Source organism: Poromitra crassiceps (genome assembly GCF_964638095.1).
Source record: "Poromitra crassiceps genome assembly, chromosome: 8".
Lineage (NCBI taxonomy): Eukaryota > Metazoa > Chordata > Actinopteri > Beryciformes > Melamphaidae > Poromitra > Poromitra crassiceps.
Window position 1 is genome coordinate 6,106,429 of NC_139629.1, and position 72,089 is coordinate 6,178,517.

Consider the following 72,089-nt stretch of genomic DNA (forward strand, 5'->3'; position numbering starts at 1 on the left):
ATGCATGTCGTGTTAAAGTTGCGTGAACTGTCGCAGTTTTTAAAAATGTAAACAGAGTCAAGCCGGCTAGAGCAGACACTCACGCCTCGTGCCACTTGGGCTCCATAGGGTTCCATTGCCGTTGCCACCCAGTGACGCGGTTTGTTTACCAAAATGCTGCTCGGCTGATCCCTCGTATACTACACACGTTTAAGAAAAATGTGAATTGTGAACGCTGCCCTAAGCCAGTGGAGTTTTTTGTGCCGTGCCAATAATCAATATGATTTTTTCTCACTTAATTTCCTCTGCAATTCACTCAAGTCTCAACGGGGGACGACAGTAGACCTATTAAAGAAGCATGCAGTTCTGGCTGGGAGCAGCAGGGCCACTTCAGCCAACTCCAGTCCCAGTGGATCCTCTATGTGTATCTCAACTTTTACATCTCCTGGAGAAGAGATGTGAGCCGCCTGGAGCCCCATGGCCATTATCTGGGAACTCTTACAGAGGCTTGGAAAACAGCTGCATCTAAAAGTGCATCTAATTCTTGCTTGGTGAGAGTGAATTTTCAAGTTCTTTTTGGTTCTCATGAGTGAGGGTGGTGGTGAGAGGGTGTGTCTCACACGGGACAGGGTGCTGCTGTGTGTGTGTGTGTGTGTGTGTGTGTGTGTGTGTGTGTGTGTGTGTGTGTGTGTGTGTGTGTGTGTGTGTGTGTGTGTGTGTGTGTGCTGAAGTGGACAAGGCAACTAATAATACTAATAAGAATAATAAATTCAATTTATATAGCACACTTTAAAATCCACGGACTTCACAAGGTGCTTTACAGTACAATCATACATCTGATAGATGCACCTGGCAAGGGGGAGGCCAGGCTTCACTGTGCAATATGCCCTAACCCGACATATTACACACTACATCTTCTAAATGCAACTGGGATACATCGTCAGTGATGTAACCTGGGGTCGTTGGGTGTTTCGGGTCTCACAACATCATACACAATGTTGCTAGCGGACGGGTCCAAGAAACCCCAACCCGCTGCTGTGGAACTACTCCGCAGATGCGTGATAAAAGCAATCAAGCAATCAATCAAGGAAAAATAAAAAACAATTAAAACAGCTACCAAAAGAATAAAAAGATAAAAGGATCAAAAAGAAACATAAAAACAGAACACATGTAAAGAGAAGACAGAGCGGCCCAACTGCCTTGGGCCCCACAAAAGACAGGAATAGCACTAATGTCAACTTATTTTTACATCCCTTTTTTGTTACAATAAATGATTTCAATCCGTGAGTCAGGCTATAATGGGCTAGTGAGACGTTGCCACTGCATCAGTAGCTGAGAGAGAACTTCAAAGTGTGCATAGAAAGGAGGCATTAAAAAGTGAGAGTTGGGATTCAGGAGGTCCTTCAACTTGTCTTTGCCTCGGGCCCAAAAATCATGATGTCCGCCCCTGTCTAAAAGCTCATGTAATACTTTACAAATTCAACTGCCACTTTTAGATTCTACTGGCCGCTCTTTATCTCTCTTGATCTCGCTGTCTCTCGTCCTCTTCTCGTTATAAGAACGATCTGTCCTCTTGGCACTCGTGCAGCACCACCCCTCCAATGTTCCCTTTGCTCTCCTCACCCTTCCTCCCACTGCTTCTCTCCCTTCAGTTCCAAACCAGCCCTCCTCCTCACCCCCTCCCTTCTCTCACCGCCTCCCCTCTCCACCTCTCTCACCCTCTCCACCTCTCTCTCACCCCCTCCCCTCTCCTCCCCTCTCTCCCCCTCACTCTTTTTTCTCATCATCCTTCTCTTTTCAGTCTCCCACATCCTCTTGGAGTCTTCTCTCTGGGCCTCATGCTGCATGACTCAACGTCCCCACATGGAAACATTTCACTGTGGATGTGATGTGAAGGGGCTTTTACTGCTGTTCATGAAAAACCACACAACCGGCCGTCGGTTGGAGGAAAGCAAAGCAAAAAAAACACACACACACACACACACACACACACACACACGCACACGCACACGCACACGCACACACACACGCACACACACACACACACACACACACACGCACACACACACACACACACACACAGGGGAAAAAATGCAGAGCTACTTTTGTCTCTTCAAATCCAAACATTGCACTTTGGATGAAAGCTGTATAAACGTGTCTATGCTTTTAGGATCTGGTACTGTCATAGTGAGCAGCAGCATGTTTCATGTCATGATAAGAAAGTGTATTACGGAGAGGGACTCAACTTTAGGGCCACTCCAACTCTCAGTGAAGACTGACCCCTACTGGTTCATCCCCTCTTATAGCAGTGGCTTTATATAACATGTTCTCCCATCCAAGGCATCCCCCCCTGTTAAAGCTCTCCAGACAGATACCACAGGGCTGTTGAACAGATTTAGACACTGAAAGCTGGACCACTGCGAGCACGACAAACTCTGCTGGGTAAAAGCATTTCCGACATAAAACATAACAAGTGTTATTTATTTTTACCAGGCGCGTCAGTTTCCACCTTGTGAGTCTGTGTGTGTGTGTGTGTGTGTGTGTGTGTGTGTGTGTGTGTGTGTGTGTGTGTGTGTGTGTGTGTGTATGTTTGTCATCATCATGGTAAAGTATGGCCCTGGAGACACCTATTGTATGTAGGGGGAAGCGGTTCTGAATACTTTGCCAGTTGCTATGTCTGTCTGTGGACAGTAGACTGTCTGTGGACAGTAGACTGTCTGTCTGTGGACAGTAGACTGTCTGTGGACAGTAGACTGTCTGTCTGTGGACAGTAGAATGTCTGTCTGTGGACAGTAGACTGTCTGTCTGTGGACAGTAGACTGACTGTCTGTGGACAGTAGACTGTCTGTCTGTGGACAGTAGACTGTCTGTCTGTGGACAGTAGACTGTCTGTGGACAGTAGACTGACTGTCTGTGGACAGTAGCGATCCTGGGTCTCGATGTATAAAGCGGCACGTTGGTCCTTGGCCAAGGGGATTGTCCCTTTGGTCTGATGGTTAACGGGTTGCGTTGTAAGTGAAAGATCCCGGGTTCGATACCAGCCTCACCTGTGCTGTTACAATACAGTCATGAAACTTTACAGGTGTGTAACGTTTCAGGTGTGTAAAGTTACAGGTGTGTAAAGTGCACCCCTGGCCCACATTCATTTCAAGACACGGCGGGTGTCTCTAGCAAGATGGTCTCTAGTCTAGTCATAATATCCAAAATCAGAGCCTACATAAAGACATTTAGTATATTATTTTTGTGTTGCGACATCGCTTAAACCAGTGATACTCAACAAGAGGCTGGTTAGTTGTGGCTCTTAAGTCTACAATAAAAAATAAAAAAAACGTCAGCAGAATTAATCAATATTTCATTCTCAAGTCTCATCAATGTATTGCGCCCCAACCGTCTGAACAACAATCACAATTTATCTCAGGTCTCGCTCTCTGTTTGCAGGTCCGCGAGATAAGTGCAAACTCCGTCACACTGGGAAAACTAGCTTAGTATGAACCTAAAATGACCAAAGAATGGAAGAAATGCAAATAGGAATACTGGGACTGGGAACTCGAGTGTTTCTCCGTGTCCATGTTTTGTGTTAATGTCATTTCACAATTGAAAAGGTAAAATTTTCAGCACCATCACGGAAGCAATGGTGGAGAGCTCAGGGCTGAAGAGCTGGAGAGACTCAAACTGAACCCAACTGGTTTCAGGAAGGAAAGGGACGTTTTTGGATCGTGGCTCTTGCAAAATATTTTTTTTGTCAATGTGCTTCCTGAGTAGGGCAAGGTTGAGTCCCACTGGTTTAAAGGTGTTTCAGTATGTAGATCTATTCTCCAGGCATTTCATTCTTACAAAGCTACTGGAAATGTGTTCATTCATTCAATATAATTATGCTGCTCTCAGTTGTGGAGAGAAAATTGGCCCGCACAAGTGCTCACCAAAAGGAATGTAAACATGATATTAAAGAGAATTAAATGTGCCGTTTACTTTAACAAAATAGCTTTTTGTTTTGGCCACCAGGGAGTCTTGCAGTCCTACAGTGGACCGCAGTGATTCTCAACCTTTTTCATATCAAGGACCCATAATTCAGTTTGATGGCCACAGACCCCCACTGGACGAGATTTTGTCTCTTGAACCCAAATCTGAGATTCTTTATTGAGTCTCTATTGTTGGATATGATTCCACCCCCCCAGAATTCCATGACTATATGCATTGCAGGTAGAGAGATAACAGTGAAACTATGATCAGAATTGTCATTCTGCTAGATTCTCTAATTGTGTTAACTTCTTGTGAATGAAATAATGCTGAAGCTTAACAAATGAGAAATCTGATGGGTGGTCCCGGGACGGCTCGGTGAGAACCACTGCTCTCTAGACCATTGCTTCAGTGGCATGTGCAGTGATACGAGGCAGAGGTAACCTTTGACCTCTGGAAAAAGTGACCTCACCAAAAAGAGCTCCAGGGTCTTAGTGAACATCTGTGCAAAAGACAAGAAGACGTGGAGTCACGCAAAGTCCCATGTGTTCACTTCTGTTTGCTAAAACATTCAAAGTTGATTGCTTCTAAAACATTTTCCAACAAATAATTTTCTCTGCTGTTCCTTTGGGTTTCTTCTGTGTAATAGAAACTGCTAAATCAATTTTCATCGTGTGACTTGTAAAATATTCACGGTTTGGCAAGAAGTGTGTGTGTGTGTGTGGGGGGGGGGGGTGACAAGGAGCATGTGGCTACGGTGCAGATTTCAGCTAAAAACGATGTAAAAAATTTATTTTCAAGTCAACTTGGCATCGCAGGGCTTTTGGAGACTTGTATTTGTATTTTGTTTTTCTTTTTACATTTTTTGCTCATTTCTCCAAACTTGGACTATCTACTCACTATGGTCAAGTAAGTACCTTATACAACCCCACATCAAAAAATCCGAGCTATCCCCTTAATGTAGATACAAAGGATATGTAATTGGCTGGTTATAACTCGCATTCCAGGAATATCGCTAGTTACCGCAGCTCGTGGCACGCTTGTCCCGGCTATCTATGCGGTTTCTGCTGCCGATGCTGCTCAACACTCGCTCATGCGTGTTTCAACAATGGTGAGTCAGTCAGTCAGTCAGTAAGCTAGTCAGTCAGTCAGTCAGTCAGTCAGTCAGTAAGCCTGCCGAGACCTTTCTTGGCCAGCCCATTCCGGGTCCGGCAAACACTTTTTCATCCTCATTTGACTTTTCCAACATCTGACTACAGAACCTCCCTCCTGGACAATACTGGTAATAGAAAACAGTTACTGTAGAGTGTTACTGTGCCCTCTGCACAGACTGTATGTGGACAGTCGACCTGGCATCCTCACTTCAAAGCCTTCCCCCCAGCTGGTTCGCAACATTCCCTTGACATTTTTTATATATCACGTGGATCTGTAAAACTGTGCTGGCTATCTGCACGCATCAAGTTACTCAATATTACCGGTCTGATAGTTTCTGAAATACACCAAAGCTGTACTGTAAAGAATGATTTACTGTCTGAAGTCTTTGACCTTTGCATAATTACCCGCATTCCAGAGGTCCACACCCCATGCATGAGAGCTATCTTTCCTGTCTGCATAAAAGCTGTCAGTGTAAACAGGTTGGACCTTAGCTTTACATTCACAGCATATACATACACAAGAAGGAGCTGTGAGTTTCCTCAACTTTCCAAATGCCGTCTTGTCCCCAAGGTTGGGAACCACTGGGACTACATTTCTCACACAGGTGTTCTGCATACAGTAATCCAGTACTTAAAACTACAAAATTTAGGCCATGTTCACATTACGGGCAAATCTGATTTGCTGCTGAAGTCATTAATAATCATTATCTTGATTGGTTGGTACGCAAACTCAAGAATCTGGGACTAAACACAGCAATGTGCGACTGGATCCTGGATTTCCTGACAGACCGCCGCCAGGTGGTGAGGGTGGGCAACCTCACCTCCTCCCCACTGACCATCAGCATAGGAGCGCCCCAGGGGTGCGTCTCCAGCCGCTTCTGGTACGACCTCTACACCCACGACTGCGTGGCGACTCAAACTTCGAACACCATCGTGAAGTTTGCAGATGACACAGCGGTCGTGGGGTTGATCTCGGGGGGCGACGAGACGGCCTACAGAGGTGGGGGCCCTGGAACAATGGTGCCAGGACAACCACCTCTCTCTGAACGTCTCCAAGACCAAGGAGATCATTGTAGACTACAGGAGGGGGGGGGGGCACACACCCGCCAATCACCATCAACGGCACAGTGGTAGAAAGGGTGGACAGCTTCAAGTACCTGGGAGTCAACATCCACCAGGACCTGACTTGGGCCAGCCACACCGCCACTGTTGTCAAAAAGGCCCAACAGCGAATACACGGACTCAGGCGCCTGAAGAAATTTGGGCTAAGGCCAGAAATCCTAACGGACTTCTACAGAGGCACCATTGAAAGCCTGCTGACTGGCTGCTTCACCACCTGGTACGGGAACTGTACCACCATGGACTGCAGGGCGCTACGGAGAGTGAGACGCGCGGCCCAGCACGTAACAGGATGTGAGTTGCCAGAACTGCATGAACTGTATAAACAGCGGTGCCTCAGGAGGTCCCTGAAGATCATCAAAGACACAAACCATCCCCACAACAGCCTGTTCTCCCTGTTACCCTGACGCACAAATCGCTTGAGGAACAGTTTCTTCCCGCAGGCCACGAGACTCCTTAACATACACAAATAGTGTAGTAGCCGTACTGTACCGAACTGTAGCTGCTACCATTACGTATGTCTAATGTTTAATTGTATGTTTAATAAGGAATATGCTATTTGCACCTGTATGTCAAATACGCCGAATTTAAAACGCCGAGTTTAATTGTATGTTTAATAAGAAATATGCTATTTGCACCTGTACGTCAAATACGCCGAATTTAAAATGTTTAAGCACGGCTAAAGTATGCACATGACATGTGCACCTATGTGCAGTGAATATGCCACTGTCTCTGACTTGTCTTATCACTATACTGCCTTATTGCTTGTCGTGTCTCTTGTTGTTTTTGCACTCATATGCCCTGTTACATTTGTACTATGTTGTAAACGGAGTCCACAGCACAATAATTTCATACGTGATACTTGTACCATGGAGTGACAATAAAAATCTTGAATCTTGAATCTTGGTTTCCCAAATCTGATTTGGGAGTGTGTCCGCACTGCCACAAATCTGATTTGGGCAAGTGTTCAAGTCAGATACGTATGTGTGTCCAGACCTCCATATGTGGTTTTGGACAAGTGACACAAATCAGACTTGGAGCATCCAGACTCATAAAACCAATCTGGATAGAATCATTAATAGGTCACTAAAGTTCACAAATCAGATTTAGCCTCCTAGTCTGAACATGGCCTTAGAGACTACATTTCCCAGGAGGTGGGGATTCTTCCACCAGGCTGCTCATACAAGTGTTCTGCATACAGCCAAGTGGGGCTAATTGCCTTTTCTCCTTTCTTCCTGGGGAAATCGATACACCATAGTATCGCGATATTTTGCCTGACGATAATGTATCGATATTTGGACGCCAAGTATCGATATTATTTATTTATTTATTTTTTGCAGGCCATGCCATGGCAGGCCACCGGGCATCTGCCCGAAGCGCCTGATGTTGCAGTCCGCGCCTGCAGTGGCGTATTGAGTCCAGAGAAGCTTAATAATGTAGCCTACATGTGGGGCAAAAACAAAACAAAACAAAAAAACACTGCATGTTTTACTTCCGGTGAGGTAAAGGAAAAGGTAGGAAAAGGAGTTAGACAATATATCGAAATATTCAATATATCGCAAAATCGGCGATATCGCAATATTATCGTATCGTGACTCAAGTATCGTATCGTGGGCATCTGGTGATTCCCACCCCTAGCAGACAGGGGACAAAAAAAGGTTGTGGCTGATTTTGGTTGTTCAAAACCAGGTCTCTTGACCATCCGCATTATTAACATCACAAGGGGACCTGGTTTTAATTAGGATGAATTATGACTGTAATGTGCTGCTTTGTATTCAGTTTGATACTGTACCTGTAATGTGACGTTATCCTAGACTTTACCCTGGACACCACAAAGATAGAAAGTTTGCTTACTAGCCAACATCAGCAATCTAAATAATCCACATCAATCCAATATAGTTTAAGAGAGAGTTGTGATTTGTGAACAAGGTGAGCTGCAGGTCATCTCTGCTGCATGAAACAAGACCTATATTGGTGGAAACCTTTCATCAGACTCAAAAAAGTCCAAAAGACTAAAAAAAAACGTCATAAGAAAAACTTGTGATATGAATTGCAGTTTAAAACAATTGTAATCAGTGTTGGGCAAGTTACTGAAAATTGGTAATTAGTTACAGTTACCAGTTACTGATCTCAAAAAGTAATTAAATTACTTTAGTTACTTCAAAGTAACTTTTGCGTTACTTTTAAAAGTCTGCTTCGGTTGTCTTATTAATGCACACATTATGTTAGTGTTGCTGTGTCACAGTGTTTCATTGAACATTCACTTATTGGGGAGGCTTATAGCCTATCAAGGTTATTAGCCTCTGGGGCTCTGGCTACAGCTGCAGCTCTGTCCCCGGACTAGGTCTGAGGAGCAGAAACTGGATAATCCTTTGAAGTTGTCTGTTATTTTCATGTCCTAAAGTAACTAGTAACTAGCCCAGTTACTATTTTAGAACTGTAACTGAGTTACTCAATTTGAAAAAGTAATTAGATTAGTTACTGCAAAAAGTAGTTAAGTTACAGTAACTAGTTACTCCCAACACTGATTGTAATACCGCAGGGTTGACGTATTTTTGTAGACTTACCCAGAAGTCCCTGCACTTCCTGGTTCTTACGCGTAAAAGTGAATGGGATTTTTCTATTGGAGTTTCAGTTAAATGCATGAAATAATGTCTGTGGTTAACAAAAGTTTAGTTTAACAGTGGCGAACTTTGTGTTCAGTAAGATACTCATCACAAATGAGGACCACTTTTATGACTTTTGAAGCGTTTTCTGAAAATTGCATTATAAAAACAAAGTTTGCTGTTTCATAAACTTTTGTTAAGCACAGACGTCATTATAAGCATTTAACCAAAATCCATATACAAAAATCCCATTGACTTTTACACATAAGAGCCCGAAGTGCTAACATCCAGGTCTTCCGGACTCATTCCTGCAGTACTCGATATTGTGTCAAATCATCATTATTTTTTCTTCAATATACTTCAGCCCTAACCAAAACCTGTGCAGCTTCAGCTCAGCGTTTCATCGGTCGAGTTTAATTTGTCCACGTGCCACCATGTACACATTTAGTGCTGTCTCATTGCCCAGAGTGTGTGGTGACAGAGCCTCCAGGGGCAGCGGTAACTCACGGCACAGCGATGGGGGGGGTCAGTTACCTTCTCACACTCACACTTGTGCTGACGGACTCGCTCTGGCACGCTACACTGCCATGTGGCTGATGCTGTTTCGATGCACGTCGCCTGCCTGGACATGAGTTTATGCAAACACGTGTTAATACTGTGTACTGTATACAGTATACAGAGAATGCACACAAACGCATACTGTTGCATTTCTATATATAGGCTGGAGCGAGATGAACCAGAGAGAAGGGGGTGGCAGGGGGAGTCGGGGGCATGTTGAAGTCTGCTGATGCAGAATATTGAGGGAAATGAAAACGAGGTTATAGTTGAGGGAAATGTTATGACAACCTGTTTGAACAAAAAACTCAAGAGCAATACCAAAACTCCATACGAGTATAATATGCAACATGAACGTTTGCCTCGTAGATCTGTCGCTGAAGTGGACAAATTCAGACTGTAAACACGGGCAGAGACAAGAGAGGTGAAATGGTCTCATGTACAGTAAATGTTTCCAGACCATGGCTTCCTCACCACTCTGCAAACATGTGAGGAGTGGCCATGTTCTGTGTGTGAGCTCAGAATAAATATGATGAAACGTTATTAGCAACATCAAGCTACACTGTGGATCAAATAAGTATCATGTAAATAAGTACCGGTATGTTTCAAATTCTTCCTCTGAACACGATGCAGAGGGGAATAAAAACAAACAAACAAAACACCAGACTTTGATTTTGGAGCACTGATGAGCAGATGGCAGCCAGACTGTCCTAAAAAAGTGCTGACGAAATGTCCATGGCTTCTCCACTATGTTAATTAACGCAAATGACAGATTCTGATGCATTTTAATGGTTAGATTTGATGACTACTTGCACTTTATATGTACCGGTATGTTTGTTTCAATGTTTATAGCACACTCAAAACTAGGCATGGGAGAAAATATCGAAATATCGTGATACTTCCTACATTATCGATACACTGGCGCCAAATATCAATTGTTTTATTGAAATGCGCAGGTCCTGAAGTCTGTCCAGGTTTACATAAAACAAGTTGAGCATACTTGTTAAGTCCTGAAATGTGTATTTTTTGCATTCAAGTATGTTTTTTTTCTTTCCCTTTTCCCTCTGGGAATTAATTTGCACAGATTGAAAGTTTTGTGAGGCATTATTTTGTATCCTTGCATTCAACATTTTAACTTGACATGTGGAGCCGTGGACAAGTTGCAGTCAGTGTGTTAGAGGCATATGCAGTCTGCACCTTGTTGTACATTGTTTCATGTCAATTCTATGAATAAACACATAATTCCTGCTTTTTGCCTTTTTAGGGGTATTTTGTCATCTTCAGTTACACAGATAGTGTATGTAGTAGTGATGCATCGTAGGTGAAATTACTCTGTGGTTCCCACCCCGACTCAAAACTCTTATCTGAACAAAAGCTTAGCTACATGGGACATAATGAAGTGAATTCAAATCAGAAGCCAGTTAGGAGTTGTATGTAAAGCTAATTCACATTCACCACATTGATTCAATTCAGCGCTTTGATGTTGATTATTTGCTACAATGTCCACATGCCAAGCTAACTGGTGGTGCAGTAAGGCTATATGGCGTAGCACTACGCTTCCTCAAAGTTAATCTACTATTCTCCATCAACCTACGGTCCGCCAGGCCACAGAACTGGGCTGTGCTATTTTCACACGTGACAATGGAAAGCCCAGCAGGCCAATCACAATAAATCATTTTTTAAGACCTTTGAGTGAACCCAGCCAGCTTTGCAAAGACCAACCTGCAACAAATAAAACTTCTGAAGAAGAACATCACTCAGAATTAGAAACACATCAAAATATTTATTCACCATCCAAAACATAAAAGTGAAACGCAGGGTCTAAAGATGGAGGCATTTACTGAACAGGGGGGGTATCACATTTCTCGGTAGGCCCACAAACGAAGTAACTCGCATGCGGTGATACTTTGGGAGTCTGACAGTGACGGCCAAATGTGAACTCCACATGGTGACGCATGAGTCTTTTAACCTGAAGACATTTTGGTTTGGATGCAACTATTACGCACTATGCAGGACTTATGCCCATCCTGTCTTAGCACTTAATAGTCCATACATCTGCTTTGTGGATTTGCTATTGGGTAGGAAGAGTATGTTATATTGAAGGAATATGGTGAACTACACCCAATACAAATGCCTTGTACTGTAGCAACAAAAGCATCTAGGCAGAGCTGAGAAAGTGTCAACTTTGAAATCAGAGCCATTCATACCTCAGGCAGAATACACAGAGAAAGGTGTATTAGACAATGAACATAAATACGAAAGTCTCAGAGAAGAGCATTTAGCTTGCAAAACCATGCAAGACATTGTGTGTGTGGTATGTCTACGCATCAGACTGAGCAGGCTGAACAGGAAGGGGCTATCTAAACGTGTTGATAAATGCTTCCGTGGGTTGGTGCTCTCCCTGGGTCCCCAGCAGGCAGAAGGGTGGTGGTGGTGGTGGTGCTGGTCGTCACGGCGGGGTTATCAGTTCTCAAGGAAAGCCACGTAGTCAGTGAGTCTGGCCAACTGCTGCTCATTTGGAACCAAGGAGACCGGGGGAGGATCTGTTGAAAGTATGGAGAGGTGGAGTGAGAGGGGGATTCCTCGTTGTGCCAAAAGTGCTCTCCATCACGCGGTATTTCCTCCGGTTCAACTGGCCGGGGCCACAGCGCACACACACGCTCCAGCTGAACAGACTCAGCATGGCAGAGTTCTCAAGTTAACCGCACCGTCGACATCTGCGCGCATGAGCTCACCGCTTCCCCCAAACCTGTAAAAATACTCCACCTACAGGGCCTGCTCATGCCAGCGATGTGACTGTAATGTACTGGTCTGGATATCATTTAGAGGTACCACGTCTGGCCGTCTACACGGCACGCTGTTTTCCGCATGTTACAATACTTTTACACTCAGCCAAACAACAAATTGTTTCCGATAGCCTGGGCGAGATCCACTCTACAAACCAAATGAACAGGCGCAATTAACACATTAAGTGCCAGAGACGACCTAACTCGTCTTACATAATCCAGCGCTTAAGTGCCAAGGACGAGCTAACTCGTCTTACATAAACATTTTTTTTTTTTTGACGGTGGTACATCAATCAACAACTTTTACATCTTCGAGATCACTATTGGAGCAAGATAATGTGTATAATCTATTTTACCGACCCACTAAGTGTTGACAGTGCTCCCCCAGACGACCGAAATCAAAGAAAAAACTGCCGCGGGACCAAGCCGTTCAAGGAAATGCCGTGGCGATTTCACAGTAATCCATTCAAGACTTGTCTTGCCTGAGAGCGGCCGCGCACCGGCAGCAGCACACAGAGAGCGGAGAGCGATTTGCAAAATAGATCATAGGTGAAACACACTTTGAAACACCTCAGAAAGGCCAGAATCAACATCTGCCCATCGCCCACGCATTCCCCGGCCCATCTTGACTCGCACAAGGAGCGTCTGCACGCAGGCAAGCAGGCAGGCAGGCACACAGGCAGGCAGCAGCAAAAGCGCTTCTGACACGCCCGCTGTACAGCCAGGAGGACACAAGACACACGGAGGGAGGAGTTTGAATGAGAGGGGTGTTTCCTGTTGTTATGGAGGAAATTACTGTTCAAAACTATTGTTTAGAATGTCTGACGGTCTTACTGATGCCAAAAATGAATGGTTAAAGTGACTGTTTCACAAAAAGCCATTTATCTCTGAATAAATTTCCAGACGCTGAAACCATGCTGTACTCAACGGCTAATATCTACATAACTACTAACTCTGCAAACTAACTCTTTTAGACAGAGAAAGCACACATTCTATTAGTTATTTTTAGATGATTGGTGTTCATGAATTCTTAACAGAAAAGAATCCTCGTCTGTTTCTAAAATGAGCCAGAATCGTCAAAAACACCCCTGGCACAACTTACCTACAGGAATGAAAACATGGCTGGCATTCAATGTGTTAAGTGCCAGTGGTGCTGCGAGGAAGCAGACATGCGACGAGAGGGGACTGATGGCGAGTGGACAGTAGGGCTGGGTCGGTTTGAAAATTTTAAAACCGGTTCGATATTGCCGTCTAAACCGGATCGAACCGGTATACCGATTTTTTTTGTAATTATTATTATTATTTTTTAATTTTAATTTTTTTAAAGCAGGGCTCCCGAGTGTGGCCCATAACTGTCTGTAGTGCAACTTCAGTCCACCTGATAGCGATAATACAGCTCTAAGCTGGTATTGTCAACCAGCAATGATACTGAATAAAAAGAAGCAGGACACCTGTGTAACAAACACACCCTGTATTTATTTCTCATAACTATTCAGCTTAACTTTTCTTCAAACATCAACATAATAAACAAAATAAGACTTTTGCATACTAGTGCAACTTGAGAAGAGGCTAATACGAACAATAGTGCAATCAGAATGGACTGGCAAAAAAAAATATATATATATATATATATATATATACCGGTATATATATATATTTTTTTTAAAGGTTTTTTCGGTTCGCACGTGATCAAACCGGTTTGGGCTCGTACACCGAACCGAACCGGTAGAACCGGAAATCGACCCATACCTAGTGGACAGACATGTGCACGGCAGATGCTTCAGCATTAAGGTCCACTGATTAGAGAGAGGGGAAGCCGTCGCACGGGGCAGACCAAAACCTATGAGAGGGGAAGCCGTTGCACGGGGCAGACCAAAACCTATGAGAGGGGAAGCCGTCGCATGGGGCAGACCAAAACCTATGAGAGGGGAAGCCGTTGCACGGGGCAGACCAAAACCTATGAGAGGGGAAGCCGTTGCACGGGGCAGACCAAAACCTATGTTTGCATCAATAAATAAATAAATAGGGTGCTCATAGAAGATGGTTCAATCCACATGATTGTGGGGTCTGGAGATTCAAGTCAAGCTGAAATGAAAGGAGGGCTTTTTAATAGGGGTGCTCCGATCACGTTTTTTTTGCCATCGATCACCGATCGCCTATGGGAAATATCTGCCCGACCGATCACCGATATTTTTTTAAGCAGCTATAGCAGTCTATTATAGAACCTTTTCCATTTTACATATAGGCCCACATTTCATCCAGCAAATTGAAGGTGCCAGACAGTGAGATGGAGCTTTACAATGGTGAGCTTTCCCCCCCCTTTCTTACCACAGGGGGGTGGGGGGCTGGTCCCCTGGCCCACTCATTAAATCCGCCCATGGGGAACCAGTCGCTGTATCTGGCAACCTGACCCTCCAAAGCCTTGCAGTCTTGATAACATTAGTTCATAAATTTCTTTGGATTTTGTATATAAAACTTCAACCACGTTTTCTTCACGATTCAAAACGAAAAATACAGTGTGCTTACAGTCAGCATGTACTACCCAATTTCAGCCAATAATATCATGACATCCAACAGTCATCCTCTCTCCCTCGGCTTCCTCTGCCCCCCGGCAGCTCGAGGGGTGCGCCCATGGGGAGGTGAAACGTTAATTAGTCCTCCACAACTGAACGGAGGCTAACGTTAGTGAGCCTAGCAGACTCCATATTTGTTTTGGTTTGTTCTGGCGCACTTTTTCAACGGTTGAATCAAACTCCCCAAACGTTATGTCCAGCCTCTCCAGCGCCGCGGCCTGTTGTCCAATCACATTTCTCCCAGTCTCCACAGCCAAAACGTTTCACTCAGGAAATCAGAATGAGTCACATTTTGTCAGAGAGGGGAGAGTTCTTGGAAGAAATTCACTCCCAAGAGATAAAAATGTCAGAGACCCTTCGTGAAGATGAAAAATGTCTCATAATCCAAAGCCGTGGAGGAGGCGGTTATGTGGGCAGCTAATGGAATGTAGCAGGGATAGTAATGTGGGTGGCGGTGCTACAGGAGGAGGGAGCGGGACCAGAATGAGAAAACAAGTTTGGGTGTAGTAGAACAGTGGGCTGAAGATAGAGAAGGAGAAGAGCAACAGCGCCACCTACCTGGTTTCTGGGGCATGACCATCCTGGTGGCAGGGTCTGCCTGCCAGCCCTGACTCACCACACCTTTGGGACAAAAGACAGAGCCACAGAGGAAGAGAGGAAAATGTACTTTTGTCAGTGTAAGTGTAAAAAAAAAAGTGAGCATCTTGAAAATAAGTCATACTTAATAAGAGTAAAAAATCGAATTGTATTACTTCTACTCAGAATAAAACAATGTTTGTTTCTCCTCATAGGGAAATGGTCAAGGAGGTCAAAGCTACAGAACAGCAGCCTTGGAGCTGATAGAGATTGTGTAACTTGCTCAAGGGGTAAAAACAGCAAAATAAAGAGAATACTTTGAAGCTCAAGACCAGGAACTCTTAGTCTGACTCAACAGAAGTAGGCTGTGATATAAAGCCTGCCATTGGTGCCATCCACTTCAGACGGTGCCAATAGCAGGAGAGGGGCCTCCCCTTCTGCTACCTCTGGTTAGCGTTTTCAAAGTCCACGTCGCTAGTAACAACATGCATGCATGCATAACCTACGAGCAACCTACATGCTAGGGATGAAACGATTACCAGTTTAATGATCAACAATGATAAAATTCCTGACGGCTATTATTATTACTGTTTCAAATTGTAATTATTAATTATTAAAACCGTGTTTGATTACAGCGATTTGAAAAACACGATAAATACTGTCCACTATCAACCAAAGTTAGCAACAGTCTCCGAGACGCAGGCCTGCGTCTGGATCTGGGTTTTTAATATAAAACATCATGTTGAAATGATTTCAGTGAGTGTATGAGTAATTTTTTGAGTCTGAGTTTTCAATATAAAACATGTTGAAATGATTTCAGTGAGTGTATGAGTACTTTTTGGCTCTGTGTTTTCAATATGAAACTTGGTGAAATGATTTCAGGAAGTGTTTTATCTTGCCGATGCCAACTTTTTTTTTTTTTTTTTTCCCCCCCCCCGATTTTTTATCCCATTTTATCCCCCATTAGTGCTCATTTGATTTCTCAATCCTGGTTGCTACTCCATCCTCTGCCGATCTGGGGAGAGCCGAGACTGGCTCCATGCTTCCTCCGAGACATGGGCAGTCAGCCAGCCGCTTCTTTTCACCTGACAGAGGAAGCTTCACCGGTAGGACATAGCACGTGGGAGGTTCACGCTATTCCAACCAGTTCCCCTCCCTCTGAACAGGCGCCCTTAACGATCAGAGGAGGAACCACATTAGCAACCAGGATATTGCATGTTTTTGTGAAGGGGGTTCCTATATGAAGGAAACCCCCGGGAGGCACGGGGAGAACATGCAAACTCCACACAGAAAGGCCATTTTGCCGACCCCACCCGGGCGGTGGGCACTCGAGGACATGCGGACGGGCACGCATTCCTTCAGCGTTCACCTCGTCCCCAGGTGGGAATCGAACCCACGACCTTCGAGCTGCCGATGCCAACTTGACGGTGGTTGAGCTCACGTGCACGTCCAGAGCGATTGTGATTGGTTTAAAGAAATACAAACAAGACAAGAGCATTTTTTTTCGGCCCCTATATCAGAATGATAATGGGTTGTCTTCCTATGCGAGAGACACACTAAGGAACGTTATTACGAATTATTATGAAAGATTCCCGATGAGGAAGTTTGTAAATCGAGTCTTACCCTTTACAGCCTCCTCCACAGAGTAGCCCACAAAGGCAGCAAAGTCATCTGCTGAGATGGAAGTATACGCCTGGGCCACTAGACTATACGCCCTTTGCCGTGTGCCGTCTGTGAAAGCAAAGGGATACATGAGGCATACAGCATATAGTGTCCTCTAGAGAGAGAGTGGCGTCAGCGGAGGACCAAAATGCAAGAATCATTAGCCAATGAACAGCCAGGAATGGGTCTCGCGCTACTTTTGCATGCTAAAATAAAGCCGATAATGTACAATTTGATTCATTTCAAGGGATGAAAAACCCTTTCAAAGTACAACACTGTCTATTTTGATGCAACTCGACAGTGCTGCTTTTTTTACTGAAGAGTTCCACTTTCTACTTCCTGGAAAAAAACTGGTCCATTGGAGTGAATGGAGATGTCGGAACTCTTCTATTATACGGCTCTGACAGCATATAATGGCAAACACACTGACAGCATGCTGTTACATGACATGTTGAACACAAGTTTTCAAATAGTATTACAGCATTATGATTAGGATTGCTGTAAACAATGCGGGAACTTAAAGGAACACTCCGCCCATTTTCAACCAGCTTTGTATCATTAGAACATCAGTAGTATATCAGAAAACTGTAAACTGTTTTGAAGTCTGTCATTTAATTTGACAGTTATTGAGTGTTAAAGTGTGGACCAGTGACATCATTGGTCCACACTAACTCAAATAAATAACTCATTAACTCAAATCAACTCTCAATAACTGTCAAACAGTCTGTCATTCATCTAGTTTGACAGTTATTGAGAGTTGATTTGAGTTAATGAGTTATTAATTTGAGTTAGTGTGGACCAGTGATGTCACTGGTCCACAATTTAACACTCAATAACTGTCAAATTAAATTACAGACTTCAAAACAGTTTACAGTTTTCTGATATAGTACTGATGTTCTAATGATACAAAGCTGGTTGTAAATGGGCAGAGTGTTCCTTTAACACCAGCCACCAGATAAATGCACCTTAACGTTTTGGCTAAGTTACTCCAAGCCACCATAGAGCATTCTACTGGAGCATTAAGAATTTATCAAAAGTGAGTTTTATTTTTTATTTTTCTAGGCCAACTGACTGGTTCAGGGGACCAAAAAAAGTCAGTGCTCTGCTATGGTCACTAACATGCACAGGTGAGTGTGTTTTGGTCATTTGTCATTGTCATGTCAGTGCTAGACATTTGCATGGAACTTTTTTTGAATGCCGTTGTCGTGCTCCTGCCAGTTTTCCTCCTGTATGAAACGTGCACCAGTAACTCATTCTGCCATACAGTGTAGCTAATAATCGCTAGGGGTGGGAATCACCAGGGGCCGGTTGCACCAACTGGTCTTACACTGGTCTTAAGCTAAGTTGGTCGTAACTTTACGACCTAACAGCTACGCCGGTTGCACCAAGACGGCTTAAGCCTTATTTTCACTACGACCAGGCGTAACTCCTACGCCTGGTCAGGAGGAGGCGTAGAGCCTGCCTGTAACAGAGATCTCCGCGGAGACCTTTTTGACCGTCATCGTCGTAACACCGCCAGTTCGCCATCTTTGAAAGCACGACGTTAGATTATAACTAACTACGGTAGTTGTGTGGCTTAGCCTTCCAAAATGTTGCCGTTAGTTTTTTAGAATGTAATACATAGAATTGGGAACGTTACATTCAATTTCATTCAGACTGTCTTTCTGGCTCAATAGCCGCCATTTTTCCCCCGGAGCGAGGGAGGGGGAGAGGAGGGAGGGTGTTTTACAGTAGTGGCTGAGAGAGCGTAGTGGCACAGTGCTCCAAGCAGGTCGCGAGGCACATTTTTTGCAACATCATCCAATCAGGGTGCATTCCCTGGCAATTCACATGGACGCGCATTGCTACGACCAGCATAGTTAAGACCAGACATAAGCCGTGTTGGTGCAACAGGCGTAAGTCCATGGTCTTAACTAAGACCGACGTAGGAGTTACGACCAGGCATAGTTAAGACCAGTTGGTGCAACCGGCCCCTGATGCCCACGATACGATACTAAAACGATACTTGAGTCACGATACGATAGTATTGCGATATCGCCGATATTGCGATATATTGAATATTGTGATATTTCGATATATTGTCTAACTCCTTTTCCTTGACCTCACCGGAAGTAAAACATGCAGTGTTTTTTTGTTTGGTTTTGTTTTTGCCCAAAATGTAGGCTACATTATTAAGCTTCTCTGGACTCAAGACGCCACTGCAGGCGCGGACTGCAACATCGGGGGGCTTCGGGCAGATGCCCGGTGGCCTGGCATGGCATGGCCTACACATTGTTTTTTTAATATCGATACTTGACGTCCAAATATCGATACAATATCGTCAGGCAAAATATTGCGATACTATGGTGTATCGATCCCCCCCCCCCCACCCCTAATAATCGCTAGTCTACATTAAAACACATTCTCCCAACTGATATGTAAACTAGGCTATAGGATTATGGTCAAAGTATTCTAGCTATTAAAGTTGGGTTATAGTCATCAATGCGTGCGTGCTTTGTGTGTATAAAGTCACTTCCTCTCATCACTCCATCTCCCCCCACCACAAATCAGCTGCAGGCACACGGTCACAGAACAAACACCGATTTAACTACAAGGAGTTGCTTATTTTAGTTGCCTTCAATGTATATCAGCTGGATTTGCTTTAAATCAAGTGGTCCATCTTGTTGTGACGCAAACTAAATGAGGGGGGGGGGGGGGGGAGGAGACGAGCTTGACATCATCAAGAAACTTTTACAATAGCTCTCGTTAAATGGATGAATCATGCACATCACGTTAATGTCCACTCGTGCTCACGATATGTTGTGTGACCAAGAGATTACAGTGAAGGGATAAAATAGCTTGGACGTTCCTTACACCATAGACCGCTGAAATCTATGCCAGCTGTCCCACATAGCCCGCCCCCAGCATGGCACCACACTATGCTGCTAACATGCTAACGGGTTCTTGGTGAAGATAACGGCAAGCTGATAGAGTCTTGTGGTTTGACAGTCAGCATGTGGGACTGCGCTCGCCGTTCCTCTGACGGCTATCACGTAAATGCCTCAGGGTTGTGGCCTTTCCTGGTTTATAGCCTAGCAACGGTGTATGTGTACCAACAGGCAGCCCCCACCAGTCCCACTCATTGCAACAGCGTTAGCAGCAGTAACAATAACAAGCGGGATGAGAAAAGACAGCTGTGAGGGACGGCTAGAGATTTGTCTACCCAAAGTTTTCCCCTTCTGCCGTCCAAGCGGCTTCCTGTTATCCCTGCTTTTTATTCTACTTCTGCCTAAATGTTCAAAAGAGCTGGAGATCCGGGGGACTCAAATATGTCGACTTGGCAAACTATGCCGAGTACGGCGTTTGCTTTGTGATTTGATGTGCCGGTTGTGCTCGGGAGAACTTTTAGTTTCATTCCATTCCTGTTTTCATCCAAAGTTATGATTCCAGTGCAAGTTGTAGTGTGTAAAAAAAAAAAAGGTGTTGTTCCCCCTCACTTCAATATTTCACTCTAGTGGCCCATTTATCAAATATGGTTAACACATAACGCTGCTCTTTGCAATGGAACTCAACAACAAAAAAACAGCTGACTGATTGCATATTGCAAAAAGAATGGGGACTTTTTTTTTTAACGACTGTTCCCAACACCGCCAAGCAGGTCACCTCAAGGTTTTGTTTTTTTTGCTAAGCCAGTCCCCCAGGCAGAAGTGTATTTTTACCACGGCCTCTTGACCGTGAGGGGGCTATCCAAAGATGACTCATGTGGTGCCTGCACTGGACCGGCCCCGTCTCTCACAATGCCCCTCCAACACCCCCACATTTGGGTCGGAGCTGCTGAGCAAGATGGTCCATGGCTGTGGGGGATGGGGGATGGGGGGGGGGGGGGGGGGTTTATGGAGGAGAAACAGGACCCCAACCTGCCCTTCACTGACACTCTATTCCAGGGCCACTATCATTTCTCACCCTCTTGCCTCTTAAAAATAGCCCCCGGCCGCCAGCAAAGGCAAAGCGGAGAGGAGAGGACACCGCAAGGGCTTGTCTTTTTGAATGTAGGCTATTGCCAAGTAAGAGCAACAGACAACAACAGACTGGGAACAAATTCTGGTGGATGGATTCCAAGGAAAACCCATAAGATCAACATAAGATACTGTCCCTCTGGGTTTGCCTATGTTCTTTCCTTCCTGGAGGCTATTTGAATTTCTGCTTAATCCACATGTTTTAGGCCGAACAAGAACAAGCGTACACATAGACTTAATTTCATGCACCTTTATTTCAGGCTTCATTGAAAATAGATGTGGTGATTTTTTTTTTTAAAGATAGATCTGCCAATCACCGATTCAATTGAACAATATTAGGTCAAGCATTTAACATGTTGCACAACCATACACATCGAACACACAAATGAGAACTGAGCATACCGATTCCCATAAGCTACATGTGAGGAAAATACAAACTTAGCAGACATTCTATTTACATGTATCTAGGCCTATTATTCAATAAGACCAGCATACAACTGGCTTAGTACAAAAGTATAAAAACAAAAGTTAAGAAAAAAGTATGAGTACAACAATTTAATGAAATATTGCACTCACAATGAAGGTAAGCCATTCTAGCCTGAGCCCTTTTTAACTTCCTGGTTTCCTTCAACATCGTACACAAATTGCAACTAGAGTCCCTGCCATAAATACTGAAATTATAGAACCTGTACAAAGTACTGCACATTATAATTTCCACAAGTACATTTTAAGTTTCATTACTCCTCCTCCTCTTCCTCCTCTTCTGCATCCTCAAACTCATCATCGGTACCCAGTCCAAAGTCCATTTTCCCAAGGACCGTTTCAACATTCCCTGTTGATAGAGTGAAGTGGTCCATCTTCTCAAAGCCTGGTTCTGGCCTCTCTTCGCCCAGTGAGCCCTTTGCAGCATCCTTGGTCTTTGTGATGAGGCCCTTAGAGGACAGCAGGAACTCGGCAGCACCACCCTGCTCCAAAGCCCTCACGGCTGTATCCGTCAGCTCTGAACTAGCCTGCAGCCGCTCTCCGTAACGCTGAGCCAGTGCCCGCAGAGCTGCCACCTTCTCGTCCTGCTCTTTCCCAACCTTCTCTAGCAGCAGGGTCTTGCGCTCTTCCAGCACAGCGTAGAGCATGTCGAAACGCTCAGCTAGCCCTTGCTTAGCGCGCTGAGAGTTCTCCTGTACGGCCCGGCAGGTGTCCTCCATCTGGTTGAGCAGGGCCTGCAGGCGCCCATTGCTGGCCACTAGGGTGTCGATAGCGTTACTCAGTTCGCCCTTCTGGGCCTGGTATACACTGGCTAGAGGTGACACCTCACAGTCCTTGTGCTGGCCGAAGACTTTGCACATGGAGCAGGTTGGTACCTGGCAGGTCACACAATAGATGTTGATCTTCTCCTCCTCGTGTTCCTGGCACATGGGCTCTTTAGAATCCTTTGGCTTCTGGGGGGTTTCTGTGCTTCCTCCGGTGCTGCCGCTCCCTTCCTGCTGCTGCTTATAGAGGTCAATGATATTTTCCACCAACAGATTGCGTTGGAGCCCGTGCACGCCATGGCGGTCGAGCACAACCTCAAAGCGGCAGGTAGGGCAGCGGAACACGCCGCCAGAAAAGCGGTATGGGTTGCGCGAGTCGTAGAGGTCACTGGCGCAGCCGCGGCACAAGTTGTGCTGGCAGGGCAGGATGACCACGGGTTTGGTGAACATCTCTAGGCAGATGGGGCAGCTCAGCTGCTTCTCCAGGCTCTCCATTGGACTGGGGGGACGAACCACTGATCCGGTCCTCTGAACATCCATGATGGAAAAGGCTTTCGTTTACAGACAGGCCAGAAAGGCTTCTTGATCTCCACGCAGAAAAAAACTACAAGGTTTCTCTCTCTCTTTCTGTCTCAAACAAGTGACTAAAATGGCGCGGGCAGCTTCTACAGCCTTGTCTTTAGTGTTTGCTGTTACTCATGAAAAGCTGATATCTCTTCTGGCTAGGAGCTAGCACCGTCGTCCTTTATACCGACCCTTCACAGCCAGTGACACCTGATCCCTTCCACCAACTGGAGCGCACATTCCTCCCCGTTGGCTTGCCAGGGATCTTTTCAGAGAAAATGGCCCCCACCTACCGGCTGCCTGCATGTGTCACGTGTCACAGTGGCCCACGATGTCCCCTCTTTGGACACCGGTGGTTTAGGGTGGTCTTTGGACACCGGTGGTATACTGAAGGGTGACAAACAGGGCCCATGTGACTGTCCCAGAGGAGCCCCACCTGAGGGTGGGGGCTCATTGAATGGGTAAACAAGTCCACATGAACACCCTGTGACTCAGTTGTGTTTACACATGATTTGATATGAGTTGTTGTGTGTGGCACAAATCTGTTTTGCTACTCATATAATCTTTGATTTATTTCACTAAACACTGCATAATACCATTGAAGGAAGACTTGAAGCCCCTCTAAGACATTATAACTTCTATGATGAAAAAAAAAAAGGGGGGGGGGGGGTTTTCATGCGCTCATGACATGGAAGTCTAAATCTAAATTAATGCTACAATTTAGCACTATGATTTGAAGACTTGTCCCTCTGATTCACCGCATCCTTCCTCAGGCAGCACCTGGCTGTGATCCTCCCTGGTTGCCAAACTGTCTTGTGACATATACACACCACCGTCCATGGGATATCAACATGAGGTACCATAAACATGAAGGATAAGCTATTCTTAAAATCTCTGACAAGAGTAACATCACATGATAGGCCCAAGTAATGTTGTCAACTGTTGGCAAGAATACCTAAGTCTATAAAATGACAGAACTATATATACAGTACATCATATCATGTATAGATATTTCAGTGTCATTTTATAACCTTAGGTAATGTGTGAAATGGGAAAACGGCAAACTGAAATGTTTTGCTATTGTTACATTTTGATAAGAGTAACAATGTAAAGCCACTAGTGGTGGGCGATATGGCCCTAACAATATTTCAAGGTGTTTCCATGATAATGATATTCTTGACGATATGACAAAATACTAAAAAAATATATTCTATTAATTTCAATAACATACAATTGCAACAAAATAAGTGTAATAGTTTCATATGTCAGCATAAATGTAACAGTTTACCTTCAAATATTAAAATATGCCTTCAAATATTACCGTGGTTTGTTGTATAAGCTCTTTTGTAATTGTAACCAAACCACACTACTGAAGCCACTCCCCTTTTTGGAATCAACTCCTCCACGTGGAGCCGCTTTCAGCCATGCTTGTTGTTGTTGCTGTGCATACATCACACCGCTAAGCTTGTGGCATACTCTTCGCCCAGCCAAGCGCATAGGGCGCGTGGCGATTATGACGACATCGCACGGGGCGTGTCGGGGGGCGAGGCCTGAGCGCAGCGCGGCGCGTCCATGGAGGTTTTTCTATCAGCGCGTCGGTTTTGCTGCCTGTGCCTGTGAGATCTCCGTGGTAGGCTATCAGCGGATATCTGCTGTGATTGAGTCCTCACCGTCGTTAAAGTCGCCTTCAAAGCATGGTGTTCGATTATAACGAACTAGTTGTGTGGCTTAGCCTTCCCAAATGTGGAGGGGTCGTTTTTTATAATTTAATACATAGAATTGGGAACGTTACATTCAATTTCATTCAGACTGCCTGGAGCCTGGAGCTGCGCACTGAGTATGTTCTGTTTTGGCCGGCGCAGAGTGCGCGCGCCCTCCTCGGAGCCCCGCCTCCAGCGCGTGCGCGAAGAGTATGCCAGAAGCTTTACGCAGCGTAACAGTGTGACGTCATTACATGGGCAAGTCGGAATATTGGCAATATCACGATATGCGTTTTTGACAATATGAATATGAATTGTAACGATAAATCGTTAACGATACGATATGACACACCCTGAAAACCCACAATATCTATCTAATATGTAGCTGGTACCTTATTTCAGATTGTGTTTTGTTGAAACTGATAACCAGAATTAGGCTACATTATACAGTATGTATAGATACACCATACTGCTGAACACAAAAAGATTTTGCTAAATCAGTCAAACTGCCTCCCTTAAATTTGGCTAGTCATGTATTATCTTACTGCGCCCCGAGTGAGTGTGTGTGTGTGTGTGTGTGTGTGTGTGTGTGTGTGTGTGTGTGTGTGTGTGTGTGTGTGTGTGTGTGTGGCTGAGGGAGTAAGTAGGTGAGAGAGTGTGCTTGTGTGTGAGTGAGTGGGTGTGTGTGTGTGTGTGTGTGTGTGTGTGTGTGTGTGTGTGTGTGTGTGTGTGTGTGTGTGTGTGTGTGCAATACATGTCAGTTATCTTACCTAATATTTAATGTGTCCTCTCGTATTCCTCTGGTATGTTTATATGTTTATAGAACTGACTAGCAATACCTTGATCTATGGACCTGAACTGTTTTGTTGTTGTTGTTGTTCTTAAATGCAAAACCAATAAAAAGAATTGTTGAAAAGAAAATCCCTTAATTAGCCAACATGATTTGTTTCCCTCAGCTGGGCTCCATCACAACTAGAACTAGGCTATATTTTAAGTGTTAGGCTGGCGCCCCCTGCTGATGATTCTAAACCATACAGAAAAAAGACAAATATCACTGACAAGAGTTTCGCCCCTGTGGTTTCCTAAAATAATATACAGTCATTTAAAATTCAATGAAGTAAAGAACAAAAGGTGATAGAGGTGAATGGTATATCATAAACGAACCAATAATGGCTGGGTTTCCCAAAAGCTTCTTTGCGCTAAGAAGCTAATTTAACCCTTCTTAAGGCCCCCTTAACTCATTCACCGCCAGTTTAGGACTGCCAATATTTAGCACAGGCCAAAGATTTTCATAATTGTTGGTCATCTTTCAAGACCCACAGTAAATTATCTATTAGCACCAGAGTGATTTGCAATACCTCAAAATGAAGATGTACGTCTCTGGGTTCACCAGGAAAAAAAAAGTGAGCTTTTAGCATGTTCTGTACTCTACTTATATCCATTTATATACACCCTGTTTTCACCCAAAAGGTCTCTCTGAGATGACAAACAGGAGAAAAGGCAATTTCTGTAAAATACACATTCTCAAGCAGAACTCGCTCTCAATTCTTTTATTTTGAACTGTATTGACATCAGACATGTAAATATTATTCATTATGACACAAATGACAAAAAATATATATATATATATATATATATATATATATATATGAAGTGCTTTTTTTACATTCAACAATACAGTTTGCTCAGTGTGAGTGAGTGTACAGACAGACACACAGACAGACAGACAGACAGACAGACAGACAGACACACAGACACAGACACGCACGCACGCACACACACACACACACACACACACACACACACACACACACACACACACACACACACACACACACACACACACACACACACACACACACACACACACACACACAGAGAGAGAGAGAGTTCTCTCCACAGCTGCTGCTAGATCGCACCTCCTTCCCCCTCCTTCCCCATCAGCGTTTTGCCTCCTCTGCTGCTCGTTTCCCTCCTCTCGCTGGGACGAATGCTGCGACAGGAACGGGTCCGCGGCTTGGCTTTGGGACCAGGCGCTGCTGGAACCGGATCGATCATGTTCGTCACGGGTTTGACTAGGCAATCCAGGTTCGCCCTGCAGCAAGGCTGGCACATAGGAACGGGGTCCAGGGACCAGGATCGATCATGTTGGTCACGGGTTTGACTACCGCGGTTTCGATGTCCGCTGCTCTGCAGCAAGTCGATCAGCTCTGCAGCGCGGCGAGGGGGCATTTCAATGGCGTTTCTCCTCTGCAACAAGGAAGCGCGTTTCTCCTCCTTTCCACCTTCTTCCTAATTTCAAACAACAGCTGCGGTATGTGTTTGATAACGTGCTGTCGGCTTGACTTTGAGGTTAGGGACCCGAAACTATGTCACAGGCTGGGTAAGTGTTTCAACTATGCGCTGCACTCATAAAAACAAAAACACGTCAAACACGTCATTGGCGGGGAGGGCTATTTCTGATAACACGTCAAAGACGTCATTGGCGGTGAATGAGTTAAGAAGCAAACGCGTTTCCCAATTGCTTCTTTACGAAGGCATGCGTTTCCCAAAAGCTTCTTAGCGCTAAGAAGCTTCTTTGACCCTTCTTAAGGCTCCCGTAAGAAGCCAATGAAGCCAACGTGTTTCCCGATTGCTTCTTAGCCTAAAATTATCTTACAATTATCTTCCGTTAAGAAGGCTGCGTTTCCCAAAAGCTTCTTAGCGCTAAGATGATCTTTCGTTAAGAAGGTTTTGTAAGAAGGGTCTGGGGTATTCTTAACACCTTCTTAATGACAAAACACTGGCAGATCCAGCCGCGTCAGGCAAAAGGAGATACTTGTGTCCAATGTTCCTCTTGTGTTTTTCCCTTTTTCCTTTCTTTCATGCACCCTTTAGTGTTTAAAATTAGGGAACACTTGAAAATCTCCCCTCTATGTATGGTTACTTGTGTTTTAAATGTTTTACCGTAGGCTATATTCCTCTAATCAGAATGGATTCCTTTTATAATGTTGTGGATTTATATAGCACCTTTCACAGAACCCAAGGTCGCTTAAATTCTGTAGTGTTTCTCTGTTTTGTTGTATGCTGTGTATATAAAGCAATTTGAACTGCAGTCCATGTCTGAAATAAATAATGTTTAATAAAGTTTAACATGACCATGATTAGGTTATTCTACAACAGTGTTTCTCAACCACTGAGTCGTGGCCCACTGGTGGGCTCAGAGTGCCATCTAGTGAGCCGCTCCATTTAAGATGCTTCTTAAGAGCCTTCTATTTTTTTTATTTTTCTCTTCTGTTAAGAAGGCGTTTGGGAAACACTTCTTTGGAGCCTTCTTAACTCCCTAAGAAGCTTCTTAACTCCTTAAGAAGCTTCTTAACTCTTAAGAAGCTTCTTTGTTGGGAAACTCAGCCAATGTAGTTATGCAGATCATAGTGTTAAGTTCATGGTAGGAAAATACCATGAGACAATAAATAAATAAATAAATAAATAAATAAATAAATAAATAAATAAATAAATAAATAAATAAATAAATGCTGGGAAGTTTTGGTTATGGCTGGTAAGTTTGTGTACATGGCATTGCGTACATGGTAAATAATAAATAAGTGTTATGTGGAAGAACTATCATATTCTAAAGAGATAGATAGATAGATAGATAGATAGATAGATAGATAGATAGATAGATAGATAGATAGATAGATAGATAAATAAATAAATAAATAAATACATAATATGGCATATAAAATAGTGAAAGTGAAATTTAACAGGTAATTTAACAGGTAAGTTTCCTAATCTGGGTATGTTCAGTAAAGGTGGCATATGAGTGAGTGACTCATGTTGATACCTCGAAGAGCCTCCATGACCGGAAGGATATTCTCAGACCACTGGTAGGCTGCAATCGTTGTGTAGATCCCTGGAAAGTCTCGCTGCCATATTCGTTGGCCAACTGCCCACACAGCTGCTAGCTCAGGGTTTGCCTGCATGAAACAAGTGGGAAAGCATTTCAAAAACCTTCAGTATGTTACACATGACAGGACAGTGGCCTTTACCCCACTGTACCAGCAGTCTCACCCAGTACTAAAGACACCACATGCCTTCAATATGCCTTCCATTTGAAAAATCATTTGAAATCCGAAATCTCAAACAATTTCATCAGTAGGGCTGGTGTGCTGGTTTTGTTAGGGAATCAGGCAGCCAATTACCTTTCAGTCATTTAAAGCACAATTCTCCAAGGATCATACTGTGAAATATGACCTGGCTGAACTTAAGGCCATATTAAAGCACCGCTCGAAGAGGAAAAACGTGCTTACCGATTTGATTGCTTGAGGAATCCGCTTCCAGAGATACCTGGCGTTATTCCTATTGGAACAGCAACAACACAAGTTAGGCAATAGAGAAGTTGTTTATGTTTACAAGTGGCAAAATAAGATTTAGCTGTGATACAACTCCTCAACCCTCAAGTTATCTAATTTGATGGAGTTGCAAGGGCAACCTGAACGCATGCGATAGCAATAAGACCCCAAATCAAGTTCAAGGCTGCATTCGTTACTGTGTTTATACAGTAGGTATGGCAGAGCTGCATGTAAAAATGATTGTCTTATATAAAGCAGGGTTTCCCCCTGCATGCCACAACCTTTGACTTGCTCCTACAAATCGTTGGCATCAAAGACACTGTGAAAGCTGAAAAGAAACGAGGCACGCCAATTGCTCGTCAAGTACTTTTGCTGCCTTAAATTAAATGATCTCAATGAAGTTTTATGAAACGGTAGGGAAACAGGAAATGTTTTTTTAATTGGTCCATTTCAAGCATTGCAGTACCATACAGATGCATACAATGAGACTATGAGAGATGATCTTTTTAGCCTCTTGAATTATCAAACCAGAATCAGGAAATGGTTTTCTCCAAATAGAAAATCATGGGGAGAACCATACTACTTGTCTAAAACCAGACACGTGGTTGACTTACATATCATTGTGTAGTAAATAGAGGGCCAGTAATTGATTATAGACTTGAGGTGTTGCGATGCCCCCTGGAGCCTGTTAAAAACAAATGCAGGTATGGTTATAATTATACTGTTCTAACGTCACTATGCTAAATAATACCGCTAAAACGATCAGAAAACGAACAGAGCAAACGGTTTCTTAGTCGTTTCTAAATGTTACTGGCTAATAAAGTTAGGTAATAACATTGTGTAGTAACGCTACCTGATTGGGTGTGTACAAATTGCCCCTGCACCAGCATTTCGTTGAGCTAACACATAACGGTAATAATGTTAGTGACAGTGTGCTATTTACAACTAACGGTAGCTAAGTTTACGGTTAGGATCAGACACCGAGCCTAACGTGATATTATATTAGTTAACGTTAACGTTAGTTAGTGATATACTGAATAACCAAAAGAGCTGGCTAACCTGGGTAGCGTTAGCTACTTACGGCTAACGAACAGGAGCAATCTCAGCTAACATCACTATCACTTGTTTTGACGTGCTAACTTGAATCAGATTTTGCCAGTAAAATCAACTAAAATGCCAGTAATGAGGCAACTAGGGTAAGTTAGTTAACGCTGTATGGTTAGTTTGCTAGCTATGTTACTAATGTTAACGTTAGTTAGCCGAAGACGCGTTATGAGCTAACTAGCGTTAGCTAACTGTCAGATCTGCAACAACAACAATCTAGCTAGCATCCATAAAGAGAGACCGCAAAACAAGATCCATTGTTGGGACATGAAATAACTAAACTACCACTTCAAAGTTTACCTCAAGCTCCTGAGTTTCACACTGCTCCAATAATCTATCATAGTTTTCCTCCATAATCACTGCAGCAGGCATGATGATGCCTAGCTGTCGCACAGATACAGTCAGTCTTCTTCTTCTATCAATTGCAGTAGGCGAGCAGCACGTCAGGCGTGATCCTGCCCTCCACAGGACAAATCACATAATGCACCTCACTTTGTTATTAACCAATTTATTACCCAAGCTACAATCCCCCTTTAAAGGGGAACTAGTATCCGTGGGATAATGTCCATGTAAAATGTCCATGTAAAATGTCAAGTAAAAGTCCAAGTTCAATCCTAATCCCCATTCATGCCAAGACACATTCAACCACACATTTCCAATTCTCATGGCGAAGGGAATGAAGAGAAAGGAAAACTGTAGCGTAGCCGTAGGCTATATCCCCCCAAGCCCTTATTTGAACATTTGTTGTTGTAGTAACTTCAATACTAGTAAACAGACTCAATTCTCTATTGACTCAGCAACGGCACTGCAGTCATTTATTGATTAGTGACTGGTTACAACTCGCGCCTAATTCTCCTGTACTGAAACACAGGCTCCCGCTAGGACCCCCACCAGGACCCCTTAGTGGTCCTCTGCCTGCCTGATAGAAATCCCCAAACATGAACATTCACATTACAACATTCCCTCCCCCCATAGTCCACACATAACAAAATATATACTGTATGTGTACTTGAACTTTTCCAGTGTTTCTCTTTTCTTTGAACTTCAACTAATCTACGAGGTGGGGAGTCGACGGCCCTCCTCGAGACACCCCAGGGGATTATTCTGCCCCTTCAAGTATAATAATCCTCAAGATAAGGGGGTGCCCTCCTAACTCGCTCTGGATAAGGGTTGTCTCTGTAAGGGTCCGGTTCTGGGGGTGCAGGCACTCCCGCCTCTGGTGCTTGATCCTGTCGCTCTGGATTCTCTGGTGCTTGATCCTGTCGCTCTTGATTCTCTGGTGCTTGTGGTGTCGGGTCCACCGGGAAACTCTCCTCTTGAAGATTGGATTCAGTTTGTGTCCTGTCGTAACGTGGGCGGATTTGATCCTGATGTCGCCTCACCAGCTTGCCGTCATGTGTTTTCACTCTCCAAGATACTGGGCCTGTCCTCTCGATGAGTGTTGCTGGAATCCACTTCTGCCCCGCATACCCACGCACATAGACTGAGTCCGCCTCTGTGAATGTGCGGTCCCGGGCATGCTTGTCATGGCGTTCTTTTTGTTTGGCCTGGTTCAGTCCCACTTTGCCCGCCAGTGACGGACGCACCAGATCCAACTGAGTCCTGATCCTCCGGTTCATGAGCAGCTCAGCCGGTGTGGCTCCGGTCGTGGTCTGAGGGGTTGATCGGTACTTGAACAGGAACCTGGATAGCTTTGTCTCCACACTACCCTCCCCCATCTTCTTGATTCCTTCCTTAAACACTCTCACAGCACGCTCAGCACAGCCATTAGATGACGGGTGATATGGTGCGGTTGTGACATGCTTTATGCCATTCTTCTTCACAAAATGCTCAAACTCCGCACTCACCAAGCTAGGCCCATTATCACTGACCAACACTGCTGGGATTCCATGGGTGGCGAAGATGCTCCTCAGCTTCTACTGTAGCCGCGGAGGTTATAGACGGCATTGGGTGAGCCTCGATCCACTTTGAGTAGGCATCTATTACGATCAGAAACATTTTTCCAAATACTGGCCCACAAAAATCCAGATGCAGTCTCATCCATGGTTGGTTGGGCCACTCCCACGGATGTAGCGGCGCTGCGGCTGGAGTGGCTTGGTTTGACTGACATGCATGGCATTTGCGCACTGCTGACTCCAGATCTGCATCCATGTTTGGCCACCACACATAGCTGCGGGCCAATGTTTTCATTCTTGAGACCCCCGGATGAGCCTCGTGAAGCTCTACGATCATGGTCTGTCTCCCCGGCGGTGGTATTATTACCCTGCTGCCCCACAGAATGCAGCCCTCCTCCACGCTCAGTTCATTTTGCCTCCTCATGTACGGCTGCACCTCTGGATCTGTGCACTCTCGGGGGCAGGAACCCTGCAGCACCCACTGATGCACTCTGGACAAGACGCGGTCCCGGCGAGTCCACTCCCGGATCTGTTTCACCTGCAGTGGTGTTCCATTCATGTGCTCCATGAGCATCACCACCTCCCCTTCTCGTGGCGTGGTGACAGGGCTGGTCGGCAGTGGGAGCCGGCTCAGTGCATCTGCGTTCCCATGTTTTGAGCCCTCCTTATACTCCAGTGTATACTCGTATGCTGCCAGGATTAACGCCCACCTCTGCATCCTGGCCGCCGCTTGCTGTGGGATGCCCTTACTCTCTCCCAAGAGACCCAGCAGCGGTTTGTGGTCAGTCACGATGGTGCAGTGCATACCATACAGGTACTGGTGAAATTTCTTCAGGCCAAAGATGATGGCTAGCCCCTCCTTCTCGAGCTGAGAATATCCCCGTTCTGCTGGTGAGAGTGAGCGAGACATGTAGCCGATCGGCCTGTCTGTGCCGTCAGGAAAACGGTGGGATAAAACCGCCCCAACGCCATATGGCGATGCGTCACAGGCGAGGTAGAGGGGTTTTGAGTCATCAAAATGCACTAGCAATTGTTCAGACTGTAGGCACTTATTTGCCTCCTCAAATGACACGTCCTGACGTTTGCTCCACCGCCATGGGGCCCCTTTCCTCAAAAGCTCATGTAGCGGCTCCAGCACGGTTGACACGTTTGATCTGGTTTTAATATGGGAACTATAGGAGCAGCCCACTCTGAGAAACTCACTGGCTCAATGATGCCCTCCTTCTCCAATCTGGCTAACTCTGTTTCCACTTTCTCTTTGAGAGCGTACGGCAGCGGTCGGGCTTTAAAGTAACGTGGCTTGGCCTCTGGGTCCACATAAATTTTCGCCGTGGCCCCCACTAGAGTCCCCAGTTCGCCCTTGAAAACATCCTCGTATTTTGGGAGTAATGCTTTTAACTCCTGCTGCTGCCCTATCTGCAGCCTGAAAATAGCTCTCCAGTCTAACTGAATGGCTTTAAGCCAGCTTCTCCCGATTAAATTTGGGCCCTCCCCTTTTACCACCAGTGCTGCCAACCGCTTGGTTTCTCCCTTGTAGACCACTTGTGCGATCAACTCACCTAAGACCCCCACCTTGTCTCTGGTGTAGGTGTATAGGTTTATTCTCCCTCCCATCTCCCTATATGTTTTTTCATTAATGATGGTCAGGCCTGCCCCAGTGTCTATTTCAAAGTCAATGTCATGGCCATTCACCAACATCCGCTCTTTGTATGGCTCCACTCTCTGTCCATCATCCAGATTGTACAGCATGTGCGTATACTCCTCTTCATTTTTCTCATCCTCCAGCATGTGGGTTGCGCCTCTTGCCGTTCCCCTTGCATCACCTCTGTCCTGTCTGGGTTGCCTGGCGCTGCGACATTTTCTAGCCAAGTGCCCCCTCTTGTGGCAGTTGTGGCAAACTGCATCTACAAAACGGCAGTCAGCAGCTCCGTGATTCCCTCCACATCTGAAACAACCTGCCTGATAGAAATCCCCAAACATGAACATTCACATTACAACATTCACGTGTCACTTGACATCCAGCCAAGTCTTTTTTATATGGGGTGAATGGAGGTATTATGGGACACTTTTTGACTTTTCGCCTTGTGGAAGCTTTTTTGCCATCAATTAAAAAAAATAGCCCAACACATGATACATTTCTGTAATAGTCAAGATGTTACCTAACCTTCTGAGGTGGAATGAAGGTTACATTATATTCCAAGGAGGCGTGGCATCCTCTTTTGTGTGAACTGACCCAAAATCCCTTTTTTCTGTAACGTTTCGTATTATAGGACAAAATGTTTCGTATTATGGGACAGATGCCTTATGATGAATTTAGGCTAGTGTAAGCATTTACTACACAATTTAATTCATACTTTGATATAATCTGACATGCACATCTTACTTTTCCTATTCATCTTTATAAATTAACACTCCATGTTCATTTAAACGGTTTTATTTAATGTTTAAAACTCTGTAAACAATTCAAACAACAATCGGCCTGCCCTCACTGTCACAACAACCCCCTTAGTTGTTGAGTTAACAGTAGGTTAGGTTTAGGATGATTAAGTTGAGGGGTGGGGTTAGGGTTAGGATGATTAAGTTGAGGGTTAGGGTTAGAATGATTAAGTTGAGGGGTGGGGTTATGGTTAGGATGGTTAAGTTGAGGGTTAGGGTTAGGATGATTAAGTTGGGTGGTGGGGTTAGGGTTAGGATGATTAAGTTGGGGGGTGGGGTTAGGGTTAGGATGATTAAGTTGAGGCATTGGGTTATGATGGTTAAGTTGAGGGTTGGGGTTAGAATGATTAAGTTGAGGGGTGGGGTTTGGGTTAGGATGATTAAGTTGAGGGTTAGGGTTCGGATGAGTATGTTGATGGTTGGGGTTAGGTTTAGGATGATTAAATTGAGTGGTGGGGTTATGGTTAGGATGATTAAGTTGAGGGTTAGGGTTAGGATGAGTATGTTGGTGGTTGGGGTTAGGGTTAGGATGCTTAAGTTGAGGGTTGGGGCTGGGGTGATTAAGTTGAGGTTTGGGGTTAGGATGATGAAGTTGAGGGTTGGGGTTAGGATGATGAAGTTGAGGGTTGGGGTTAGTATGATTAAATTGAGGGTTGGGGTTAGGGTTAGGATGATTAAGTTGAGGGTTGGGGTTAAGGTTAGGATGATTAAGTTGAAGGTCAGGCTGGGATGATTATGTTTAGGGTTGGGGTTAGGGCTAGGATGATTCAGAGTCTATTAATATTAACCAATTGAAGTGGTCAGCTTTTTTTTGCCTGCCTATTTGTTGGTAACCACTAATCTATTCTAGAGAATAAACAATGGTTCTCTATTGCAAGGTTGATAATTTTGTTCATTAGCAAAGCCTTTTAGCACTGTCCCATAATATGAAAACATACTGTCCCATAATATGAAACCGTGTTTCGTATTATGGGACAAAATGAAAACAACCTAATTCCAAAAATAAAACTTTGTTTTGTTTTGTTTTTGTTTTGTTTTTGGTTGCAAACATGCATCATATTCATGTTCCATCAAAAGTTTGTGCAATATATTAGCTATGAGAATTTTATGACCTTATGATGAAAACTAGCTAAAGCTTATGTCATTTTCCTCACCTCATGCCCTGCAGGGTCAACCTCCTGTTTGAAGCTTGCCCCGCCCACATATGTGATGTCACACCAATGAGGGCATGCGATTTTGATTGTGTAGTTTCACAGGTAGGGCTCAGGAAAAAAAAGTTTTTATTTTCACTCATCAGGCAAGAAAATATAGCCTCTATAGCTTAAGTGTCCCATAATACGCTATGTCCCATAATACCTCCATTCACCCTGCTATATTTTTTTCCCATTTGATGAATGACCTAACTACCTAGAATGACCTAACTACCTAATGAGTATTAAGAATGAAAATGTCTGACAAGCCTTGTTATATTTAGTTGTCACTTGTCAGTTACTTTCCGCTGGGAAGCAGTTTGTTATGTTGAACAGGCAAACCCACCTGGAGAGGAGTGGATAACAACGTTTGTTGTTTGTTGTTTGTTTGTTGTAAAGATCAGCGTCTTATTTTGTCTCCATGTGAAATATCCCATGGGATTGAACCAGCCACCAGTCATCTGAGACTGCGGTGAAGCCAGCCTACTCTCGCTGTTGCCTCATCAAGCCAGCCGCTCCTACATTACATTTCAAGGGCGCCCTTATTGCAGACCTTACGGTAAATACACTGCGTTAACCAACTTCAGGGTTTCAAAATAAAATGTCAGGTTTTTGAAAGGCAATAACAGAGATGTGTCGAATTGTCGATGATTTTACCAGCCAGCCAGTGTATTCTACACTGATTTTGAGTCATTAGGTCACATGACCTGGAAGGTATTGAGCCGAAAATGCTTATTTTTCGATAAAGAAAATAATATGAAATATATGGAGTATTAAACTCCAATAAAAACAGGTGTGTCCTAACCAGGCTGTGCAGTAATGCCATTCTACATTGATTTTGAGTCATTAGGTCATATGACCTGGGAGTTATTGAGCCAAAAATGCTAATTTTTCCATAAAAAAATCCATATAAAATATAGGAAGTATTAAACTCCAATAAAAATAGCTGTGTCCTAACCAGGCAGTGTAGTAATGTGACTCTACACTGATTTTGAGTCATTAGGTCATATGACCTGGGAGTTATTGTGCCGAAAAGGCAAATTTTTCCATAAAGAAATTAATTATGAAATTTGGGGAGTATTAAACTCCAACAAAAAAAGGTGTGTCCTAACCAAGCAGTGTAGTAATGTGATTCTACACTGATTTTGAGTCATTAGGTCACATGACCTGGAAGTTATTGAGCCGAAAAGGCGAAATTTTCAGAAAATGCATGTTTTCAGAAAGAAATTAATTATGAAATATGGGGAGTATTAAACTCCAATGAAAAAAGGTGTGTCCTAACCAGGCAGTGTAGTAATGTGATTCTACACTGATTTTGAGTCATTAGGTCACATGACCTGGAAGTTATTGAGCCGAAAAGGCGAAATTTTCAGTAAATGCATGTTTTCAGAAAGAAATTAATTGTGAAATATGGGGAGTATTAAACTCCAATGAAAAAAGGTGTGTCCTAACCAGGCAGTGTAGTAATGTCATTCTACATTGACTTTGAGTCATTAGGTCATATGACCTGGGAGTTATTGAGCCGAAAAGGCGGATTTTTCCGAAAATGCATGTTTCCATAAAGAAATGAATTATGAAATATGGGGAGTATTAAACTCCAATGAAAAAAGGTGTGTCCTAACCAGGCAGTGTAGTAATGTGATTCTACACTGATTTTGAGTCATTAGGTCACATGACCTGGAAGTTACCTCGTGACTGGAAGAGGAGGCGCCTCCCTAGTTAACAAGAGGTCGAGCTCAGTTTTCAGTATCAGCCTATCCTTGTATACGCCAGAAGATTGATTATTTAAAAGCAAGATATCAAGGTTAGTGATAGCCGTTTCTAGCTCCTTTTGACGTGCTCTACGAAGTTTATTAGTATGTAGTGTACGTGAAATAATTTTCCCTCTAATGAAAGCCTTAAGGGTTTCCCATAATAGAGATGGAGAAGTCTCTTCATTTTGGTTGGTCTCACAGAAAAAGTCAATAGATTCAGAAACATATTTGCAATTGTTTGTATTGGTAAGGAAAAGAGGGTCTAAGCGCCAGGTTCTAAATGCCTTAGGCTTCGATTTAAAGTGGAGATCCAAGATCACAGTAGAATGGTCAGAGACAGTTATTGGGGAGTAATGAGTGGATAGAATAGATTAAATAAGTGACTTATCAATAATAAAGTAATCTATACGTGTAAATGAACGATGTGCATGGGAGAAGAAAGAATATTGTCTTGTAGATGGATGTAGAAATCTCCACGGGTCAATGTAGCCGTACTGATTCATAAAAGCAGAGAGAGTCTGGGCCATTCTAGTAGCTGCCACTGGTTTCGTACTAGACCTATCCAAAAGAGTATCAGTCACACAGTTCATGTCGCCTCCTAGTAAGAGTAAGTGGGAATTCAGATATGGAATGGAAGCCAGCAACAGTTTCATGAAGTTTTGATCGTCCCAGTTCGGGGCATAAACAGACACTAAAACCACTGGTTTCTGGTAGAGTGTACCAGAAACGATGACATAGCGACCATTCGGATCAGTAACTACATCTTTAGAAACAAAATCTACATTTTTCCAAATTAATATCGCAGTGCCCCTTGTCTTGAAATTAAAACTTGAATGGAAAATCTGTCCTATCCAGGGCCTATGAAGTTTCCGCTGTTCCGAGTTACATAAATGCGTTTCCTGAATGAGTGCTATGTCAGCGTTCTGGTCCTCATAAAGTCAATGTAGAATGACATTACTACACTGCCTGGTTAGGACACACCTTTTTTTATTGGAGTTTAATACTCCCCATATTTCATGATGAATTTCTTTATGGAAACATGCATTTTCTGAAAAATTTGCCTTTTCGACTCAATAACTCCCAGGTCATGTGACCTAATGACTCAAAATCAATGTAGAATCATATTACTACACTGCCTGGTTAGAACACACCTTTTTTTATTGGAGTTTAATACTCCCCAAATTTCATAATGAATTTCTTTATGGAAAAATTTGCCTTTTCGGCACAATAACTCCCAGGTCATATGACCTAATGACTCAAAATCAGTGTAGAGTCACATTACTACACTGCCTGGTTAGGACACAGCTATTTTTATTGGAATTTAATACTTCCTATATTTTATATGGATTTTTTTATGGAAAAATTAGCATTTTCGGCTTAATAACTCTCAGGTCATGTGACCTAATGACTCAAAATCAATGTAGAATCATATTACTACACTGCCTGGTTAGGACACACCTTTTTTTATTGGAGTTTAATACTCCCCAAATTTCATAATTAATTTCTTTATGGAAAATTTTGCCTTTTCGGCACAATAACTCCCAGGTCATATGACCTAATGACTCAAAATCAGTGTAGAGTCACATTACTACACTGCCTGGTTAGGACACAGCTATTTTTATTGGAGTTTAATACTGTAACGTATCGCTCATACGCCAAGGAACCGGAGAGTTGTAGTTGGTACAGGGTCTTTATTCACAGGCTCATTCAGCTCCTAGCAGCTAGCTTCACACCGCTAGCTCTACACACAACAACCGTCTCAGCTCGCTCCATAGCTAGACTGACATCCGGCCCACGGCCGCTGGTCCTATATACCCCGTTTCCCCTAGGAACACACCCACACACATTAGTTCCTAGGTGCAATCTAGACACTTCTATTGCACATCACATTACAGGTAATACCTGGATTACCTGGAACGCTACATACTCCTCACCCAACATTAGTCAACGCCCACGTTGACACCCACAACCCACACATATCCCCCTGTACCAAAACACAACACCCCACAACATTTTCCATTACCACATCAATTTCCCCACCTAGTCTCTTATTTTTCAGCACACTTCTTAATTTTCGTTCCACCACCACCATTTGCATTTCTTTTCATTTCTTCCCTCTTTTCCCATTCCTTTAAATTCAACCCACATTTCCGTTCACATTCCCATTCCAATAGCCCTTCTCTTTAACACCACTTAATTTTGCATTCACTCCCACCATCATTTAGTTACTTCCCATTAGCACCCTTTTCCCCAACATTTTCACTTAACACAAGCCCCAACATTTACATTCCCTCTTTTCTCTTTACACACATTTCAATTCACCAATAACTCCCACATTTACCTTATTTCGTTTTCCCTCTTTTCTTTACACTCATCTTCAATTTAACTCAACCCCATCATTTACCTTATTTTCTTTTTTCTTCCCATTCATTTAAACCACCATTTCCATCCCCCCCCCTTTTACAGCTTCTGTCCCACCTGAAGCGCACTAGTCCTTCTCCACCCCCAGTGGGGTTAGTCCTTCGCAAGGTGACTCTTTTCGGTCCCTTTTCTGTGCTCAACAGTCCTCACACGCACTGCAGTATCTCCGCACGTCCTCCTTTTGCTTGCCCCAGTAGAAATGTCCACGGAGGAGGCTGAGTGTCTCTTCGGGCCCACGATCACCGTATGGGCCCTCGTGCACCCCCTTCAGTGCCAATTCTCGCAGGCACCCGGGTACCACCCACTGGGTCCCGCTCTTCCCGTGCCCCTTTCTCACCAAAATCCCATCTACATCCAGACGCAGGTCGGTAAACATGTTCCACAGTCCTTTCGTGGCACCGGAAAACATGTGAATCTCCTCCACAAGGGGCCGGCGTCCGGCCGCCACCCACGCATACACCGGACCGATATCCGCATCCTCCATCTGTCTGCGTCTCCACTCACCCCCGGTGACATGCGTGATGTGCCTGTCCTCGTCTGTCGGCTCCACCTCTTGCACTCGCTCGTCCTCCCGTCCCGCTCCCCCAGGGGGCGGTGTGTTGAGGACAGCAGGGCGAACACCATCGGCGTCGATCTCCACCTCGGCTTTCTGCAGTGCAGCCGTGGGGGGTGTGTAGCGGCTTGGTTGGGCCGTCTCCTCCGGCCTTGACCCCTCTCGCTCCCCCGGGGACACGAGCGCCGCTCTCCCGACTGTAACAGCTCTGCAGATGATGTCGCTCACTTCCCTCTGGCTGTTCAAAACGATCCCCGCTCTCCTGATGGTCTCGTCGCTGATGATGATGTCCCCCTCTACCGGCTGGTATGCAGAGCAGCTAGCCTGGGCCGGCTCAACAGTCACTCTCCTGCCCAGAACAATCGGCTCTGTACTGCTCCGCTGCTCCGCCGCTTGTTGCTCAGGCTGCTCCACTGCTCCGCTACTCCGCTGCTCCTCTGCCTGTTGCTCCGGCTGCTCCCCCGGCTGTGTGTCTCTTCCAGCGTTCACACTCTTAGTGCAGTCTCTAGCTAAATGTTCAGGCGACTGGCAAGTCCAACAAAGCCTCACCTGTCCGCCGCCTGCACGTCTCTCCTCTCTCGCTGTCTTCCAGTCCCCGACAGCTTCTCGACACTCTCTAGCTATGTGTCCCGATCCACCGCATGCCCAGAAGGCTCCCTGCTGTCCCCAGTACCTTTGCTCCGCATGCCCGGTCCGTCTCCCCGAACCGTCTCGGCACCACCTCGCCACGTGGCCCGGTTCTCCACAGGTCCAACACAGTCTTTGCGGCTCCTCCGTCCGCTTCTCTCCGTGCTGCGCGACCTCTCGTAGCAGCTCCATAAGCCCCTCTGCCCAGGCTGGTGTCGCCTCCAACAGCCGTCTGATCTCCTGCATCAAGCGGGCTTCCATGCCCGCCAGCACCGAGCTGATCCCCGTCATCAGCTCTTCTTTTCTCCCGTTCGCCGACAGGCATTCTTCTAAGCGCACCATCACACGTGGCGCTCGTAGCAGCTAGCTCACACAGCTAGCTTGCTACCGCTAGGTCGCTCGAGCCTTTGATCTCCAACTTTTCCTCCGCCGTTCCTCCTCACTCTCTCCCCTCTCGACCGAATCAGAGGCGCTACCGCTTCACTTGCTGACACCAATGTAACGTATCGCTCATACGCCAAGGAACCGGAGAGTTGTAGTTGGTACAGGGTCTTTATTCACAGGCTCATTCAGCTCCTAGCAGCTAGCTTCACACCGCTAGCTCTGCAACCACCCGGTCAGCTCGCCCACATGGCCTGACTGGCCTCCGCCCCGGCCGCTGGTCACATATATCCCCTTCCCCCTAGGAACACACCCACACACATTAGTTCCTAGGTGCAATTTAGACACTTCTATTGCACATCACATTACAGGTAATACCTGGATTACCTGGAACGCTACAATACTTCCTATATTTTATATGGATTTTTTATGGAAAAATTAGCATTTTCGGCTCAATAACTCCCAGGTCATATGACCTAATGACTTAAAATCAATGTAGAATGGCATTACTGCACAGCCTGGTTAGGACACACCTATTTTTATTGGAGTTTAATACTCCATATATTTCATATTATTTTCTTTATCGAAAAATAAGCATTTTCGGCTCAATACCTTCCAGGTCATGTGACCCAATGACTCAAAATCAGTGTAGAATACACTGGCTGGCTGGTAAAATCATCGACAATTCGACACATCTCTGTTACTGCCTTTCAAAAACCTGACATTTTATTTTGAAACCCTGAAGTTGGTCAACGCGCGGTGTATTTACCGTAAGGTCTGCAATAAGGGCGCCCTTGAAATGTAGGAGCGGCAGGATTGCTGATGCAACTGTGACAGCATCTGAGCAAGGGGTCTGGGCTGGGCTATATCTGACATGCACTCTTTATTTGGCGCACAATGATTTTGACATTGTGGCTCTGTACAGAGTTCCGATATTGAAATAAACAAATCCTTATTCATTACAAACGAGCAATTAATTTATTGGTGAATCAACAAGGCATTTAATTTTAATTTTTCCTCAACAACTTGGGGGCTCTGTCCAGGATTGTAATCTTTTCGCTGGACCGGGCTGTAAGCGGGGAGTCGACTGATTGATCATCTCCTGTTGTCAGGACCTCGAACCTCGACTTAGCTCACGAGTGGAGGGGTCTTTTATTGTGTCTCTGTCTGGACTCGGCCACGCCACACCCCAGCAGTAGCACATCGAGATGAAGCAGCTCTCCAGGGGCAGACAGCTGCGCCGGGAGCGCGGGGAGATGCGTCCGTACGACCAGCGGATGCAGAACCCCCCGGTCCACGAAAGCCAACTCCGCTTTTTCGCTCATGATGCAGAACTCCTCTGGACATGGAGCTTGAGGTTTCAACTTGAGGAAGGTGTCAGAGACCAAGCAGAGAGCATGATGAAAACGTGCATGCAACTTCTTGTTCGCCTCACTGAGACAGTGAACGCCCTGCACGAGGAAATGTTGATATTCCTCCACAACAACAACATGCAGCAGAGCGATGGAAGGGACCGAGGGAGAGGAAGAGATAGACAGTTTGGTGGCAGGCGTCGCCAGCAGAGAGAACGACGTCCGCGCTTGGCACGTGACCAATGTGCTCTGTGTGGGCGCTATGGGCATTGGAAGAATGAGTGTCCTGATGCCCTGAATGGACAATTTCAACCTGGGCAGTGGGATGCCCTGAATGGATAATTTCAACCTGGACAGTGTCAATAGCGACGGAGAGGATTCATGCCAAAATGAATTCAACTGACTGGAAGGGGGTGTGGCGCTGTGCCGGGGACAGAGAGAGGACCTTCACTGCAGCAAGCAGGAAAGTGTAAACACACACATGCACACGCTTACACGCTACAGCTGTTCAAAATACAATAGATAGGCTTGAGAAAGTATACACAACACACACAGTACACTTGTACACAGCTGTTTGAAATACAATAGGTTGAAAAATCATTGCAAACCACCAACTGACTCATACATTATGTATAACGGCAGCGCCCACAAGGCGTTGCCACAGGTGCGGCTCTTGGTGGACGGTGAAATGCCCAGCGAGCATTTTTCGGGTTTAAAACACATTTATTGCAGACACACAGGATTCAAACCCCGTTCGCCCACCTTCAAGCCACTGCGCTCTACGTGCTGAGCTATACATTTTCTTATACTATACAGAGAGCCGGCACATTATATACTGTATCTAGCACACACTGTAGACTACACAATTGTCAACGATCGGGAGGACAAGTTATTTTATGTGATGCGTACGAGACTATCATATTATGTAACAGACTATAATTATGTTGTGTGTGTGTGTGTGTGTGTGTGTGTGCATCTATAGTCTGTAGGCTGTACGGCTTCAGAGGTTAACTTCATTTAACACTAGAGACTCAGGAGGTACACAGAGCCTCGTATACAGGCTGTTACAATAACATAGTGTAGCGATGTGGGTTGTCAGTAAACATGGGGTTGTCTAGTTGTCACGTTAGTCTGGGGTCGACATGTCTGTGGGGATTTACGGGGGTACGTAAAGGCAGCATACGAGCCGGTGGGTGTGGTGGAAGAGATGGGTTCACCTGTGATTGGCTGGGGGAAGGGGGAGCTCGGGGTTGTTGTGTGTGGGAGCCAGGAGGGAAGGCTGCGGTGTTGGGAGCTGCGAAGCTAGAGGAAGCTAGCTGGGTTTGGGAGTGTGGTTGTGGGGTGTTAGTGGCGTGGACGACGGCTGACAGTCGTCCTGTAATAGCGATCCCTGAATAAAGTGCGGTGATAAGATCCTGACTCTTCGCCTGGTTCCTGACATTATTACAATAGCGTGCCCAGAGCACCTCGTTCCGCACTTGGTGCAGACCGGTGCAGACTTGCTTTGGTCTAGTCAGTCACAGCTAGTAAGTAGCCTACTTGCGCATGCGCGTTGCTGCAGGAACTGAATTCATTATTTTATAGTATTGCGCTAAACTATTAACCATAGTTGTGTCCTGGAAGCTTTTTTCTGGCACCACATAGCCTATATAGTCCCATATTTATGATATTTCATGTGACATAAAATGCGTTGAAATGTAGTTTTCGTGTAGACCAGATTTCAACTCTCAGTTACACAATAAAATGGACAAATGCCAATTCACACACTATCAATATTGTCTCTATTCCAAACTACAACAAATGTTTTAACAATATGATGAACCAAATTGTGTTTTTTTACATGTTGACGTTGTAACCGCATTTTCGCCGGTTGAAAAGAGGGTGAAATTAGGTCTTAGATGTTCAAACCCAATATCACCCAGATTTAAACTAAAAATCAACGTTGAAAAAACGTTTTGTGCTCGCTGGGAGTTTTTGGTGGATTCAGGGGCATCCGAGAGTGTGAATTGTCATAAAGCTCTGTCTAAAAAAAACAAAACAAAAAACAGCGCTGAGTGGGCGCTGGGTGAAATCAATTACTGCTTCAGGTATTAATTGTGGATGAGAATTACACTGTGCCATAGCAGTGTGTAAATGGGAGTCATGGGAAGATTAAACATCCATTCCTGTACTCAAACTGTCCCATCAATTTGTTGGGAAGAGATTTGATCATTCGTTTGGGCACCTGTCTAATTTCCACACCTGAAGGCATATAATTAAAAAGATTGACAGAGCTGGATTTAAATGCAAATTACACAATGATGGAATAAGACCCTACGATTCCATTGTTCATTTATCAGTGGAAAATTCCACCTCAGCCAGTGTTACGCGCAAATCAACCCCCCTGTACATGCGCACCCCCCTATGTAAACAAACGCATTGGACAGACCTGCCTCCCGTAGTACCACATTTTAGCCGCCAGGTGTCATCTGGACATAAAAACACTGCTACATTTACAGGCAGGCAGTAGGTTACCTCAGATATTCAAATCTCACTAAATATAGACAGTTTTCACATAATGATGTTGCTAGGGAACAGTTTGAAACCTAGCTTAATTCCTGTCAGTTATTGTATTAGCAAACACTGCAACTGGAAGTAAGCTAGGGACAATTTAGAATGCCAATTGTCAAGTTAAACACGTCTAAAGTTGGATTGTAAAAACGGGTATTTGTAATTAAGAAGCATTTCCACCACAATGTGTACAAATGTTTCTCCCATGGAGGCTTATAAAAGAATGGAACCTCATCAAGTCTCGTTTGTACACACTAGTCCATTTAAAGGGAAAGGTTTCCAAATGTAGCCTATATTTAGGTTTTGAATTAATTGGAGTACCAACATTTCATCTCTTGCCAAATGATGGACTGTAAAAATAGGTGTTAGTAATCAATCAATCAATCAATCAATCAATCGACTAAGGAATGCATGGCCTTTCAAGTAAGTAGACAAACCGTTATAAAGACATGCAACAGACAGTGGGATTCGAACCCAAGAGCTATGCAGCCAAAAGTCAGCTCTTAAACCACTGCACCACAGAGAGCTTTGATGACTATTGCTGTCTTTTGCATTAGTTAAAGGAACACTCCGCCTATTTTCAACCAGCTTTGTATCATTAGAACATCAGTAGTATATCAGAAAACTGTAAACGGTTTTGAAGTCTGTCATTTAATTTGACAGTTATTGAGTGTTAAAGTGTGGACCAGTGACATCACTGGTCCACACTAACTCAAATTAATAACTCATTAACTCAAATCAACTCTCAATAACTGTCAAACTATTCATCATTCATCTAGTTTGACAGTTATTGAGAGTTGATTTGAGTTAATGAGTTATTAATTTGAGTTAGTGTGGACCAGTGATGTCACTGGTCCACACTTTAACACTCAATAACTGTCAAATTAAATGACAGACTTCAAAACCGTTTACAGTTTTCTGATATACTACTGATGTTCTAATGATACAAAGCTGGTTGAAAATGGGCGGAGTGTTCCTTTAATTCCTCTCTATGTGCAATTCTGCCCTCCCATACATGCTTGTCCCCAAGACCTCACATCTCTTCCACTGTCTATGTGTACGCCTCATGCAGAAGTGTCCCCTGCTGTACCACATTTCAGCCACCAGGTGACTGGGAAAACCAAACACCTTGGCTCTAGTCTTCCTAGTTCCTCTTTATTGGGCTCACAATATGACCGTAAGTGGTCATTTTGACGTCAAGATTACAAGCTCTCTGATGATAAATTCCTCAATTGGGAGATTCATGCATTCATTGTGTTAATATCCTTTAGAAAGACACTTAATGTGAAGAGGCAATTTTTTCTATTCTTTACAGGCACAATTAGATTGACCACACCTTGCCATTGTTGCAGGTGTCACCTATTTCTCACAATCATCCTGATTACCATGTCTCATAATTGCATGTATGAGAGAATGCAACAAGCAGAGGTTCTTTAAATAACAATTTATTTTTGCACTGGACAATTTAAGATAGTCTACATTCAACCATTTAAAGTGATTTATGGGTTAACTCCTTCCAGAAGTCTAAGATGTTGGTACTGCAATTCACAGCCTGGATATATGTTTGGACCTCTTTCCCTTTGAACGTTGTGTAGCCTACAGAAAATATTCAATGAGGTTATTATTTTTGAACATGATAAGCATCCACAGGGGACACATTTGTACAGCAAGCATGTGTGATGGCTGAAATGCGGTACTGCAGCAGGGCACAGGGCATGTATGTCTATAGTTCATACAAGGATTAATTCCAGTCAACTGAAATAAATGTGTCTGCAGTGGGGACAACAACATTTTTCATGGTTCAAAGTTGCACCATGTGTGCTGACTGGGGGCTTATTTATTTCCCTCATTGACTTCTCTGTTACTGGCACATTGACAATTAGATTAACCACACCTTGTTGCAGGTTGTTTCTCACAATCATCATGCTAACCATGTCTGTCTCTTTCATGTATTGCATGTGTGAGAGAATACAACAAGCAAAGGTTCTTGAAATAACATGTATTAATGGTTGGTAGGCTGATCAACAAGGAATAGGCCTACATGTGTTTTGCTTGAAAATAATAGCATTTCAGCATCTGTCACTAACTAGATTAAAACCTATAGGCTATCTGTTTTGTTTCAGACAGCCTTGTGACTTGCTTTGAACACAGAAAGAAAGACGGAGCCTGCCTGCATATCAAAATGAGGCTAATAATTGCATTTAACTTGTTTATTTAAAATAGTACTTGACCAAATAGAAAACAACAGAATATTGACGAAAAACCATTTTGACTCTAGCACAAGTCTGGGTAAGGAATGCTTATGAAAGATTCTGAGGCCTTAGTAGAAGCTTAATGTTGAAGGCAAGGCAAGGCAAGGCAAGGCAACTTTATTTCATGCCAAAAGCAATTCAAAGTGCTTTACAGAAATAGAAGAGATAAAACAATACAACAATGGAACACATGAAATTACATCAGGAAAAAAATTACAATCACAGTAAAAAGTGACAATAAAAAAGAATTGAAGTTGAAGAATACAACATGAATCTCCTGGTAATTCAACGTATTAGCAAGATACACCTGGGTGTATTCACTCTAACAAAGCTTGTTTGCTGGTCGGACAAAACTGCCTCCCCACCAAGCCCCGCCCCCGCAGCAGACATGTGCAGACTCGAGTTTGCCAATGAGTTTGCTTCAAGAAAGTCAAGACAGGCAGATTCAATGGTGGAGTGCATGCGCCCCCTAGTGGATGCATGCATTTACACAGGGGGGGGGGGGGGGGGGCACGCATGTACAGGGGGGTTGATTTGCGCTTAACACCGGCAAAGTGAATACTGATTTACTCAGTAAAGCCAAAAGCTGGGTGTCAACCAGGAGCCCAGCTGGCGAAAACTGACAACTTGCACTGCATTGCACATGTACACACAGGTCCAGATGAAACATTTGAACTGCAATGGGGCAAAAGTAAAACAAGGCCAGGTCGAAACCTGGCATACGGCCGGTGCAATGCTGCAGCTGCACACTTACTGTTTAAACTTGAATTATAATTGTAGTTTTTCTTTGTTCTTTGATGTGAATTTATGGCTTTTTGGCACCTATATGTAACCTTTTAAGGTTGAGATAATTGTATTATCATTATATGGTCCAAATATTTCAATAAAGCTTGAAACACTTGAAATATTCTTGCTTGGGTGGTATTCTACTTGAAATGATGGTAAAATGTATTATTTTTTGGTGTAAAGGTGCATTCACACCGACCTATTAAAGTTGGTCGCTGGCATCGAGTTTACATACAAAGTCAATGCAAACGAGCGATTGAGCGTATATTCGCCTGGGAGAATAATCGCTGGGCGTCCGAGCGGCAGAGACAGAGCGACAGGGAGAAAATACGCTCGTCGCTCCAGATGAAATATCCCAACTCGAGCAAAAATACGCTGGCATCAGTCGCTCGCTGTTCAATGCTGATTGGCTGCTGTGTGAGAGCGAGTCAAGGATCACTCTGGCTTGGAACAAACCACATTGACAGCCTGACAGCTGACATGAAGTGAAGTCTGTACTACCGGTATGCAGCTCGCATTAGGAGCACGCTGATAGGCTTAGCTTGTAAACAATGACGGTGGCTCGTAGTGGACAAACAGCATGACATTGCGTAACGTTATATCCCCCACATGTCCGTCATTTCGTGTGCCTGTTGATGAGCGATTTAAACAGAGCGACAGAGCGATTCCAAAGGGTTGACTTGAGCGACAGAGAGAAAAATAAATATCTCGGTGTGAACGCCCCTTAAGGGTCAGAAATGCATGGCTTCACTCCCACTCGGGCTATCGGGCTGGCCCTTTAGCTCGAGTGGTTAAGGTGTTGCGCAGTGCATGGGTCTGAGCCAGGGGTCCTAGGTTCGTATCCGCTCGGACGTTACATTAGTAAAATAACATGTCACGTGTGCAATGCAATATTTGTAATGGAATCATTATGGGACACGGCTAATAGTCGAACTTAGCCATAGTGCCATAGTTCCATAATGATTCCATTTGCATTGCACATGAGCTACACTATGCTAGCTAACGCTGTGCCAGGTATTAGCCGAGTCCCATAAAGATTCCATTACAAAACACGTTAACGTTAACGTTAGCCAAACGTTTTTTGGTTACACAATGCATTGCCAGCTAATGTGACAGGATAAGGTCCGTTTGATATGTTGTTAAACGTGTTATTTTACACCGTTTGAAAGAATGAACCCACCTTGAATTCTTTGAACAGGTCTGCCATAAAAAGTTGAATGTAAGCTAAGTAAGCAGCAGAAGCACCATTGTTTTTGTTTTAAATACTTGAGGGCTACATGCCACTGGTGTTGCACTGTCTGCACTCACTGCCATACAGAGTTGAATGTAAGAAGTAAGCAGAAGCACATTGTTTTGTTTTAAAGTTGAAGGCTACATGCCATTTGTTCATTGGAAATGGTTGCATACTTTAATAAAGGAGATCTCACCGCTGTTTACATGCTCTTCTGTACCCTGTACTACGAAGCTGTCTTAACAGACCCGCGATCTGTCACTTTGATCTGGTTTGACTGAACAGGATCAAAGCTATCTAGTTTAACGATACTACGACGCTGGTTTTCTACTCGATAACTGAAGCTGGGTTCATCTGGGATCTGCCTGTGCACGCGCACGTTTTTCGCTCGTGCACAGGCACGGGTCCACGCGAAAGAGGTGCGCTAGCCAATCACATTATGAACAGCTGAGTTGATCCACGCCCACACCCATTTCCTCATTGAATGAAAGCGCAGTGGGATCAGAGATTTTTGCGGATATTTAATGTAGCCTATGGCAGAATGAAAATCCGCGAAAGGAAGGACTGCGGGAAGGACTGTCTAAAGCTGCCGCTTGTATTCACATCAGTCATTTGATTTACTTTGATCAGCGATTTCTGTCTCCTACAACAGCTTTGTGCGAGTGTAAACGTAGCCTACATTAAATGTGTAATCTCAGTCTATAAATTTCCACAATCTGTAAGCCTATTTAGACCATAGATTTAGAAAGCATGCTCAATGAATAATGATCTCTATCACTCATTATGTGTGTGTGGTTGCACTGATCGAATAATTCATAGGCTATAATAATGATATCCTAATATAAAAGAGAAAACTGCTGGACTGAATTGAGACGATGCGGGCATACTTTTCATTGATCAAAACTAGCCTATTTTTGCTCATATATTGGCATACAGCCTACAGGACACAGTTCCAGCTGAAACATGCAAGAAGCCTGCATATTTAGTATTGGGGCTATCCCATATTTATCCCATATCTATATTATATGTATGTATAGGCTTTTCTGGCATGTAGGAGAATATCACCCTCACTCATGATATGCGCTGTGGTGATTATAGTGATCATATTTCTCCACGCATCGTTGAGCTGTTAAGACATAAAGTGGTAAGTAGGCTTAATTTAATTATGTAACCTACAGAGCCACGAATGTTTTTCTTGTTCTATTCTCAGTTGACTGCAATCTATTTTTCATATGCCGATCTTATATGAATGGTGAGTGACTCCAGAGAGCCGATTATATGGGTCTGTCATGGATTTTGATCTTATCCTCTGAAGCTAACCTGGTCGGGACCAGGTTAGCTTTGCAGCATGAGTTGCCATGGTGATTAGAAGTTAACTTGCTTTGTAGTACGGCTAAACCAGGGTTAAACCTGAAGTTACCTCGCTAAACCACTAATCTTGCTTTGTAGTACAGGCTACTGATCGGCTAACACGCTAGTTATAGCCTACTTAGCTCAGCTGTTAGCTACTTATCTTAGCTCTCTAGCTGCCTCGCGGTAAGATGTCCATGTTCCTTACGCATAACATTCATGTATATTTGCTGGAAGGGGAGACGTCTCCCGCTACTGTTGATGTCCAGATCACTGGGAAATGTGTGTTTGTTTATTTGTTGCGTCGCGTGTAACGTTAACATGGACCCTCTGCGGCCGTGAGCGACTCTGTCAAGCTGAACGATCAGATCAGGGCAGACAGGAAGTCCGAAACCGGACATTCGTCAAATAAAACAAATTTCAAAGTAAAAGCCCATCTTGATGAAAGGGTGCCAGGAGTCGTGTGTGAAGCCGTGTGTGCAGCGATTGGGACACACATGGTCACTGGCCTATAGGCCTAACAGTGATGAGAAGGAACACGATTTCAGACGGACAAGCCCGTCTTTATTGTCACACGATTACAATCAACACATGCACGGAGGGCCACAACACACATGCTGATGGTGGCCGGTGAAATTTGTCCTCTGCATTTAACCCATCCTGGCTTTGTCCTTTCCTCCGGGGGGCAGGCCAGGAGCAGTGGTCGCTTTCTCGTACAGCGCCCGGGGACCGACTTCGGATGTTGTCGTCACTGGTCGGATGACGATGACGATCTGATCTTCTGCATGTTTTTTTTATGGGGGGGGGGTTATATACGGAGGAACCCCGCTGGGGGAGCACGGGGAGAACATGCAAACTCCACACAGACAGAAAGGCCCTTACGACGAGATACCCCACCTGGGCAGTAGGCACTGAAGATATGGGGGGGAACACAACCACAGCGCCCACAGTGTCCCAGGCGAGAATCGAACTCAGGACCTTCTGACTGCGAGGCGACAGCTCTAGCACTGAGCCACCGTGCTCACACTGAAAACAATGTTTTGGACATCTAGTCGATGTGCGATTTCGGTTTCGTTAACGGAACCTAAGCCGCACACCGACCAAAGGAAACAGTCACACAATGATAAATGTCAGGAATGTAAAATATTCCGGTAACGCTTTACAATACTGGTGCAAACATGTGCATGAATGCATGCTTAACTCATGATGAATTAAGCCATTAATTGATGCTTACCGCATCATCAACTAATGAAAGGTATGTTTGATGAACACACCGAGTCATATATGAATTACTATTAATTAAGTAGGCTATGCCTATATCATCATAGTTAATTCCTCATCAACACATACATTAACACACTGTGTTCAATAATACCGTAATTCATGTGTTAATTACCACTATTAATGTCACTTTTCCCCAACCAATCTGCATTTTCCTTCCTTCTTAGCTATGTTTTATTCCTGCTGTAATTTGCCCTGTTTTTAATATATGTTCTTATTACGTGAAACTGTTTTTATATGCACTGTAAGGCGACCTTGGGTGTTCTGAAAGGCGCCTCCAAATAAAATGTATTATTATTATTATTACTATCGACATCCAGCTCCCTGCAACCGGAACTTTAGCGTTACCAGACCGCAATGCCGATAGCCCACATCAGAACCAGCTGAGCGAGGCGGTGTGCAGCATGTCAGGGACCCGGCTGGATCTAACCTCTCCCAGCCATTAGCTTGTTCATCATGGGCATTCCTTCCTCTTCGAAGCTTGGTCCACTGCAGGGACGCAGAACATGTGGCCGGTGTTTTGTGCCTATCTTACCGGGTGTCTACCGCGTTGATACCAGCGGTGGAAATGGGCCAGCCACCCTCTACCACTACCCAGGCTAAGAACCTCTCTCCCGGCCCGACACCCAGGGCAGCCCCCCTACTACCACCACCCATCCAGTCGCCTGCACCCGGGAAATCGATTGAGTTTCCCCCGTTGCATAACGAAGACGGGATGCGCTAGCCACGCTCCTCCTTGTCCGAGCTAGCCTGGTAAACCAAATGAAATGTGAGTTCACGTGACGGGCTGGTTTACCATGCTATGTCCGAGCGACATCTCAGGGAAAACATACTCGACTTCGGGGAAAGAGAGTTCTCTTTGTTTGACCGGTGCCTAGCTGGCTGGAAAGAGAGGCGTTCGGGGTGCAGCGGAGTCGCCTCTGCTGTTTACGGTAGTTTGTCAGTGGTGGTGGCCTGGCGGAGACACTGGCGCTATATGTATGACTGGGAAGCGTGTGTTTATGGGCGAACTGTGCTGTAGTCTATTAGATACTATCAGTAGGCTATCATTCTGATTACTTGTTACTAGTGTAGTAGTGTAGGCTACGCTATTTTATGGAGGTTCCTCTCGTGGCTCAGGCTGATCGAGTGATTGATGCTTGGTGCTCACGGGTAAACTCAAATTGACAGTAGCCTAAAAGAGCCCATGTGTTTACCCAATCTGTCATCCGCTGCATGTATCTTTGGGATTTGCCCCTGGTAATCCGAAATAGGCTAAAAGCGCACTGTGAGCGTGCTATTTGTTTGACATCCTGACCTGCAACATGTTCTCATATCAGACACCATTGTAGCTGGGCCACTGTCAAGGTAACCACGAGAAAACATGTTGTTTCCGGCCAAGACTTTCAGAATAAAAGTCGAAATTCATGTTGTAACCAGCTACGCAGTACTGAGCTCTGCGTGCTTTTATTTTTGATGGCAGGCTGAGGCAACGGAAGTAATTGTTTGTGTGCCATGTCTTTCTTGACACTTATCCTCGTGGTCGAGAGCAACTAGCTGGGTTGCACAAGGTGGTGTTCGTTTTGCAAATATCAGCTGCCTCCGTGTTCTTATTCTACAAAGAGTACAAACTGCAAAGCCTAAAAGTCGGTCACAGTGGTGGTGGCAGTGTCGAATGGATACCAATCGCAAGAGGAACGAGCGGGTTTGTTAGAGTTTCAGGTAGCTAGCCGTAGCAATTTAGCTAACTTGTTTGTTGTGTGTGCGTGCATGGTGGAGACCTGTCGCTACAGTCACGTTGGTTCGGGAAGTGAAGAGCAACACAAGTGAAAAAGGACGAGAGCTGGACCCGCCGGAGAGATCGAGCAACGCGGGCCGTGGGGAGGAGAGGGGAGAGGCCAGACTGTTTCCCCCAGCTGATACAGACAAGGGGCACTGGAGAGCGAGTCCTTGCTCCAGGGCAGACTTTGGGGGGACATGTTCACAAACTTGATAAATAAATGTGCTTTTATAACTCCAATGATGGTCTTCACTGATTACCTATATATTTTGAATTGTTCACATGACTATACTGTATAAAAGTGATTTCATGATCAGCATCAGCTAATGATTTGTGAGGATATCATTATGTCGTGACTTTACATTATGTGGCACAAAACTATTAATTAATACATAAGTATGTCGTGACTTTACTATTTGTGGCACATAACAATTCATTAATACATAAGTATGTCGTGACTTTACCATATGTGGCACATAACTATTAATTCATACATAATGATATAGGCACTTGTGAGGCACAACACTTAACTCATACATATATATGTGGTTCTTGGCATATAGAGCCTACAAGACATACATCCAGTGTTTGATGTCTGTTGGAGATGCACAGTGGATACAACGTCAGAGAATGTGTTGGAGTTGGTCTGGTTCGGGGCTACTACACGCATAGCCTATATCAGAGCAGCAACATCGGAATGATAGCTACTACAGCTGCTGAAATAGCCGTACCCGGCTAAGAGGTTCTGAAGGGGTCTCGGCCGGAGGTGTGGGACCCAGGCAAGGTGAGGGGCAGGGCGGGTAGCGGTTGGGTGGTGGTAGCCTGGGTAAACCCAGCCCCCAGTGACCTCGACCTGCTCTCAGACAGACCCTGGGCTGCCCTGGGTGTCGGGCCGGGAGAGAGGCTCTTAGCCTGGGTGTAACGGCCCTTGGTTTGGACAAACAGGAGGCGGGGAGTCTCGACTGGTGATCCACAGTTTATTTTTCTCTTGGTCACTCACTCATGGTAAACACCGTGAAAACTATAAAAAGATCAAACATATGCAAGGGATCAATAAAGGTTAAACATACAAGATATCAATATAAAGTTTCACATCAGATTGAATGATGACTGTTAAAAGCAAAGTTTATTTGACAATTAACCTTTAAAATATCTTTCCCCAAGTTAAAGTGTAAATGGATAAAATGCAAACATTCAATAGAAAACAAACTTCTAAATGTAACTTTAATAAACAATCTACTATTAAAATGAATTATCCACCGTGTAAAAGTGCAAAATGTAAAGTGCCAAACACTGAAGTTGGTCAGGCTATACCTCCATTTAATTTACATAACAGAAATCAAAGGGGGTAAAATACGTCCACAGCAACACATTAACCAGACCTGACGAGAATACATTCACATTCATACAAACACGGATAAATACAGATAACACCAACGATTGCGCATACCTCAATCCGCCCACCAAGGGTGTTAACGAGGGTTTGTAGGTACTTCACGGACATCGCTCAGTGGCACACTGACAAACAAAACAAACAAACAATGTCACCATCAACTAGACTGAAACAACTCGAGGATAGCCAATCTGCTCAGTACGTACCTCCGGGGGTTTACATGTGCTCATTCCAGGTAGCTCTATTCATCTCTCAGTAGATAAAAATCGCGTTTCTCAGGCTCCATTCATTCTTACTACTAAGAGAGAACACGCTGCCACGCCATCTTAGAACAAGTGAAAATGCGGCTTCACGAGCGGGGTCTCCAACTCGTCTTTACAGGGAAGGAGAACGAGAATGGGGGGGGGGGGGGGGGCAACGGGGGACTGCCATCTTGTGGATGCTACAGGCAGTCACGGTGTCAAGCTGTTCAAATCCAGTTGATGGTGCAAAACTAGCTAATTACAAAGACAAAGAAACTCAGGCAACAATAGGAAGTAAGCGGTCAGTTACACTCCCCCCAAATCCCATTATGAACAACCTTAGCGAAATGTATTTATCATATGGGATTTCCGGGTTACGTCTGACCGCCATTCAGTTAAATCATCTGAGCCTATAATATATGTGTAGTCGTGTATATGACATGTTCATTCTAGTCGCTCTCAAGGAGGACTACTAATTTCTGGATCGGTCGCTCAATGACTGAAGGTTTGGAAGAGCGATCCTTTACTTCCTTCCGTTCCCCTGTTTGAATCTTGACTCGACGAACTAGGCCGTCGCTCTCTTGGGCGACTTCGACCACTCGTGCCAGTAGCCACTGGTTCCTTGGGAGATTGTCGTCACTGACGATGACGATGTCATTCACCTTGAGATTGCGTCGGGATATATGCCACTTCTGTCGAATGGAGATATTCAGGAGATATTCCTTCTTCCATCGACTCCAGAATTGCTCGATCAGATATTGAACTCTCCGCCACCTCTTCCTTGCGTACATGTCCTCCTTCACAAATTTCCCAGGAGGCGGTGGGGCGACTCTGGGCTTCATCATGAGGAGGTGGTTAGGTGTTAATGGCTCTAGCGCCTTAGGGTCATTGAGTCCGTCGACTGTTAGTGGACGGCTGTTGACAACGGACATCGCTTCATAGAACAGCGTTCTTAATGAGGCATCATCGAGTCTGCCTGGGCACTGTGCAAAAGTAGCATTCAACACGTTCCTAATGGTCCGGATTTGGCGCTCCCAGACGCCACCTGCATGGCTGGCAGAGGGGGCGTTGAAGACAAATTCGCAGTGCTTGTCGGCTAGGAAAGCTTCCAATGCCTTGGGTTCACATTGTTTGAGGGCTCCTCTCAGCTCATTCCTAGCTCCTACAAAGTTAGTACCTTGATCGCAGTGAAGTTGGCGGACAGCTCCTCTGATGCTGATGAAGCACCTCAAAGCATTGAGGAATGCGTCCGTTGATAGATCTTCAAGCATTTCAATATGGACGGCTCGAGAAGAAAGGCAAGTGAAGATCAGGCCGTATCTTTTATACTCTGTGCGAGCTCTCTTAATTAAAAAAGGGCCAAAGCAGTCCATTCCACTATACGTGAAGGGGGCTGAGGGTTCAACACGCTCCTTAGGGAGTTCGGCCATTTTTTGTTCTTCTGTGGGCCGTCGGAGTTTCCTACATTGCACACAATCGTGTATCAGTTTGGCTACCAGTCTGCTCCCACCAATGACCCAGAATCCGTTTGCTCTGAGCTCCATTTGGGTTTGACTCCGGCCTTGGTGACGAATCTTGGTATGGCAGTCAGTCAGAATTAATTTGGTGATGTGGCTGTCCTTTGGAAGGATTATTGGATGTTTTAGATCCTGGCTGAGAGAGGACTGCTTCAATCTTCCACCAACACGAAGGACTCCTTCGTGCAGGATGGGGTCGAGCTGAAAGAGACTGTTTGAGCTTGCAAGTCTCTTTCCTTTCTGGAGCGTCTCCAACTCTTGAGCAAAGGCTTGCTGTTGAACAAGCTTAATTATCACTTCAGCGGCTCTTTCTCGTTCTTTGATGGCCACAACTTCGCTATAATGTTCCTCTTTCGATCCAAGCCTCTTAATTCTTGCTACCACTTTAAGGAGCATTGTCCAAGAAGAGAGCCGCTTTAGATAGTCGAGAATGTCTGTGCAATCGCTGGCGTTGGTTGTGAACACTGAGACTGCCTTGACTTCCGGATCGCCAACAAGAAGCTCAGTTGGAGAGTTAGGTCTTGGGTTTACCTCTGGTTCCCAGAGGAATTTAGGTCCTGTAATCCAGCTTGAGGAAGCAATCTGCGTTGCCTGGAGGCCTCGGGAAGCGTGGTCGGCCGGGTTTTCGGCTGTGTCGACGTGGTGCCACTGATTGGGATCAGTATTTTCCCGTATCAGCTGAACACGATTGGCAACAAACACGTGGAACCTACGTGCTTCATTATGAATATATCCCAGCACCACTTGGGAATCTGTCCAAAAGAATTCTTTATCGATTACCATGTCAAGTTCACGTTTTAGCATGACACTTATCTTTGTTGCTACTACAGCGGCTGAGAGCTCCAGCCTTGGAATGCTTGTTACCTTTGTTGGTGCAACTCTTGCTTTACCCATCACCAGACTACAGTGAACCAAGTCTTCATTGTTTTTGCACCTAAGGTACGAACATGCACCATACCCTTTGCTACTGGCATCTGAGAAGTGATGTAGTTCTGTCCTAGTCACGTTGCCAAAGTCTTGCGGACGATAGCATCTCCGGATTGTGACTTCTTTCAGCTTCTGCAGACCGATCTTCCACTCCTCCCATCGCAATCTCAAGTCTTCTGGCAGTGAATCATCCCATCCGATGCCTCTACAGCATAGCTCTTGTAGTATACACTTTCCAGTCAGGGCAAACGGTGCAATGAATCCGAGTGGATCATATAGAGATGCGACAACTGACAGGGCACCTCGGCGGGTTGACGGCTGGTTTTTTAGCCTGATATTGAAGCTGAAGGTGTCATCATCTATCGACCACTGAATGCCGAGTGCGTGCTCTGCTGGGTTCGTATCCATCTTCAGTTCCAGGGGTTCGATGGTTGTCGCTCTTTCTGAAAGGTCCACGCAGTCGAGAACTTCCTTTTGATTCGAGTTGAACTTGTGAAGACGTAGTCCTCCTACTTGGCACAACTCCTGTGCATCCTTAATCAATCTCTTCGCCTCTTCGACTGACGTGACGCTGGCTAGCCCGTCATCGACATAAAAGTTATTTTCAATGAAGGCTGATGCTGCTGGATAATCTGCTGCGTGCTGCCGTGCTAAATACTTCAGGCCAAAGTTTGCGCATCCAGGGGAAGAGGCAGCTCCAAAGAGATGGACAGCCATCCTATATTCCTGTGGTTCGCTTTCCAAATCTCCATGCTCCCACCATAAGAACCTTAGATAGTTTCGGGATTCAGCAGTGACGAAGAATTGGTGAAACATCCTTTCCACATCACAGATTATGGCTACCGTCTCCTTCCTGAAGCGGCATAAGACTCCCACCAGGGAGTTGATTAAGTCAGGTCCGGTCAGTAGTGTGTCATTTAGAGAGATGCCATGGAATTTTGCGGAGCAATCAAAGACAACTCTTAGCTTGGCAGGGTTTTTGGGATGGTAGACGCCATGGTGAGGGAGGTACCAGATAACCTCTCTCTCAGTTGGTGTGGGTGCTAGCTCTGCATCACCTTTACCAATTATCTCCTCCATGAATGCTTTGTAGTGGTCATGGTATTGTTGATTGCCTCTTAGCTTCCTCTTCAAACACTGAAGGCGAACAGTGGCCAGCTTCTTGTTGTTTGGTAGTGACGGTGGACCGCTGCTCTTGAAAGGGAGGGGCATCTCGAAATGTCCATCACTTTTCTGTCTGATGTTTCCGCTAAGAAATTGTATGAAATAAACATCGTCCTGAGATACGTACTTGTCTTCGTAGGTCCTTTCGTTGAAATCTGACTCCAGAGCTCTTAAGACATCGGTGACTGGCGGGGCCGGCATTTCCTTCACGGCAACTCGGTGCACAAAACTTTGGCTCCCTTGCCTATCCAAATGGGGGTTAGATGAGCCTATTATGCTCCAACCCAGTTCAGTTCGCTGTGCGAAGGGTTCGTTGTCGCAGCCTACGACGACTTCAAGAGGGGCTAGTGCTGATGGACAGTTGTATCCGATTAGCAGTCCTACTTCACAGTCTTGAAGCGACGGTATCCTGTCTGCTAGGTGTTCAAGGTGAGGCCACTGCAGTGCTGTTTTATTGGTCGGGATGTAAGACTTATCTACTGGGATGAAGTTACGGGTATAGGCTTTCTTTATTTGGAGGTGTTTTCCAGATTGAAGTCCTCGAACTTGTAGGCCACCGATGCTCTTGCTTGTTAGGACTGTGTCAATCGCTGTCATCGTGCTAAGTTTCAACTTTACTGGTTTCGGGTCGACGTTCAAGTGCTCGAGCAGATCTTCAAGTATGAAGGTTGAATCGCTTTGTGTGTCAAGCAATGCGTAGGTGAGGACTTCTCTCTGTGGCTCTTGTACTGAAGATAGCAGGATCGGAACTATACTTGAAGTAGCTGGGATATACTGTGTTGATGCGTAGGACATGACCCTATGAGCTTCCTGGCTTGTGCGGTTATCTGCAGAAACTGCGCTGTTATTTGTTGTCTCCTCTGGTCTTCGTCTCCACTCTTCGTGCAGGCAAGTGGGATGTTGTCGACGACAGGTGCTACAGGTGTGTCGCCTTTTGCAATCTTTGGAGACGTGTCCCTTCCTCAAACATCCGAAACAGAGGTGATTTTCATGGATAAACGCTTTCTTATGCTCCATAGTTTTTGAAGCAAAGGTGGGGCATCTAGCAATGCTATGTGTCTCATCCTTGCAGACGGAGCATGGTGGTCTTGGTCTGTAATCGGTTGTTTCTCCCATCTGTCTGGTGAAATTCTCTGGTTGAGTGCTGGTGTTGAGGACTCTGGCTTTCTTAGGTAATGTGTCGTCTGTGGTCTTAAAGTTCATTAGAAATGGGGAGGCAACAGGATTACATACTATACGGGCTTCTTTGTTTAGAAATGCTGTGAAGCTAGTGAAGTCTGGATAATTTCCAGACTCGTCCAATTCTCCAACGACGATTCGGCTCCACCTTCGCACAATCCACTCCGGCAGTTTTTTGAGCAACTTGTGATTTTCTTCACAATCATTCAAGATTGCCAAGTCTTTGACGTGGGGGATTGCCTCCGCACATCCTTGTAGAAAGTCTGCAAATTCTCTTAGTCCCAGAGGATCGGCTGCACTAATTTTGGGCCAGGTGGAGAGCTTATCTCGGTAGGCCTTCTGGAGGATGAATGGATTCCCATACCTTTCTTCTAGTATCTTCCATGCACCTGTATATGCCTCCTCCGAGTTGCGGTAGAAGAATCCTTGCACAGCCTTTTGTGCCTCTCCAGTGAGATAGCTTTTCAAATAGAACATCTTCTCGCTTACGGGGAGGGGTTTCTGATCGATGAGGGACATGAATGACATCTTCCAATCAATGAATTTCATGGGGTCGCCATTAAATGTTGTTGGTTCAGGCACAGGCAGGCGGCTTATACTCAAAGAGCTTGCTATTGCCTGAGCTAGACTGACAGTCTCCTCGGGTGCTGTTGCTCTCAGAGGTGCTGATTGAGGGTGGAATGATGTAGCATGTGGGTTTAGCTGGGCTGTGGGTTCGATCTCTTGCTCGTAATCCATTTCCGGAGCCTCATATGCTCTTGCTCGTGCAGCAGCTATTTGGACTTCCTTTTCTACTCGTAGCTGCTCCAACTTTATTCGTTCTTCCTGCAGCTTTAGTTGTCTATTCGCTTTTTTGCGCTCCATTTCTGCCAGCATTGCTGCCTCTTCGAGTTTCGATTCATTTTCGAGTTTGCTGAGCCGTGATTGCTGGGCCTGGATAACTTTCATCGCCTTTGCTTGTTCCCGTTTGGCTGCGAGTTCTGCTTCTGCCTCTAGTCGTTTACTAGAACTGCTGGAGTGTATACTTGAGTGGCTTGATATGTGTGATTTTTTTGAGGTTACCGTATCAGTTATTGTATGACCAAAGACGGATCCATGTGCTTCTTTGTCTAGAATTACTCTCACCATTTCTTTCTCGACTCGGACATTATATTCTGAATCAATTGTTTTCTTTCGTTTATTCACAAGGGTGAAAATCTCTTCAGTCAGGGTTGCGCATGTGTCCATTTTGCTGGTAATGTCTGGGGTGGCAGTCTGGTTCCGTAAAATGGGTTCATACTGAAGGCATACTAGTTCGTGTTTTGTGCGTATATCCTGTTCGATTTTGTCGAGGTCATCTGGACAACAGTAGGCCTTTAATGCTGTTCTGCTCTCTCTTGCCGTCCTTTTCCAGGAGTCATAGGCCTTATGAAATGCTCCGCTGTGTTTTTTGACATTCTGGTCATGTAAGTCCTGGCCCTTCTCCGTTAACGCTCTTAATCTTGGCTTGTCCTGTCGTGAGTCAGGGGGGTGGCTGGTTCCTGCTCCAGAGAGTGACATCTTCTTTGCCCAGTAGATTTAGCTATGACTTTGAATGTGATATGTATTCTTGTTCAGAATAAACCTATGTGAGTAGAGACTTTACCATAAAACTTTAAAGGGACTGGATGCACTTAAAACATAAAAATGTCGCATGTGGACCATACCATCAACTAAAGTGCATAAAGGACAGTTAAAGTGCTGCAGGTAAACCGAATGTCTGTGTGCAAGGAGCGCAGTTAAAGTGCTGCAGGGTAAACCAAACGGACAGTATGTGCAAAATGCAGTCTCTATATCCCTTGTTAAGAGTCTGTCATTGCAGCATTGTAGGCCTATGGTGTGTTATACAGTTCTTGCCTGACAGTTAAATGTGGGTTAGGTTGATGTCGTTGATGATGAAGAATGATGATGATGAAGGCTGGGTAGCCGTCTCCGGTATAGAGGTTGAGTTTTCTTTTTATAGTTTTCACGGTGTTTACCATGAGTTTTCACTGTAACGGCCCTTGGTTTGGACAAACAGGAGGCAGGGAGTCTCGACTGGTGATCCACAGTTTATTTTTCTCTTGGTCACTCACTCATGGTAAACACCGTGAAAACTATAAAAAGATCAAACATATGCAAGGGATCAATAAAGGTTAAACATACAAGATATCAATATAAAGTTTCACATCAGATTGAATGATGACTGTTAAAAGCAAAGTTTATTTGACAATTAACCTTTAAAATATCTTTCCCCAAGTTAAAGTGTAAATGGATAAAATGCAAACATTCAATAGAAAACAAACTTCTAAATGTAACTTTAATAAACAATCTACTATTAAAATGAATTATCCACCGTGTAAAAGTGCAAAATGTAAAGTGCCAAACACTGAAGTTGGTCAGGCTATACCTCCATTTAATTTACATAACAGAAATCAAAGGGGGTAAAATACGTCCACAGCAACACATTAACCAGACCTGACGAGAATACATTCACATTCATACAAACACGGATAAATACAGATAACACCAACGATTGCGCATACCTCAATCCGCCCACCAAGGGTGTTAACGAGGGTTTGTAGGTACTTCACGGACATCGCTCAGTGGCACACTGACAAACAAAACAAACAAACAATGTCACCATCAACTAGACTGAAACAACTCGAGGATAGCCAATCTGCTCAGTACGTACCTCCGGGGGTTTACATGTGCTCATTCCAGGTAGCTCTATTCATCTCTCAGTAGATAAAAATCGCGTTTCTCAGGCTCCATTCATTCTTACTACTAAGAGAGAACACGCTGCCACGCCATCTTAGAACAAGTGAAAATGCGGCTTCACGAGCGGGGTCTCCAACTCGTCTTTACAGGGAAGGAGAACGAGAATGGGGGGGGGGGGGGGGGCAACGGGGGACTGCCATCTTGTGGATGCTACAGGCAGTCACGGTGTCAAGCTGTTCAAATCCAGTTGATGGTGCAAAACTAGCTAATTACAAAGACAAAGAAACTCAGGCAACAATAGGAAGTAAGCGGTCAGTTACACTGGGGGTGGCTGGCCTGCTGGGTCGTGCATTTAGACACCCGGTAAGATAGGCACAAAACACCGGCCACATGTTCTGTGGACCAAGCTTCGAAGAGGAAGGAATGCCCATGATGAACGAGGTAAAATGGCTGGGAGAGGTTAGATCCAGCCGGTCCCTGACACGCTGCACACCGCCTCGCTCAGCTGGTTCGGATTGTGGGCTATCGGCATTGCGGTCTGGTAACGCTAAAGTTCCGGTTGCAGGGAGCCAGATGTCGATAGTGGTAATTAACACATGAATTACGGTATTATTGAACACAGTGTGTTAATGTATGTGTTGATGAGGAATTAACTATGATGATATAGGCATAGCCTACTTAATTAATAGTAATTCATATATGACTCGGTGTGTTCATCAAACATACCTTTCATTAGTTGATGATGCGGTAAGCATCAATTAATGGCTTAATTCATCATGAGTTAAGCATGCATTCATGCACATGTTTGCACCAGTATTGTAAAGTGTTACCAATATTCCTTTCCCCACGTGGCCCTAGCCAAAGCGGCTGTGGTTGCTATCAGGCCTGATAACACCAATGTTTTTAAACAAACCTTTGGTGCAGTGGTGCACGCTGATAAGGCTGTATCAACCACAGGCGCAGGATAAGTCATTTCAATGACAAAGGGCAAGAGTATGGTCAAATGTGACATATCAACAATTTCTGAACTTTCTGAGGTTGTGTTTTTAGATCATGTGATCACTCAAAATGGCAAATCTTTATCGCCAAAGAGAAAAGAAGCGATACAGGGTTTACCAAAACCAGTTTTTTCTTTTGTGCTTTAATAAAAGGATACATTGTAGCTCTTTCTTGTGATATAAATGTGCTGCTGAGAGTGAACTGCACTTTGCTACTATTGATATTTACAGGACAGCCCATATTCTAATCAATAGAGTGATTATAGGACAGCCCATATTTCTTAAGTATACATATTTACATGTTGCTATTTCCTATGTGCAGAGTCATGTGGGAATAAAGTTTGTCTAAAGTGAAAGTAATCATCCCTCTCCAGTTCCCATCAAAAAACTGTTGATGTCTGGGCTAGAACAAAGACAGCCTTATTATTATTATCAAGTGCTGTGTAAGAACTGACGTATTTCGACCTTGCAGGTGGCCGTGCTATCTGTAAACATGAAGACGGGAGAAGATTTCCCGTCAAAGCTTATAACAGACCATTGTTTAAAAGTTTGAAGTAATATACTGCAATTTGGTTAAGCTATAATATTTGTATGTAATGTTTTTTCTAACCAATTATGAAAATGCAGTTTGAAATATGCTTCGTGTTGTGAAGAAGAAATGTACTATCATTGATGTGTGTGTGTGTATCAATGGATCCTTTGCGCGGATACACACACACCCCTACACACACACACACACACACACACACACACACACACACACACACACACACACACACACACACACACAAGCACACCACAGGCCCCCACCCTTCTTGAGCTCTCTCTCACAGAAGACATGTCACTGCAGAGTGTACATATATTGTTTATAGTTTATATAATGCAACTTTATATGCATTCATCATGACACATACACACACACACATACCCCCCCCCCCAGACACACACTCTCTCTCTCTCTCTCTCTCTCTCTCTCTCTCTCTCTCTCTCTCTCTCTCTCTCTCTCTCTCTCTCTCTCTCTAATACACCCACATTCCCTGCGTCGGGATACGCCCACTCGAGGATATCAGGAAGTAGTCCGGCAACGGTGGCTTTGCCTCAAGACTCAGGGCTTCTGGGAAATGATGTTTTTGGCTTCAAGACTCCTCCTGCTTTCAACTTCAGGACCAATCAGAAAGTCACATTTTACTGTATAACATCTCAGAGTGAGAGGGGTGCGGTATCCTTTCATCCCCTGACACTTGGTGTTGAGGTATGACAGGTCTGCAACGATCGTTGGAAGCTGGGAAGAACTTCACATTCTATCCTCTTTGGGTAAATGTATCGATGAGTTTATTCAATTGTTTCTGACTTGTACCAATTTTAATATATGCTTTGATATAGCTATTCATGTCTGATAGTCTTAAATAAACATGTGACACTGTGCACTTAACCTGATCCACCTGTCTTGTTGTCAAATGTGTCCTTGTCTCCAGCCTCGCTGTGTTTTCCTCCCACTCAACGAACACGCCTGGGTTTTATGTGACTAAAACCCTAATACTACTATGCACTTTATATCTCTACTGTGCACTTTAGATCGTTGCTACTGTTGTCATTTGCACTTTAACTATTGTGTTGCACTTTAAACTGCTGCTCTAGACTGTTTTTACAATGTTTTTTTGTCTTATTTGTTTTTATGTATGTACTTTGTACTACGCTTTTTGCAATCCAATTTGCCCTTTTGGGACACTTAATAAATCTTGAATCTTGAATCTTGAATCTTGAATTAACAGTAAAACAGGTGAAATCCTTTCTGGGTATGACATCGTACTGTAGGACTTTTATTATTGATTACTCATATTTAGAAGCTCCGTTGAGTGCCATCGCACACGGACAAGGACTGACTGCAGGTAGCAAAGTGACATGGACACCTGAGGCGGAGGCCTCATTTGAAAAGTTAAAAATGGCTTTGCAAAGCACCCCCACACTTAGACTACCTGACCCGACTCGACCTTTCACTCAGACGGTAGACACCAAAGGGGACTTTATGACCTCTGTTTTGCTCCAAGAGCATGGTGCCCGCCTGCGACCAGTGGCATATATATATATATATATATATATATATATATATATTTTCTCACAAAACTTGACCCGGTGGCGGCTGGTCTACCAACATGTTTTTGCGCCGTGGCCGCTGCTGAGAAAGCCGTTCATGAGTCACGTGATTATGTGGGCTATTCTAGTCTCACCTTAGTAGTGCCACATGTGGTCTCAATGCTGCTGCTCGAGCAGAAGACTAGTCATTTGGTAGCAGAGGATGGTTGCGATATAACCATGGCCTCTTGGACATGCCAAACATTACAGTTAAAAGGTGCACAGTGCTTAAACCAGCCACACTGCTCCCTATGACCAATGTGGGGAGCCACATGACTGTGTGGCAACAGTTGTGTGCACCTGGGCCTGATTTACAGGAAGTGCCCCTCATTTAATCCGGACCTGGAGCTGTTTGTGCACGGCTCTGCCTCCCGTAACAAGGTCATAGGTATTAATGAAGTGAGTTGGCAGAGGGCTGCTCCGTTACAATGCTCCCGAAGAACATTGCTGTGTTCCCCACTATGTGAAATTGACACATGAGTTAAATCATGTGTCAAAGAGTGGAATGCAGGGAGCTTGCTGTGGGCAGGGCTGTTTTGGGAACAGCAGGCAGCTCACTCAGCACCAGACCAGTCGTTCGATCACGTGAAGACGGACTTTGTCCAACTTTTTCCATCAGATAAGAAACTGCATTGCCTAAAAATGATGCTCAGGCAGTAGTAAAAGCCATGATCACTGAAACCATTCCAAGGTGGGGAAGACCTAGGATGAGTAGCAGTGATAATGGAGCACATTTTGTCAATCAAGTAATCAGCCAGATAGGAGATTACTATGGTATTGATTTGAAAACCCACTGTGTTTATCATCCGCAGAGTGGAGGAGCAGTTGAACGTAACACTGAAAAGGGAAACTGGTCAGGTGCTGCGCTGAAACAGGCTTCCCATGGACAAAGGTCTTGCCATGGTGTTATTTCAAATAAGGACAGGAGTGAGGGCCAGGTGTGGCCTGGGCCCGTTTGAAATTCTCTATGGCAGACCTGCCAATACTGGCGTAAGTCCAGCCAAAAGGATCTCGTTATCAACAGATCTCTTTGATCATGATATGTTGAAGTACTGTGTGTACTTAACCAAAACTCTTCACCAGGTACACACGCAGGTGAAAGAAATCGTGGAAGACAGCGCGCTGGGCTGGCCCATATCAGATACTACTCACCACACACACAGCCATCAAGGTGGGAGAGAGAGGACCGCCGCAAGACCTGCCTGCTGAAGGTCAGTAGGCCTGCCCATCACGAGTGGGGCCTTGCAGCTGAGTGGAAGCAGAGAGGTTTTTCCGCCTCCTCTGAGGCAGCCTCTGGGAGTAGCCGGCCTCTGGGATCGCTATTTCACCATCCAGGAGGAGGTTTGTGCCGCCTGCTCTGCTCCACAGACATTAAGCTTGAAGACCAATACACGCCAATACCTTGAAGATTGGATCAAAGCACGGACTAATTGCGTATAAAAAATCGTAAAGAGAAGAAAATGTACAGGGACACGGGAGGGGCAGGACAGATACATAAGGCATATTAGAATTCTAAATAAAAGTGTTTCAAGCAAACATGTGCTTTCAGTATAAAATAACCTGATTATAAAATATATTTAATCCATTAAATAGACTTGACTAGATGTTCTAGAATCTAGAATATAAAATGTTTTATATTGATAAAGAATTATGAATGTCATGGCTCCTGTGACCAAAGCCAACTTGTACCATACAGTAATGTTTCTAAACATACAAATGTTTTTGAAACATTGGCAGGGTGAGAGAAAATGTGTTTATGTCTCCTTCGGAACAGTCAGTGTTCCACCAAAGGGTAAGCTTTGAGTGAGATAGTGTAGTAGCAATAGAAAAGTAGTTGAAAACATAATAATGAATTTGATGTTTCACAGGTTGTTTCTTGTCATTATTCATGCTATCGTGATAAAAGTTTGTTATCAAAATGATGATTCATTTTAGTAAGGAAGGACTAATGACAACATTTTGCTAAAAGTCTGAACAGGAAGATGTTTGATGTAACACTCTGACTTACTGTAATTGATAAAGTTGTTTTTATTCATCATTTGAGGTTTTGATAATCATTATATCTGACATGAAATGATTTTGACATTGTGGCTCTGTACAGAGTTCCGATATTGAAATAAACAAATCCTTATTCATTACAAACGAGCAGTTTGCAAGGAAAATTTTGAGACGCCCAGATAATAACTGATCAAAAGGCATGACGATCATCATAGTTGAACTGTATTCCAAAATCAGCCAATTCAGTTGAGTTACAGGCAATTCACTCAGTAAACTGACAACAATGAAATATAAACAAATTTGTAAAAGTAATTTCCCAATCACCCTTGAAAAAGAGACATCGGTCTCAATGGGTTTTTTATTTTCTGGTTAAATAAACGTTTGATTGAATTTATTATCTGATAATCCATGTAGGCTATAATGAGTAGGTGTAGGCTATAATTAGAAATGATAACACCAATACTCATCTGGGCTAAGCACTGTGAGATACCAGTCACATATGTGGAAACTCTGGTATGACTCTCTTTTATAATGTACTTTTGTTCTTTTATTGTGCCCTTATGTGCTTTTTGTAATTGTGTATGTGTCATCTATGGACCAAGCGTCTGCCAATAAAGGTTTGATTGATTGATTGATTGATTATCAATCATTGTGAAATTATGTTTATTGTATCACTGTATCATCCTTAAAATAATTTTAACTTGCAAAATTAACTTTGGAAAATTATTTTCCTAAGACTCAGAGAGACTCACCTTTTTCAGGATGTCAGAGTTGTGTTGGCCCAACCCAAGTCTGGTAGATTCTTAGTGTTGCTACTGCCTTTTTATCCTGTTGAGGTGAAAAGTGATGGTACAGTTTTGCAGAGCTCCGATATCTCCCTGTTGTGTCTCAGACTATTGTAAACGTTATCTTTAGGATCACATAACTTGCACACAGTATTAAGCCTATATGCAATACACACGAAAGCAACCTTAAACAATGAATGTTTTGGGGAAATTTTGTGCCTGTCCAATATTACGTGTCCAATACAATGTGTATTGCCGAATATTATCTTTCATCTCATAACCACCACTATAGTGCAAAGGGCACTAGAGCCCTACTCAAGTATCTCTCTACTCTATATTTTCCATACAAATTGGTGGGAGGATGCAGAGCCTTTTGTTTAATTGACTTTTATTCAATATCATTCAAAGACAAAGACCAAGAAAACATTGGATCTGTGGGAAGATAGTAGTCTATAAAAAATATAGAATAGAATAATAATGGAGGGAAGAAACAGCACATGAGATAACCTATCTCTATTCTTCTGACGGTGCGGTGTAGTTTACGGATTTACCGTATTCGCTCAGCTATTATTCCTCTTTCTGGGTCACAGGGGGTTGGAGCCTATCCCAGCATGCATCAGCAGGGAAACAGCCTGGACAGGCCAGTGGTTCATCACAGGCCTGGGCGTACACACACTAGACCAGGGGATCCCAAACTTTCAGACCAAGTACCACTATGTACAAACCACATTTCCCAGGGACCACTTCCACTAGTGCGGATACCAACATTCCCCCCCCATAAAATAAAATAGAATCACTGCACTTTGAATAATAATGGCGACAATAACGTTTATTTATGTGGCACTTTTCAAAACAACGTTACAAAGCGCTTTACAGAGAGCAAAAGTAAGAATCCTACAGAGAAGAAAGTTAGTTAGTTAGTTTATTTCGATCAGAAAGAAAAGAATATTCACAGAATAGGAAAAAAACAGAAAAAACAAAACAAAAGATCCATAAGGCTGACCGAAAGGGTTTAGGGCTGAAGCTAACTAGCTTGTTAAATGCCCTTACCCTTATTCCTTTACGTTATATGTAAACATATGCAGTACATATGCATACACATGGATACATACATGCATTGATTTACACACACAAAGTGGATGATAAAGACAAAAAAGATATAGAAATCAACACAGTACTTGAAGATTGAAGACATTTTTATTATTATTATTACTTTAAAAAAAATCTGAGTTGACATTATTCAGTACAATTTCAGCCAGTTAACATTTCTTCTTATTGGTGTGTGTCAGAGTGGGAATTTTGTCCTTTTAGGGGCGTGGCCATTTGGCCTTCGGTGTCACAATTCTTTTTAGGGCACAGGGTCACATGCCAGGGTACAAAGGCCATTGCTCTATTGACATCGTGAAGAGTGATTTTTCTGAAATGTGTGTTAAAATGAGCCAATGACACATTCTTTGCATAGGGCAGGCTACATTAAACTGAGACCACTGATGGTTTTAAAGCAACTGACAGTAGCAGGCTGGTAGCAGGGCACTGCCAAGGTGGCCTTAGGGATTTCTCACACACTGCGTGTGCATGTGTGATGAATACTTCCAGCCCTGTACTGCCTTCAGTCACCCTGAAGAATAAAACTAATCCATATTTACTATTTGTGTTGAATCCAAAATTGTTTAAATCAGATCAGATTTTTAATGAAGTTTACGAGGTTATCTTTTAATTGAGTGAATCATATTTGATACATATTTCAGTTTTTGAAACCTATACGTCATCAGTGTCCCATTTTCTGGAAATTATTTGATGGTTCAGGCTTTATGAAGTTAATAATTTAGGGAATTTAACCTATTCTATTCTCGCCAATGTCTTGATGTTCAGGGTGATGTTGACGCAGGCGACTGAGTGGCCATCTTGATTGAGCAGCACTGCATGGCATCCAAACTGATTCTGCAGATGACAACAGAGGATGATAGGTTACTAACTATCTATCTATCTATCTATCTATCTATCTATCTATCTATCTATCTATCTATCTATCTATCTATCTATCACAAACCTAAAAGGGATAGTTTGGATTTTTTGATGTGGGTTTATATGAGGTACTTGCCAACAGTCAGTGTACTACAGTACATGGAGTAGAATGCAGCCGGCGTGGTCCCAGTTTGGAGAAATAGAGACCAGCCACCTCAAGATTCAAGATTCAAGATTTTTATTGCCACTCCGTAGTACAAGTATCACGTGTGAAATTGAAACAAGAGAACAACAAGCAATAACAGTAAACTTTTCCTTTTCTTTTCTAGTGTAGACACCTTAAAAACATGATTAAACATTCTGTTTGCACAGGTGCAATAACATAGGCATAATTATCATATGTAATGGCAGCAGCTGCTACATGATTGTTTATTTGTGTGTGTTAAGGAGTCTCGTGGCCTGCGGGAAGAAACTGTCCCTCAGGCGATTTGTTCGTGCTTTTGGGACCCTGTATCTCCTCCCTGAGGGTAACAGGGAGAACGCCAGGATTGGACAGGAGTTTGTGTTTTCCCCCGTCTTGGGCATGGTTTCTGAATGATGACGCGTTACGCAGTGTCTCTATAGAATCATTTGATGTTTTTTCTTTTTCTGTTGTTTCTCAGGTTTTTGCTGGTGACCCCATTCACACTCAGCAGACAGCTCTACTTGCCTGACACGGCCGGTCTCCATTTATTTCTCCACACCACAACAGTTGCATTCTACTGCATGTAGTAAGTACACTGACTGTCGGCAAGTACCTCATACCCCACACAAAATAATCCGAACTATACCTTTAACAAACTCACCACTACTTTAGGCAGTCCAGACAGCTTGAACTTCACTGATCTCTCCAAGCGAATCAACTCTGTGTGGACACACACACACACGCACGCACACACACGCACGCGCGCACACACGCACACACACACACACACACACGCACGCACGCACGCACACACACACACACACACACACACACACACACACACACACACACACACACACACACACACACACACACGTTTCTTCTTCATAATTCTTCACTTCCCCTAGACCAAAAACACCCCCCCTTCAATTCAATTAGATTAGATTAGATTCGATTCAAATTAGTCTTATTTAGGCATTACTGTAACAAAGTATCTGTTGCCAAAGCAAAACAGTCTCTCACACACACCTCCTCTGTGGCCATGGAGGACAATCAAACATACACACCTCCTCTATAGCCGTGGAGGAGCATCAAACATACACACTTCCTCTATGGCCGTGGAGGACAATCAAACATACACACCTCCTCTATAGCCGTGG

At 44.2% G+C, this 72,089-nt stretch overlaps 2 protein-coding genes across 2 annotated transcripts; both read right to left on the reverse strand.

The window, feature by feature from the left end:
* Positions 1-11,149: 11,149 nt before the first annotated feature.
* cops8 (COP9 signalosome subunit 8) lies at positions 11,150-30,315 on the reverse strand. The gene is made up of 7 exons (XM_083641020.1): positions 30,209-30,315; positions 29,419-29,489; positions 28,763-28,811; positions 28,297-28,429; positions 16,929-17,036; positions 15,288-15,350; positions 11,150-11,913 (listed from the first exon to the last, which is right to left on the reverse strand). The coding sequence occupies exons 1-7, from the start codon at positions 30,278-30,280 to the stop codon at positions 11,834-11,836; spliced, it is 576 nt and encodes a 191-aa protein (XP_083497146.1). The 5' UTR covers positions 30,281-30,315; the 3' UTR covers positions 11,150-11,833.
* trim63b (tripartite motif containing 63b) lies at positions 21,307-22,749 on the reverse strand (the record flags this gene model as incomplete). Its single annotated transcript, XM_083641022.1, has 1 exon — positions 21,307-22,749. One exon carries the CDS (start codon positions 22,747-22,749, stop codon positions 21,700-21,702), a length of 1,050 nt encoding a protein of 349 aa, XP_083497148.1. The 3' UTR covers positions 21,307-21,699.
* Positions 30,316-72,089: the final 41,774 nt, after the last annotated feature.

Excerpts from the sequence above, each read along its gene's own strand:
- cops8 (XM_083641020.1), bottom strand. The coding sequence starts at position 30,280 with ATGCCTGCTGCAGTGATTATGGAGGAAAACTATGATAGATTATTGGAG. Across the intron at positions 28,430-28,762 it reads TTCCTCAAGCAATCAAATCG|GCAAACCCTGAGCTAGCAGC; the intron begins GTAAGCACGTTT and ends TGTTTCATGCAG. Across the intron at positions 15,351-16,928 it reads TGTGGAGGAGGCTGTAAAGG|GTGTGGTGAGTCAGGGCTGG; the intron begins GTAAGACTCGAT and ends TTTGTCCCAAAG.